Genomic DNA, 72,089 nt, shown 5'->3' on the forward strand with positions numbered 1-72,089 from the left:
TGAGCTTAGTATCTACATTCTGGGCTCTTTATTTTTTGATTAAAATTGAACTAGTTCATCATTGTGTAGCAAGATATCTTTAAAATAGATGCTTTTAATTGAAGTAAGCTTAATAAATGTTGCAGATAAATGATCACTTAGGCGTTTGAGCCATGTAACATAGAAAGCCTTTCTACAGATAACACAACAACACAGCCAGCAAAGGTCTACAGGTGTTGAAACAATGTAAAAAGAGATGATCTGCTAGCTGAGAATGGCAGGAGTGTTATATCAGTGAATTAGAAACAATCTAGCCCAAGCTTGATCCAGCGTTTCATCGACCTTGTACTTTGGAACGATGTAAAACAGCTGATGTTGCATGGGAGCGACATTTCCAATTGTGGTTACGTCATTGTTGCTAACTTCCGCACAAGAAATGATCGATTAGTTAATACAGTATGAGATAATATGAATCGACCATTTTCCGCCACAGCATGAAGCCCGTCATTGAACCTTTAGGGCTGGAAGCACCAACAACAGATCCATCGATTAGCAAATTGGCCGATTATGTAGATTTGTTCGTGAGCTGTTTTTGCCTTGTGCTCCAATCGTAATCTGCTGATTAACCTTCGCACAAACTCACCGACCATTAACAAATTAAACAATTGGCCTAATCGATAGCTTAAAATATCGGCTGTTGATGCATCTAACTCTAAATCAACGCATCGTCACTTAAATGTGTGCAAAAAGCGTTACCTTTAATATTATTAAAAAGACCAACACTTGTATGGTTACAAAGCTGAAAAAGCATTTTTCAGACAGTTTCCTTTCAAATGTTGTTTATTTTTCTTTATCAATGAGCATTTTTATATTCTGAGGTCAATGTAGCAATAAATTGAGCTGAATAAACACCCCCGTTGCTTCTTCTGTTAACTGGAACAGTAAAACCAAGAAAAAAAGCAAAACAAAGTAAAACTGTCCATCCTCAAACAAGCATAACCCGATCAGAGGTTACAAGATCTACGTCCAACATGTTCAAAATAAATCACTCCGCAGTAATGTGAAGATAGTCCTTCCCATGTCAGCATTATTACAAAGAGTTGTAGTGAGCAAATAATCACTATAGAAGCAATTTGTTGACAACAGGCATTTGTAAGTACGGGCTTTTCATGCGTGATGTGTTGTATTCCAGGTTCCAATCCTTATGACGACATCCACTGTCACATCAAGAGTCGACGGAATTCTTACTTCACGTTACTACCATCATAGAAAACCTCCACTATGGCATGGTAGAAGGAAAACTTCAATCCAGATCAGCAAATGCTTCTACTGAGTTGATTCGAAGCACAGTGTAGGTCGGTGTGTAAACTAAACAAAAAAATAATTTCGTAAAGACAGTTAGAGGACGTAAATGAAATGCTTGAAAAGGCACTACTGTATCAGTAAAAGGTACAAATCATCTTATTACATAAAACTCTTCAGTTAAAACTATAGGTACAATATAATTTATAAACAAAAAAATCTTTAAAAATAGTCTTAAAAGATTGCTTTTATCGTATTGTATTAAAAAAGTTTGACATTTTCCTATATATATTTTTCAGTTTGAGCCTGATATCGATTCGGCAAGAAAACCAGTGTGGAGCTCAACTTTTTTGTGTCAGCGTTTTGCTGTTATTGCTTCTTCTATGATGTATAAAGAACTTTTGTTTACAACTGCTGCATCATATGATATTGCTGAAACATCTTATTATCTACTTTAAAGTACAAAAAAGTAGTGGAACTTCCAAGATAAATGGCAGCATATGTGTTGCCATCTATCTACAGATAGAAGTGGTACAATCCTCAGCCTCACTATATCTTCGCTGAAAGCTCTTCCGAGGAACAAAGCGTTGAATGATTTTTTCTGCTCCAGGGGTTTTTTCTATGACTGTTGCTTCTACTTTCACAAGGCTTCGTCTGACTATTGGACGACCCACCAAAGTGAAGTCCTGCCCACCAACAAGTAAAACCTGGGATGAAAAATCCAAACAGGCAAATTAGAAACACAGAATTTAGACTAGAAAAATTACATTTAGATTGAATAACCAGCACACACTTGGTAGCCTACCAATCACGTGCATGTCACTTGAAGAAACGTGAAATTAGTGGAATCTTTACCCAGACAGCAAATCAATCATTTTTTTACATTGATTCCACGTCTGCAGAAGCGTCTGCTGTCTGGGCATCAAGTCTTCTCAGACTGCACAGTGAACACTGTTGCGACCTATTCAGAAAGATGAGTGGACTAATAAGATAAACAAACTTAATTAATCAAGCGTCAGTATGATGTTTATAGAATAAAATACAGGAAAAAAATACTTATTACTTCCATAGAATTTTTTCCATACACACACACACACCTTTTCCAAACGAATTTTTTCACCAAGATCAGTGCCAAGCATATCCCCGGTTACTTGAATAAGATCATTGTCGGTTACTTTGAATTGCACTCCCCCTACAAGCACGACAGCAAACAACCTTCCTCGTTCTGGATCAGCTAAGCATTTATTTACTTCTTCAATGACAACTGAAAAACAAGGGATAGAACTAGAAGTAACATCGACTGTATGGCAATGTGGTACATAGTTGGAACAATTACAATTGTAATTAACTACACATTTTTTTTTGTAGGGTACACGACTAGGGATGGGCAATATAGAATTTCGAATAGTTGCAATCCGAATATCTAATTATTCGAATTGAAATGACATTTCGAATCGAATTTTCCAAACCGAAATGGAAATACCTGCTTTTCCAGCTACCAACATTTTTTATCGATTTTTTGCCGATCAATTACATTCGGCTCAGCGATAGCTATTCGCTCTAGCGAAAACGGCTAGCCAGCTCTCTACCAGTGCGGTTTGTAGACGTCGGAAGGCCGTTGTGCTGTGGGTTTTCATCGTAGGCTACTAAACATGGAACACAATGCAACTCTGGGTGAGGCTGCCGCTACACCTAGTGTCATAAGTTCTGCAACAATGCAGCAATCCAATCAAATGGATGATCTATTGAGCTCCGGTGTTGAAGCGACAAATACTTCAGCATCAAGTAACGACTCGAACAGCTTTCAGCTGCCGAAGAAAACCGATCGTACCAAAAAAGTGCCAAACAGCGATGCAATTGAATGGTGGAACAAAAATCAAAAAAAGTTGCCGCTGTTGTTTGATCTTGAGAGAAAGTATTTAGCCACTTGTGCATCCTCAAAAAGATCCTTCTCGAGTGCTGGATTGACAGCATCAAAATTGCGATTGCGGCTAACTGGCGAGCAAGAAGCTTTAAACATTCTTCATTGCAACAAAGACTTGCTCTCCTAGACAGTTACTGCTGTTTATTCGTTTCGTTGCCACTTTTCAATTATGTGTCTTCAATAAAACCACAATAAAAACAAAGCTTTTTGACATTTTCTGAAATTAAAAAAAAATTATTCTAGAATAGGTATTCGAAATTCTAAAAATTATTCTAGAACAGCTTATTCTTCTATTTCGCCCATCCCTATACACGACACAATGCAGCCACCCAAATCATGTGAACACATGACGCCATCCCTAGGCCACAAATGACGCCATCCCTAGGCCACAAGGCACGAATGCCACAAAGCATTAATGCCGTAAGACCTAAATGACGCAAAACTTGGTTATTTCTTACTAAAATTAATTGGTTATTTGAATAAGATGTAACTGACCTACTGTGTTTGTTCATGAAGCAGCGACAAAAGAGATTAACTGCAGGAAGCCAGACTAACATTTAGATATCTTCAGACTGTGTTAATTGTTAAAGTTTCTCTTCAGACTTGTTTACAAAGGTAAATTAGTATGAAATGTTATAGACAAAAAAATTACCTATGATTAAATAATATTTATCTCAATTTAAATATCACTGTTTGACTGTGCATCCGAGCCTGATCGGTTGTCTTCGAAAACAAAAGAGTGTAACTGGCCTTCTGTGTTGTTCAGCAGCGAGGAACGAAAGCCAACTGGGAAAGCCAAACTTACGCTTCGAGTTTGCCAGATATTGCTGATTAGTAAGATTTCTCAGCAGGCGTGTCCATTAAGATTAGAATGCAACAAATGAACTTGTGGCACTTCATCCTTACTGTGCATCCGAACCTGATCGGTTGTCTTCGAAAACAAAAAAGTGTAACTGGCCTTCTGTGTTATTCAGCTGCGAGGAACGAAAGCCAAACTTACGCTTCGAGTTTGCCAGATATTTCTGATTAGAAAGATTTCTCAGCAGGCGTGTCCATTAAGATTAGAATGCAACAAATGAACTTGTGGCACTTCATCCTTATTTTGCTAAGTGCAAGAAAACAATTTTTATTTGTGTAAAAAATGAAATTTCAAATTGTTACCATGAGAAATAAATCATTGCCGAATTAAAAAAAAAAACGTTTTAGTGAAAAATAACCGACTCATCTTTATTTTGTTAAGTGCAAAACAATTTTTATATTTTTGTGCACGCATGTACTTTTATTGAGCCTCTAGTTGGGGTTCAAAAGGGTTTCTACATTGCAACATAATCTGCATCAAATGCAATTCTACTTGTGTTTGATAAAATCAAACTGTAAAAAATTATCGATGAACATAAATATTGAAATATTTAATTTTTGCATTTGAAATGTGTAATTTATTACATCACAATTTCATTGTTCTAAAATTTTCCGATGTAATTAAAAATTTTGATGATGTAATTGTAATGTAATTTAACTGAAAACTGTGTAAATGATCCAACTCTAAATCGTGGTATGAGTGCCTGCAAGACGCTTAAAACATCAGCTAGACAACAATTGAAAGCATGTGACTGTTATAGCAAAGCACTAAAGATGTGGACATGAAGATTGCTTTCGTTGCCTTGCCTTCCACTAATTTGAATGTTCAAGTACCTGACCTGAGCCTGAATGTGACAAAACCCATGCAAAATGTAAAAGTCCAACAAATAATGAAAATCAAGAGAATGATAAAGCGGCACCATGACTACCTAGAGATACGGCCTGATATGCCACATTCTCCAAAATGTATTACACACAAAACAAAATATATAACGTAATAACTCAAATGTTTTCGACACATACGAAGTACGTGTGTCCTCGTCAGGAATTAAATAAAAATCGTAAAATAAATTTGACTTTGCACTATAACTGAAACGTAACTGTAACACTCTAGACTGAAAAGCACAAACTGAATGAATGATACAAGAATGATTTCAAGAAAAAGAAAGTAATCATGAAACTAATTGCACATAAATTGATTTCTCTTAACAACATCTTCCACCACTACAGATCAAAGTTATTGAAGAACATGCTCTTCATAGAAACTGTACAACTTACAATTGTACATTGCTAATCATGCAAACAACCTACTGTTATGTTCTTCTTCTGAAATTAATTCTGGAGGCTCAGGAAAAACATATCGATCATAAAAGGATGTGACATGCCCTTGATTCGCATCTTCCTTAAGGTCAGAGGTAGAGGATTTTTTCCGATTAATGGTTAACCATGAGTTACTGGTAATGCTGGGTTTCAGAAAATTCCTTTCATCACTAAAAGTAATTTATGCAATGTTTTTATATCATTAGTTTATCCGAAGTACCGTAGATTTAAAAAATATACTAAATCAAATTTTTACACTATTTTTCACATTTGCACAAACATCAGAGCCTAATTTCACATGGCCAGCTAAATGTCTACAAGATTGGACTACAAGATTGGATTGGACTACACAATGTACACATTTACCAATTTATCACGTTGCTCTATTAAATACAACATCCTCATTCCTTCCACTGCTGCAATGGAGAGATTCTTCTCTGTTGGAAGACGTGCTGAAGCTAATGCCCACCTCAGTTTACAATCGAGTGAATATGGTAAATAGTGAACAGATTTTAATGTTAATGTGAAAGAGTAAAGCAAAATTAAAGAATAAACATCTTTAAACTCAAATAACTTTCAGGTAGTACGAAAAACACGTACTTACTTTGCAAATAGAAAAGTTTTGTTACTGAATGAGAGTGAACTGAAACAGGATGATGTTATTCGGTGAGTGTTTCTTGGACTAAATGAATTGCCAACAAATGTCTTTGTTTGAGGAAACAAATGTTTTGCAGTTGATACTCCAAATTTGAACATTGCATTTGGTAAATTGATCATTGCATATACTACTAAGTTTCATATAATCACCAGTACCTATAGCCTATATATTAGAGATGTACCGATATATCGGTATCGGCATCGGTATCGGTGATATCGGCCATTTTTTGAGTATCGGTATCGGCATCGGTATCGGCAAAATTTGGCCGATACTGTGGCCGATACTAAACATGTAAAAAAAGGCGTTTGCTGCGGATTTTCTGCAGAAGCAAAGATATAGATTTTTGAAAGTAGTAACTAACGTCACATTGAAGTAGAAAAATAACAACATGTTCAAATTTTTGATACCTCACACTCCCATGACTTCATGGGCGCACCTTTTGGCATTGTTTGCTTACAGTGATTCTTTCACTCAAACAAAACATTTTGTTTCAGCAGTTTTGCGTTGTTCGATTCTTAAGTTGTGAAGGAGACTCAATTTCTCCAATATTTATCATTTGTTTCTTTTTGGCCAAGACTACCCAGGTGGCGGGAATGTGTAGTTTTGCATCGTTTTTGCGTTGCTGGACGTCTGAGGGACCCATGTGGCTTGGTTGTTTTTGGTGGGCTGGTTCTGTCAGTTTGTGATTTGGTTTCCGCCTTTCGTTGTGATGGACTCACCAGGCTTGAACAATGTCGTGGCGGATTGGGTGGGGGCGGTGGGACTGCAAATCCTCACTGAACTAATCAATGAGTGGTCTTGTTGTGCCTGGGGTGGCGGCCTCATTGTGGGGGGGAAGTGTCCTTCCCTGCTGTCGGCACGGGGCTGGGCGCTCACTGGTGCGGCGGGGCTGTTGCGACTCGCTGGCCATAACGGTGTAGCTTCCACGCTAGCCATTTAGACCACCCAATCAACTATATGTTTCTGGGCAGCCGTTTTGTAGCAAGAATTGACATCGACAAGAATTGAAAAGGCTAGTATGGAAGCTGCACCGTTGTGGTTGGCGGGTCGCGGCAGCTTGCTGTGCTGGTGAGTGCTCAGACTTGTGTTGGTGGCCGATGGGGACGCTCCTTTCTTTGCAATGAGGTTGTCATCTTTGGCGCAATGGGACCATTTTGATTGGTTTGGTGAGGATTCGTTTTCCCATTGCTTTCTTTTTGGGCCTACTTATTCTGCCGTGACATTGTTTGGGCTTGGTGAGTGTGTTGCGGCTAAGGGTGGAAGTTGAATTGCCGACTGGTGGAGCCTGCTTGCTGAGGGCAGCCAAGTTGCATGGGTTTTTTGAGCGTTTGGCTAGGTGGGAGCGATGCAGAATTGTGCATTTTTGCTACCTGGGTAGTCTTGGCCTGGAAAAAGCTTTTCAACCATACGTCAAGCGCCCTTAGGTTGCACATTACTTGTCGAATAGACTACACAAATCACTTGGTTTACATTTTACATCTTATTATCAATTATGATCGCCTAGTTGGAGAGTTTGCGCAAACACTTTATTAATTTTTCAGAAACCCCAATTATGATGTAATGTTTCTTCCCTTATACCCCAATCCTCAATTACGGTGGCCTTTCATTACTAAAGCCTACTATTATGACACAACAATGCGGTTGAGATTGGATTCTTGAATCCTTAATAAATTATGCCAATTCAAAGCTTTTTTTAATAGTTTTATGCAAATAAGGTAAAACTTAGCATTTGATATATGTCCTTGCAAATACCAAAATTGCTTCTTTTTGTAACACCAAAGTATCGGCCAAAATATCGGTATCAGTATCGGTATCGGCCTAAAAAAGTGATATCGGTATCGGGATCGGTATCGGCCAAAATATTGGTATCGGTACATCTCTACTATATATATTATCGCCGTTACAAGTGCTGTCACACATTCATAATTGCGCTTAGCTATCTTTAGTCTCCTGAGAACTGAAATCAAAATCAGTCAGATCAGAGATCAAGTCAAGGATCAAGTCACGGATTTTAATGGGCTACAGAAAATTTTGACATTGGAACTTCCTGTCTCTTGTTTGCCTGGGATTGGCGTGTTGATGCCATTGTTTCTTGAGGCTTCAGACTCTAAAGTTCACTTTTAAAGAACTTCTTTTTTTTGGATTTGTTGTTTGAGAGTATCCATGCAAGGGATTTTATAACACCACGTCCACCGCATTACTTTTTTTGATTATTATAATTTACCTTTAATATTACTGAACATCAGCCTATCTTGTTTCAACGTACTTTGCCGATGCTTGACATTTGTCACATTAAGAACTGGGAAGCAGCTGACTCGATGACTGATATAGTCTTTCGCTGCTTCCTGTCTGTTGTGGTATTTAGATAGCTATGGTACTATTTTATTCGTATTGTTTATAATTGTACCGTACTATTGCCGCAACAGACGAAATAAACGGTTTCTCTCTCTTTCCCTCTCTTTCTCTCTCAAGTCGACCTGCAGTCCTGCATGCAAAAAAACTGTAATGAGGGTTGCCAGACTAGGAAAAGGTCTTTAAGCCAAAATAAGACAAAAAAAGGCCAAAACAAGGAAAATATTAGATAAAAAAGGCCAAATGGGTATTCACCTGTTTCTATGTCTATAATATTAGTATTTATCGATATTCTATGACTTTTAGCGGATTTTAATAAATTTTAGCAAAAATAATTCTGAAAGTAGCCCGAAAAATAGCACGTATAAAAGAACTGTAGCGTGGCCTAACGTGGCCGTGGCGTGGCAGCGTAGGCTAATGGGTTAAGGTTAGGGCAAGGGAATAGTCATTTCGATTGCGTGGGTTCGATTCCCACCCTCTGCTAATACTCTTTTTCTTCTGCAACTGAACTGAGTGCCAGAAGGATCTTAATGACTGTAATCAATTGAGTTTATAAGGAAAATTGTCCTACCTTTCTTAACCAATGTGCCGCGGTCCGCGGCGCAGTAGTGGTAGCTGGTTCGCACGGAAAACTGTCCTATGTTAAAGTGCCTACCGAGCTCAGTCAACTTTGTATTGAACAATGGTGAATATGGTTTCATATGGTGGTAAAAGGATAGACCCTCGGTCCCAGAGGCTCACACGACGACGACAAAGAGTAAATTTAAAAAAAGCCAAATTTAAGTCCAAATCTAGAAAAGGGCCAAATGTATAATTTCTAAGGCCAACAGACTTAAAAAAGGCCAATCTGGTAACGCTGCTGCAATGGCGTCTACCAGTGTTGCGCACGCAAAGAATCACTAAATCCCCACAAGCGTCATTCAAGAATTCCACATGTCCAACGCAAAACTGATTAGACAGCGATGTCTTTTAAAAATGGAGATTTTTCTGCTACAAATGTGCTTTTTTTCAGGTAGAGAACTTCGGAACGTATCATAGGCGTCAAGGTGTACTGTAGCTTGATAGTCTGGTTTTATTGGACCACCAAATTTAAGCAACAGAAAAACATTGTTTAATTCATAAGTGATTAAATAAAGTCCAATCAATTATTTACACAAAATTACTAGAAATAAGCAGAGATTAAATTTTCATAACATAGACAATTTACGATTATTTATAGCTTTGCAAAATTATGGTTTTTACCTTATTTTTAAGCAATGGAATGATAGGCCTAAGTTTTTCAAGCTTCTTGGACCTATAACACCTCGTCGCCTCGGGGTCTATATTTCTGTGTGGTCGTTTTAATTAGCGTAGTTTAGTTAGTCTAAGTAGGCTATGTTGATTTGCTTAAGGCTTTTAATCGAGTCCGTTGTACAAACGTTTGTGAGTTCTGATTGTTGTCTTGGCGCTTAAAGTTTTCTAGACCAGTGGTTCTTAACCTTTTAACAGTGGGGGACCGGCAAAATTTTTAAAAAATGTTGGCGGACCGGCAACCAAAGATCGTAGTGAATAGAATGAATATTTGTAACGTTTTGTTAACCAAAGTTGTCGTTACGCACCATAATGCAAGGTTTTAGCATATGATTTGTATTCAGGACAAAAATTAGAATAAAACGGCAATCAAATCATCTCAAACAGAAAAATGTCAATCCATTTCCATACAAAATCAATGTCAGTGGGAAATTTACTACTGTTACGCTGCCAGTAGGAAAACGAGATATCAAAGAAGTTTCTAAAACACGTAGCTCTGTTTCGGTATCCAGGCGATTTCTTTGCTTTGTAAAAGCTAGACATGAAAAAGAACTGTCGTTTCTAAATAGGAGAAAGCCGTGTAATATGAACTGTTGTGTATTACGAACCCCCTGTTGTTTTTAGAAAACGTGGCAATGAAAATGTTTGACTTTTAACAGCTTGACTTAAGTAAGTTTGCTGGTCATTCGACCGGAAAAGTTCTTGTTGAAAGTTGGCGTGTTGCTGAAGTTTTGAGGGTATGAAAGTTTAAAGCTTGTGTGATATTATTTTGCAGATGGAGAAATTGTTGTTTTTTTTTATCAGTATAGCAATGGACTTGTATTTTTTTGATTAATATACCCTCAAATGAACGTGATGATGGAAATCATAACAAGTTTTGTTTAAAAAGTGCATTATTTAGTTGATTATCAGCATTTTACTGGAATCACCACAAGTGTGTAACATGAACCCTAGCTGAATGTGTAGTATGATTGAACCCAGGTTCATATTACCAAGGGCTTTATGATGGTGTAATGAATTTTTGTAAATTGGGGTTCTGTAAACTGGGGTGGTTCTGGATTCTGTAAACTGGGGTTCAGACTTCAATTTTGCCAGCATTCTCAATGCAGTGCACGTCATGCGATTAATGTTGCATTAGGGTGGCTCTTATTTGGCAAAAAATGAAAAAAAATTGAATTTTGTGTGGGACACCCTTTTAAAAGGTGAGGTTGTAAGAAAAAATAACACCTGTAAAAAATTTTTGAATTTCAAATTGATTTAGAGGTGGCCCTCCCCCCCTAAAGTTTTGCGCCCTCCTCCAAAATACCAAACCTGCATATCTCAAAAACTGCTTGAGCTAGAGATACAGTTTTTGTGTCAAAAGATGCAGAAAGCATGATTTCCTATCTGCTTTCTGAACAGTGATTGCGTCTATCTTGAGTAGAAAAGCAGTTATTTAGAAAAAACCTGTTTTCGGTATTCTAGCACAAAACAGTGCTAAACAAGTATTGTGGCCCAAACTATTCAATAAACAAAGTTCATAAACTAACCTGTAAAACTGGTAAAGCATTAAACGAAATAAGTTTTCTTAAACTTTTATGCATTCATGCATAGCTAAAATGCCCGTTTTTTATCATATTCCTTGGAGAAACTCCTGAGCGTGGAATCCGCTTTCAAGCTTCAGGTGCTATGCATCGCACTTGTTGGATGGCGAAGGCGATTTATGCAAAAAGCTTGATTTGCATTCATGGTATCTGTCCAAAGAAATGGTTGGACTAGCCTTGTTTGACTCTCGATTGTCTGTGGAAAGTAAAAAGCTAATGGTGGCAACCATGTTAGATGAAACAGGAGAACGTCCACCAAGGAGACCAAGCATCAAAGTAGATGCGTTTCTTAGCAATAAGGGTCTAGAACAGTATTACACCTCTAATTCAAAATGGCTTCTTCAGCTGTTGGGTGAAGATGAAGCAATAATTATACTTTCAAAGGATCTTGCTCATTGGACTGAAGATGGTGGATTTATTCAAGCTTTACACATGGCGAAGGTACTTTCAGTAGTGAATGACAGAGCAGAGAGAGGAGTTGCTTTAAGTCTAATCCAGGATTTTAACAAAATCTTAACTGAAGATGAGCCACAACTTCAGTTTCTTTTGCAAGTTGTTACTGAACACAGGAAACTGTTTCCAAATTCCAACAAGAACAATATTGTCGATTCTTCTTCGTTTAAACCTTCTTTGTTACTCCAGGGGTCAAGGGCTCAGTCTTTTACCACTCTTGGGCAGTGGCGATGCGGTTTAGATGCTTGAGCAAGTGTCGAGCAGCAATCCTTTGATTCGTCCATTGATCCATTGATTCGTCATCCAGTTCAAGCAGACCACGCACCCCATTTGGCGCAGTTACAGATGGTGTGATCTGTGGTTTGTTCCTCTTTGCCACACTCACAGATTGCGGATGGAGCCATCCCCCATTTGTGCATGTTGGAGCGGAATAGTCTGACTCCTGTAGGCTAGTCCAGTACGCAGGCGGTTGAGCCGCACCCAGGCCTTCCTTGACAAATTATGCATTCCGGTTGGATGGGGGCTGGTGTCGGAGATACAACTTTAGAGTCTTGAGGAGTTCTTCTTCCACTCTGAGCTCCATTTGTTGTCCTCCCAGGTAGTCGCGCTGATGGATTGGTCTTCAGCGGTTTTCATCAGGAGTTGTGCGTCACATACAAATGGTTGTCTCGATTTCAGTTGCAGAGGATGCTCGATTGCTCGCTCACAGACTCGTAGAGACTTGAGTGGAGCAAGTGGTTGGGGTTCGTAGTGCGGCGAGAAAGAGACAGGATGGCTTTTTCGCGACGAAACTCAGTTGGTTGGTTGCCTGCAAGGACAGGGATATTGTCCGATGGTGTAGGTCGCAGACATCCTGTCACAATACGCAAGGCAATATGTAAAATATTGTCGATAATATCGCTTCTTCCAGTACTGACCAGAATTACATTTTGAAATGAATATCGTTACCAGTGTTCCCCCTAAGGTGCAAAAATTAAGACAAAAAAACGAAATTTTGTAGACGGTTTCGTGGTCACAAAAAAGGTTGTAAAATCAAGATTTGGTCAAATGCGTTTTTTCTAAATAACTGCTTTTCTACTCAAGGTAGATGCATTCAATGTTCAGAAAGCAGATAGAAAACCATGTTTTCTGCATCTTTTAACACAAAAACTGTATCTCTAGCTCAAGTGGTTTTCGAGATACGCAGATTTGGTATTTTGAGGGAGGGCACAGAACTTTAGGGGGGGAGGGCCACCTCTAAATCAACTTCAAATTTAAAAAAATTTTGCAAGAGTTATTTTTTCTGACAACCTCACCACTTGAAAGGGTGTCCCAAGCAAAATTCAAAAACTCAATTTTAAGAGCCACCCTAATTGTTGCATATCTTTTTGTGAATTTAATGCTTACATTTAAAAAGTAGTGCATGTTTACTAAAATTGGTGTAAATTATTTGAAAACCTTATGGTAATAAATTTTGTTATGCTGCACATGTAATGTGGCTTGCTTTAGTGCAGTTTTTGTGTAGTCAATCCACCTCCATTCAGTAATGATTCAAAGCGATTCATATTACACATCACAGGGGTTCATATTACACAGAGGGTTGTGTAATATGAACTCTTTTGGTAAATTAATAAAATTGAAATAACTTTTTTATTGCAAAATATCACATACTAATATATTGATGGGGAATAGGTATGCATGTTAGCTTGCTGTTCTGTAAATATTGTCCAGATTTTCATTGAAGTTGTGAAATTAGGAACATTTATTGTTAAGGGGTTCATGATACACGGCTTTCCCCTAGCTAGTTGAAACAATTAGCCTACCATCAAATCGATTGTTTTGAAAGTTAGGCACGAATTCGTTTGCAAGAGATAACCAGAAGTGTGACGATGAGGTTTTTCGAATCTGGACTGCAAAGTAGAAGCATAACATATTGTAATTCAATCAGACTTTCTTTTTCATGAAGATTAAGGTCGCATGTGTTGACATCATCGATGCATGGATTGTTTATCCAAAAGTTTCCATGTCGAGGATCTTCATGTTACGCGAAATGAATCGTTAAAATTGTTAGCCAACTCTTTCAATTGTTGACTCACAACGCCCAGCACCTCTTTTTACTTTTTTCACCATTCCATTTCACCAGCATTTTCCACAGCAAATCGGCTTGTCTTCATTCCATTCTTTGAAAAACAAGATCTTTGCTTTCTCAAAATCCGGTTCTGGCAAATTTCCATTGCAAGCCTGACTTTATCCCGGAACTTCAAACTTATGTAATTCCAAATTTTCGTCTCCAACGACTGTGAAATTTTTCATAATCAAGGACAAAATTCCCCATTTGTTTATGTATTCCTGTGTTTCAAAACTTTTTGAAAACTATTATGCAATTTGTCACAAAAACATTATCAACGGCACAGAATTAGGTCATCAAAAAGTTCACCTTTATTATCAAACAATTTTACGTGGAGATATGTCAGGTTTACAGCTGTGCATGTTTCACAGTGCGATCACAATTTTACAATATGCTACTCCACATTAAAATAAGCTTTGCAGAAAGTAAGATCTTTTGCGGACCGGCAAAAAAATTACACAGACCGGCACCGGTCCGAGGACCGGCGGATAAGAACCACTGTTCTAGACAATACCACCACACATATTACACCATAAATTAATTTTATAATAATACAATAAAACAATCTAACACATTTGAGCCAGCCATGAATAGCCTACACGTGCTGACAGTGGTGCCGAAGTAGAGGGGATGGGGGGATATATCCCCCCCAATATTTTGGCAGCATCCCCCCCATAATTCAGAAAAAAATAGTTGCTATGAAGTTGTACTTCGATTTAGTTGTTTGCAAGCATCTTGAATTGCTGTTGTTTTTCTTTTATTGATGTTTGAACTTTGATCACAGTTCTAAATTATCTTGGATTTGACGCCAGACAATTAAATGAAGGACCTTCATTGAAGGTATTAAGGACGAGTTGGACCAGGCCACTGGCCGTGGCACTGCAGTAATGAAGAAACTGCAGAAACGTATTTGGGACTTGTACTGATTTTGAAGCCTTTGGCACTTATAGAGCAATTTAGTAGCCTATCACGTTGTAGTCTAAGGAGAAAAGCTTGACATTGACTCTTGAGAAGAGCTGCTGTTTCAGACCTTGAAAATCACTCGAGAGAAATATCGTGATTTGGAGTTTGAGAACAATTACAAAAATGCAGTTTCACTTCCGGAAAAATTTGCTGCTAATTTTATTACGCCTTTGCAAGCACCACGGCAAAGAAGAGTCCCTGAAAGATTGAGTGGAGGCTCGATGGCAGCTACTGCAGACACTCAACTGCATTAAGTTATAAAATACCGTACTTTACAATCAGTTCATGGACAGAGTTATGTCTGAACTGACCGAACGGTTTGAAAGTAGCCTGAATTCCGATTCGGCAAAGTATAAAGAACTTGCACGAATTTTCAAGACCGGCTTAGTTCCTGAAACGGTCAAAAATTATCCAGAGCTGAATTGACAGTCGATGAGTTATCAAATTGATTCATTCAGCAAGGCAACAGGAGCAAAATCTCTGTAGCCTACGATGCTAAAAGAGCTCACCAGTCACCAGGCATTGTCCGAGTTAGAAAAACCTCTATATTCTCAAATACTTCAGCTGATTAAGATCCCCTTTTTGCCCGATAGCTCTGCTGCTTGTGAGAGGTCGTTTTCCAATCTTCGTAGATTGAAAACCTGGCTGAGAAATATTTTGGGACAGGAAAGGTTAAATGTTAGCATTGTTTGCAACATTCACCAAAATATTCTTAGCATAAATGACAATGTTAATGTATTTTCAATGCGCACTACCGTGAGACGCAATGCGGTTGTAACAAGTTCTTGTGATGTGTTTGAAAGTTAGCATTTTTGTCATAAATTTGCGGATGTTCTTCTGTAGCTTCGATTGTTTTCAGTCTCCTGACTAGTGACTTTGTCCTATAGCGCACTAAGTGTAGTGATTTTAGTGAAGAAGAGGGCAAGAAGAAAAGTATAACTTCTGTTTGTTTTTTTGGAAAAACTAAGTATTCATTGGAAGGTCATAGGTTCGAATCCCGCTGGAAGTACAAATGTTTTCTTTGCTTGTTTCTTAATCTTGCAGCTGTCATTCACAAGAGCACTGATAGCGCTTTTATCTCCACGATTTCTTGTCTGTATATTATGCTGTTAGCAACTAATTTACCGAGGTCCGGTGATTGTTTAATAAACTTACTACCAGAACCACTAAAATTGTGTAGGGGAAAGTAGGGCAAAATGGGATACTTAAGCCTAAACAGTCATAAAATTCTAGAGACTTAAGAAAAACGAACAATTTCTGTTTTAGCAGAAAGGTCAGGCATCATGCTACACAAATCAAACAAAAAAATATCAAAAATGGTAATGCTCATTTAAGTAGCCTATCAAATAAATTCCAGAGGTGCCTTTTTTCCAATTTTGCCCCATGGGTGGAGCAAAATGGAATGAGAGAAGTGAATCAGAAATTTGCACAGCAACAATGCATTGACAGTCTAGAAACAAGTTTATCGTTGATCATTGAACAATAAACATGCCAAATAGCAGAAATAACATTTGAACCACAATTATGATCAGTTTTGTTTGTTTTCGTTATTGTCATTTCCATTCTTATTCAATGCATAAATCACAATTTCTTACCATTTTACTTTTGTACCAAAAATATTAGCTAGGATATTCCTGAATGATAAGCTATAATTTAAGATCTATTAATAAACAAATAATTTAATTCTTCTATGTCCTGTAGCATATATCCAGAAGTAGGCTAACAAAAACGAATAAACCCATTTCACATGTAGTTTCATGCAATGATGTAACTATCCCATTATGCCCCATTGCACTACACAGAAAAAACTGGCTGTAAAACACTTGCAGTGAAAGGAAATTTAAATATTTTCCTTCTTATGCTATCACTACTTCCTAAAGTATTATGAGAAAAGCAACAACTGCAACAAATAATAATTTAGTATAAAAAAATCACGGAAACATTTGGCCATTTTTTTACCGAATTACCTGTTTTTTTAAATCTGCTGCACAAAACACCTCTGTTCACTAAAATTACAGAATTGAACTAAAAACTGATTCAATTCCAAGATGGCTACTTCCTACCAAAATTTCAGCTATGTGGCATAAGTAGTTTTTTTTTTAAAACGAGAACCTCGTTTTGCCTTACCACCACATTTTGCCCTACTTTCCCCGAGCTATAAAAGTATGCATCCCCCCCAATGTCCAAAATCATCTAATACTTGATACAATTTTGATTTATCCCCCCCAATCCTCAACTAACTTCGGCACCACTGCGTGCTGATGCTTGCCGCGCATCTGAGTTGGTCTGATGCAAAGCCCAACTGAATTTTGGACAAGTGGACACCTGCTTCTATGCCTGGCCTGGCCAATCAACTATAGTTGTCACTATTCGATAGCGTTATTTGTTGCTTTCTGAATATCGATTGCTTATAGGCCTACTCATTCCTCTTGAAAACAAATATCGAATGCGCGTTATATTCACTGCTTTTTTTATGCAAGCAACGAAATCATTACCGGTATTTGTTTATCACTAATCGATATTTAGGAGAACTGCCAAATCATTTTTTGTTGTTCAGCACTTACTTCGTCGTCAAAACGAATTTAAGAGATTTAGTTTTCGGATTAGGCTACTATCTAACCTAGTCCCCTTCCGGTTTTCGAACTTTAAAAGACAAAAAAAAATTTGCGGCAACACAGTTCAGAAAAACCATGCCAGTGAGACTTGTTAACAGTGTTGCCAACCTTGCGGTTTTCTCGCAAGTTTGGACTTGTTTTTTTTCGAGTTTTCGTATTTTTTTTGAGTTTGCGGGTTGCTTGTTATTTTTTAATTATTTTTAGTAATTGCTATTCACTTGCTTTTTTTAAGTATCGATAGCAGAAAGTCATTGCTTTTTTGGGCACTATCGAATAATGAAACAGTCATTGCTTTTTGACTAACGACTTCCAACCCTGCAAATAATATCAACACCGAGATCAGAGTCTCAAAGAACAAACAACCTAGGATATGTTTTTAAGCGCCCAAATTTATTGGCTGTCGACTCATAAACTACTTATAGCCTTGTGAGCTAATCAAAACGATGGAAGGCATTGCCCTACAGACTAATATTAAAAACACGGGTAGCGTACGACTACTGGGAACATTATGGCGTTGAGGGGGTCCAGAGGGTATAGCCTACTTTTGGACCCGAGGCCGAATCATTTTGGAAGAGGCCTGAAAACTTGCAAAAACCACGGCTGATTCTTTGGATACCAGTACGCGTTTATCTTGAAATATTTTGATTTGAGGCCTGAAGAGCTAATTGGTACCGGGCCCAAATTATTCTCTTAACGACCCTGACTGTGAACGCACCACAAACACCAGGCAAAAACCAAAAATCTTCATTTTCCAAGAAAATAAGTTTATTGTTTTTGAATGTAAAATGCAAACCTTTCACTGAAGATTTATCCTAACCAAAATTAACATATTGCAATAGACCGAGCTCTTAGGCTACAGTATTTCAATCATCTGAAAGTCTTAGTTAAGACTCTTAAGTGTCTAGGGTAGTATCCTAATTTTTGTTTCCGTACTTTTCAAATGCAGTTGCAAGGAGATTCACGATGACAAAATCGGTATTTACGGCATGGAGAGATTTGTAGATCAATTCAACTAGAAATAGTCAACGAAAAAATTGAAAAATAACAAAACTATACCTAATGATTATGTGGCTTGGAGTGTTATGTTGCAGTCTACAGCGATATGCACAGACCGAAAAAGAGGTATTTTATTACAATAGTCAAGACAAGCGATGTCTAAAGAATGTTAAGAATGTGTAAAGAATGTTAACTTGACCAAACCAATATTGGCTACAAAAGTGATTGTTGAGGAAACTTGACACAAAAGAATATTTGATGGAAACAAAAAGAAACATTCATGGATCAAGCACACTTTTCGACTTGAACGAAGGTTACATGAAAAAAGCAAAAGAAAAATTGGATAGTAATGAAGATGGATCACTGGTCAACAGCAAATTTTAAACGGAGATCCGTTTAGAATTGAATGATTCTTGAAGGGTTTTGACGGTGATGCCGAAAATGCCCTTATTTTTTTTCCACTAGCATATCCGGTTTTTTGAGATATTTGATTTTGTTTGTTTAAATTTGACTTGCAGCGACTTACTGCAAGTTATATAAGCTTGAGCAATATGAGTTTCACCATGCGTTAGTGATTACTAGTTACACTTAAGCAACCTATTATTTAGGACTAACTACGAAAATATTAAAATGCAAATAACCTGAAAACATGATGTGCTGGAGAAAAAACGAGAGCAGATTCGGAACCAGCCCGAAAGATACATCTCAAATGATTTAACTCGTGTTTTTGTTTAAAAAATAAAGTGAAATTTTTTTTGACGAGTGTAACTGAATGTGAAAATAGAAAGCAGAAGGTTGTATGGAAAACAAAAAACGAGGTCTTCCCAAAGAGGAAAAGAATTAATTATCACCATGCATAAAAAAAGTTTCAGTTTTTAGTTATCGAAGGGAGGTTATTTCAATACAAGTTTTATTAATTTTTAGCCCAGTGTTGTATCAGATTTTACTGACACATGATAACCTGGACTGGAGATGTTATTTGTGTTGAAATGGCTGTAAAGGTTCAATGAAATCAGACGGATTAAATGTTTTTCGCAGCGAGTTTAGTCTTAACATCCATGTGTGCATCGCATTATACAGACTAGCCAGGTAAGTGGCAAAGAAATCTAACAAAACCATTTGCCGAGACAATTTGCAAGCTTAATTAATCCCTGTTTAACAAAAAGTTCAGTCTTTTGATCATCTTTCAATGAAGTCTCCAAACAGTGAATATTGCAAAAGTGATAGTTAGCCTATCAACGTACTGAAATACACAAGAAGTTAAGTTGTTCTTCGCTGACCAAAGTTGCTACTAAACGTTGTCGGTCGTTCATCGACTCAATCGTACATTGCATTAAATAAAGTTATTCTTTTCGTGACGAGTTGATGGAAACAAGAGCTTCTCCATCCACTACAACCAGTGGGCGAAGCGGCAAATAGCTCTTTATTATTTTCATGAAAAGTTTTTGCTTTTGTTTTCCTGGTTCTTCTTTTATATCAAAAAATTGCACGATGGCTTCCTCTCCGTTGATTTGCAGTGCAACTCCGATTGTTAAACAATGCCTGCCAATAACATAACAGAGATCCTTCTCCGGCGTATCCTGAGCCACGTACAAGATATCCGCTGGACTTTCGCTGACCATGCAAGCTGATCCGAAAACAACTTTGATCAAAGCCCCACCGCTGAAACAAGGAATTCAGTTTGATGCAGTCTTTGGCTATCAAAGCTATCGAAGTCTTGGTTATCAAGTGTATTTACTATTTTCCACGTACCTCCTGCATTACCTTTAGTATTACCAAGTTCAATTTACAGACAATGATAATGAACATTAAAATGTAAGTTGTAGGGTTTTTATTGAATAATTACAAGACAGCTTAGTGTCCACCAAGCATCTAATTCTCAAAATCACTAAGTTACATTTTAAGTGTCGATGCGTTTTAGGTAACTAAAAAGAAAAATGGTTCTAGGGCTTTTCCATGTATTGTTACCACAATGATAGGCCTCTACTAATAAAAGAAATGGCATTTGACGTCAGTTAGAATGACAATGTAGCCTACAGTAGGCCAGGGGCGTTGACAGGGGGGTCTAGGTGGTACTTTTGGACCCGGGCCCGGAATATTTAAGGGGCCTGAATTTAAAAATTTCCCCACGACTTCAAGCATTATCAATATCTTAATATAATCAGATCTAAAAGAATTGCCATCACAGGTTAAAACAGCCATTTCAGCCGTCAGATGGTAAAGTATCCGGCCCCCTTCTGGGTACCGGGCCCACTTCAGCTTTCTGGTGGTAAAATAGCCACTTCAGCCACCAAACAGTAAAATAAGAATTTAGTTTAGTAGGCCTATAGTGATTTCCCTAACCACAAATATTACCCGAAACACGAATTTCAAAATTGTCTGAACAGGTTAATATTAATTCAAACTCAAAAGCTGAAATGGCACAGGTAAAAAGGTTGCTATCCCTATTTCTGCACTTTAAAGGAGACCAAAACCGCTTTTCAGATTGCTGCAATCAGCAAATGTTTGACCTAGGCTCAAACACCTTTCCCAAATCAAATTGAAAACTTTCTGACTGTCTGCAGTGCTGTAAATTCTCTTCTGGTGAGCCTAAAATGACCAGTGAAACATCAATGGAATCAGGAAGTAATACTCTAGCGCCATGTGAGAAATAAATGTCCAAAAAAGCAACCGCTAGGTAGAGATAGTAAGTTTTGCGGTTCAAGAAATATTAAGATTGCGCAAGATTTGTTAAATGACCATGCTTAAGCGACATTAATAAAAGTTTGTACGCAACCTTTATATTCATAACAATGTCAATGAAGGGGGCCCGAAAATAAATTGGTACCGGACCCGAGAAATCCTGTCAACGGCCCTGCAGTGGGCTAAAGTAATGTTAGGCTACGTTAGTTGTACTTTTATGTAGGCTAGGCCTATAGAATTTCAATGTGGATTTTCCGCCTACATCAATAGAAAAAACTCTTGTCAACTGATGCTGTAACAGAATGTGAAACTTTATAAAAAAATATTTCTGGGAGAGGGGGCAATTGCCTCCTTTGCCTTCCTGACTACGTCCCTGGTGAATATCCCTCGATTTTGTTACTGGATGATATTTTAGATTAGGTGTGGTATGACAAAGTTTATGGTTGGTTGGATGGTTTTGAACTTTTATCTTCGGACTGACAAAGCCTGGATAGGTTATTCCTGGTAGTTTCGCATACTTGTAGAGTCTCTTGAAGCAGGGCCGGTTACCGAGATTAGCAGAGTGAAGTTTTCTGATTGTTGAAGTCTTGTTGCCTGGGAATTATTCCATTCACTAGGTGCTGCTGAATGGAGAGCAGTCCTGGAATGCGTTGCTCAAGCGCACACCTCGAGAGCCGAACCAGCGCCGCGTGATCTTGACCCCGGGGAGTAACCACTGAGCTAACGGGGGGACAGTATGTATTATACATTATTAGAACACAAGGCAAAACTTGAAGTTCCGGCATTCAATCAAGAAAATTACCTGACATAGTTTATACTCCCATGCAACTTGTCATCAGATGCAACATTGGAAAATCCAATTACCAACTGTTTAGCTTTGTAAGAAGTCACAGCGATTTCCCAGTAGTGGGTACCAGCTACGTATGCGATGTCTCCTACATGACAAAACATTTTATTCAACAGCCTATCGCTATAGTTTTACGTTGTTAAATAAGTTTGTAATAAACTAAATTGAAAACGACAAGACTCTTTGCTGACGAAACCAAATAGCACACTGTTGCACTTGCACATACGTCAGGGATGTTTTTTGCATCGCGATGTTTATGCAGCCAGTAGAAAAAAAATTGGCAGGTAACAAAGTTACAAGTAAAACTTTTGAATTAAAATTTGAAAATACAAAATTTAAGGTCGAAAACAGAAAAGATTTTAAGTGGAGTTCTGAGAACTTGTCGAAAAAATTTTGACAAGTTTTACCTGGTTTGGTTGATGTTTTACCTATTCTGTGGTTTAATAATAACGACTTTTTGCTTATGATGCACAAAATTGTACTTCACCACAATTAGTCATCAAAGTTACATTTCTTTAGAAGTTTGAAATAAAGTTTTGGTTCAACAGTAGAGTTAGATTTTAATTAAGATGACAAGCTTGAGAATCAAGATGAAACCGAAGAAAATTTTGCAAAATCCGAAAAAAAATGAAAGTTTTGTTTCTTGGATTTGGAAAGGGGCAGATGACCAAGTGACCCTCCCGCATCCGTGACTGTATGCAGCAACAACAAGCTTCTGTAGGGTTGTGCTTTGATAAATTTTCAAAACGCATTCAATTGATATTCCAATTTTGTTAACATTCCCATACCTTTCAAAACATATGGCGCCATTAAATTTCGGCTAATTTTTGCAGTTTTTCCGTTGTTTTCCAAAGTGACGAATCTGTTGTCTTCAGGCAAGATCCAACGCATATTATCACCTAAAGACAGCATTCAAAAAGTGAATGACGTCATTGGATTAGCCATTCCACGTCATACGAATAACATAAACTACCAACAATTTATTTGAGTCTTAGCAAGGTATCTTGGTACTTCTTTGTTTGTTGCATACCCAATTACCTAGCCGATTTCAGCTTCATCCACGTTACACTTTTGTGTTATTGATCTAACACAGAAAGCAAATTACTCATGTACAGGAGGTAGGATAGGAGGTCCAGGAGGCGTGGATGAATTAAGGTAACATTTCCAAGAGACCTAGGCACTTGAAAAACCACCACATATTCATCGGATAAAGGACATTTTCATTAAAAGTGAATTGATTTAGGGGCCAAATATCTCATTGTTACCGGGCCTAACTTATTGTCTCAACTGCCCTGCTCATATATAAAAACTTTTACGTGGAGCACCAACCTTTACTTTGGCTTTCATTTGAGTGAAGATTTTCTTCAGGTTGAGCAAGGTTGCCAGTTGAAACGAAGTCCAAGTTCTCCAATAAATTTCTCGCGTTGCTTAGATCAAGGTCATAAGATGTTATTGCGCTGGATGGGCGCTGATTGCTAATCTCCGATGCACTGGCGATGGCTTCTTTCAACCTGGAATTTTTTGACAGGGTAGTTATGTTAAAGTAAAATCTTTATCCTTGCTGTAGCTAACCGCTCATTTTTTTTCACTATTAAAGACAGTCTCTACAAGTAGCAGGCTTTATAATAATCATTCGCTATCTCCGCTTGCAGCAGATTGCGCATCAACATGGCTTACTTGACAGGGCTCCATGTGATTTTATGAGCCGTACTGCTTCCATGCTGGCTCAAGGCAGATTGGAAGAGGGTGATGTATCACCAGACTATTACCCGATTTATCCTCACTGTGTTATGCAAGAAAGAACACAATCGGTACCCTTTTTAAAGTCTTTGGTATGACCCGACCTGAAATCGAACCCAGGGCTACCAGCACCAGAGCCGAAGACGATTACCACTGAGCCACGGGTGCTGGTAGCAGGCTTTATACTCGACATCAACCATTTGTTATAAAGGAATTCGTCGCTGTACGTACAGTGTACAATAACTGGCAGATATGTTTAGTTTAAAATCATTACTTGGTAAAAATTGTAGAGTGAAGAGAAAAGCTGTGCATGGTGGGTTTCAATGTAGCATGCACCCTGCACCTCCTATTTAACCTGATACAAGTGAGTCTTGTAGTTAATTCTCAAAGCCAAGCAAATGATTGTGAATAAAGACGGCACTTGCAGCTGAGTAAGAAATATCAAAATAGCTCTTTTTTGATCAACAGCGTTAGTGTAATGCTGCAGAGCTATCATAATCTGTGATGCGCGTCAGCAAGACCATCTTGTTTTCAAAATTAAAATATCCTTTTCAAAATTGCAATTTTTTTTAAAAATTTGATAGTTAGCTGTGATCAGCTTCAGTTACATTTTATTTTTAACAATCTAGTGCTATGTTAATTGTTTAACTACCAAACACAAGCTCGGCGGAACAAAGACAAAGCACTTTAATACAAAACATACTTCATCTCCATCATTCGAGAAGTTTGAAGGAAAAAGTTGGGATCAGTTTCCTTTAATATTTCCTCAGCAAAGCTTGAGATTGATGTTGTCATCAAGAGGTCATGACATGTTTGCATTTCTGAAAATAATATTAAGTTGATGTTGATGATCTTAAAAAAAAAATGATCTTACAATTAGTTCCGAAAACTTTAATTCTTTTAAGCTTAGCCCAATGTAAATAATGGCAGAGTTTTTTCGATGTAGACCTACTTGGAGTCTTTTTAAGGTCTAGTTGTGCACGCAAAGGCCCGTTGCTTGTTTTACAAAGACAAGCTTCAAGACTACTTACCTAAAGCTAAAGCTAAGAAAACTACTCACCTTGCCTTAGCTCGTGTTCTTTCTCACGAGAGTTAATTTCAACTTTTGATAGCAGATCGTTTCGTTTGGCATCCAAAACACGATGCATGTCATCCAGCGACGAATGAATTTTTTCTCGGGTTTCCGCATCACGTCGCTACAATAGCAGTTAGGAAATCTTGAATTTTGGAAAGGAAACATCGCCTATGTGGCCTACATATCTTGCAACACAGTATAACTTATTTAATAACCAAATTTCGTGTCATGGATAACTTGTCTGTTAAATAAGCGGAGCAAACTGGCCCTATATTTTCTTTACCTCATATATTTCAACAAGTACTGTTAGCAAATTTAAATAAATCGTAAGACCTACATACTGTTTGTGCTTGCTAAAGATGCAATGTTGTGCAAATGTAAGAATTTGTTTGGTTTTTCAATCTTTATCCTCGGACTGACAAAGCCTTGATAGGTTGTTCCTGGTAGTTTCGCATACTTGTATAGAGGCTTTAGACACAGAGCCGGTTTCCGAGATTGGCAGAGTGAAGTTTTCTGATTGTTGACATGTTGTTGCCGGGGAATTATTTCATTCACTAGATGCCGCTGAACGGAGGACAGTCCTGAAAGTGCGTTGCTCAAGCGCACACCCCGAGAGTCGAACCAGCCCCGCGTGATCTTGAGCCGAGCACGTAATCACTGAAGTAACGTGGCGGACAGCAAACAGCATTCGATGAATGCAAATCAGCAGACCGTTTGTAAAACGATTCAAGTTGTAAAAATGGTTGGATGATAGCCTATTAGTTCTTCTGCTGCTTTTAAATCAAATTAGCTTTTATCTTACCTCCAATTCTGTGAAAGCTTCACCGAGATAAACAACTTTTGCATCGATTTCCTTTTTCTTGCATTTTAAGATCTCCAGATCAGCAAACAAACGATCTCTCCCCTCTCTGTTGGAAAGGTTGAGAAAACTTTTGGAAATGTTAACTACGTTGTAATTTGTTTAAATCAAACATCGGTCAAGAAAAATCTTAAAACTTCACACGCGCGTACTGCGTAGGCCCATATGACTGAAAGTTTCATTTCTTTCTCAATCTTTGGTTTCAGTTGAAATGTTGTCGTTATGTTTAAAAATATTAAAGCGATGATCAATTGCGAAAAGAATGTGGTGTTCTAGAAATTGCCAAGCTATGCTTGATGTCTTCTACATCGATACCATTCTATGTGTGTTTGCAGGTAATGTTTCTATTGTAATTTCTTTAAGAATGATTTTAATTTCAGTAAACAATCGAATGGATTTATTAAAATTTTAAATCTCATCATTGTAACCTAGACAGTAAATCAGCCGTTTTTTTACAATTTTTTTACATGTAAAAAAATGTAAAAAACAAACGGTTGTATAAAAAATGTAAAAAAACGGTTGATTTATTGTCTGAAAAGTTACCTGTAAGCTGACTTTGCAGATGACACTGGATGATTGACATGCGACCCTCCTCTTAGTTTGCATTGACGGCAGACAGATTTTTTACATTTGTTGCAATATAAGCTGACTTCATTTGAGTGCTCTGGACACAGAAGAACCTAAATAAATACAAAAAATATGCCATTATAGTGTGATAATTATTTTTCATACAACAACCCTGCTGCATAATAACCGAATTGAAACAAAGCAAAATGATTTTCCCAGTAGTGCATGAAAGGTGAGTCCCATACTTAAATCTAAGCATTGGGAGGTAAGATAAGGTTCTCATTATACTAAGCTCATTGTGCTAATTAGTGCATACCAGCACGAAACTATGTACTTTGACTTGGTGTTTTTTTTTTAGCCCACTTGAGTTGACAACCCACTGGTTACACGTTGTTGTGAACGAACTTCGTTCTGCCGTGCGTTCATGTAGAAAACAATGACAGCGTATCAACGAAAACTTACCTTTGGGCGAGTGAAGTTATTGGTCGGGCCGACAAAGTCGTGTTGGGCTTTTTTAGTGCCCCAGATGTGAACAACTTTAAAGCACTCGTTGCAATAGCTGAGCTGGAATATATTGTTGATGTAACGTTAAAATATTAAAACATTAATAATTTAATAATAGCAGCAAATATCAGGGGTCTGTGCACATCGATGGTTAGTAAACATAAATTGAATCCGTGCGGTGGTCAAAAAGGTAGGGAGAGAATTACTAACCTCTTGTTAAGTCATGCGTGACGTTACGGTTCATCAATGATATAAATATTCATCAGCAGTGTTGTTGACGCACTAGCAATAGTGACATAGCACTTCTCATATGGTTGGGAGAAGACAAGAATAGCAATTAGTGAACTATTTATCATAGTTATAGTAAAAATAAAAATAATTCAAAAGCTTTTAAAAAGTATGTTGAGATTAAAAGGGGTCGCGAGCAAAAACGTTTGGGAAGCCCTGCAGTAGACTGTATAGTCACAGTGTATAGTGTATATACCTTGCAGTCCAAACATGACTTTGTTGCGTCACAGGCAGGGGGCTTGCAGTAGCCACAGCGCACTGCAACTACTGCTCTGGCGGCAGACCGAAACCTTTCCACAATGCTCTCCAACGCAAAATTGCTGCAAAGATGACAGAAAAGTTAAAACTCTCATATTCAAGGCTGTTGAGAGGACACTTTCGCCCTCTAGCCTACCAATGAGATCCTTGAGCTCTAAATGAAGATATTTTTTTGAGAAAAACGCACTACATCCAAAGAATACGCGGCGGTTTTTGCAAGTCCCAAGGCTCTTTGAAAAGGTTTCGAGCTCTTCAAGTTATACCGTGTCAGAGTCCAAAAGGACCCCCTGGACTCCCCTGTCAACGCTAATGCTCATAAGTGGAGTGAAAACCATTCTTCAAAAGATTGACATAACAGAAGTTGATTACGATGCATTTGTGCAGTAGGCTATACATGTATCTGCAAAATGTCCTTTGAAGCCAACGATACAACTAATTTGTGAATGAAAGCAAATAAATTACCGAAATAGACCCGATATTCCTAGTTTTCCTAGTTCCACCTTCTGTTCGCAGTTCGGACAAAATAAACTTTTTACTCTGCTTCGTTTGAGGCTTCCATAGTTCTGAAATACAAAACGACCCTTGTAAGTCTACGATCTTTCTCAATTATGAAAGGTTTTGCGATCTTAGAACTTTAGCTAAGTTTAGTTTAGAATCTTTATCCTTGGACTGACAAAGCTTTGATTGGTTATTCCTGGTAGTTTCGCATACTTGTAGAGGCTCTTGACGCAGGGCCGGTTACCGAGATTGACAAAGTGAAGTTTTCCAATTGTTGTTAAAGTGTTGTTGCTGGGGAATTATTCTATCTATTAAGTGCCGCTGAATGGAAAGCAGTCATTAGAACGCGTTACTCAAGCGCACACCTCGAGAGCCGAACCAGCGCCGCGTGATCTTGAGTCGGCGCGTAACCACCGAGCTAACGGGGGGGGGGGGGACTTTCAATGTTGTGTCGTCATATTTCAGTGGTAACGTTTAGTTTGGTCGTTTTTTGTTTGTTTGAGTTTTATTTTAATACTTTTGCTTAAGTTTGGCGAGTTTTTTTGCTGTTGGACAGGAATAAAACTAACAAGACTAAACTTAAGTTTCGACTCGGTAACTGTCAGGGGGTGATGAAAAAAGAATCGTTTAATGTATCTGTCCTTGTGAGCTAAACATTAAGTCACCTGACGTTGCTTCAGTTTTTGTAGAGACTTCGGTTTTTGAACCGACGAAGCAGATTGACTGCGACGCAGGTTAGACTGTTTGGAAGTAGAATTGAGAACGGCTGATGGTTGAAAAGAGCTGGATGGAGGGGACCGGATTGCGATTCTTGGTGTCCCCATCCTGGAACTTCCTTCTGGCTACAAAACAAAATTTGTAACAGGTATTTCATTGTTTAAGAGCGTTCTTCCTATGTGGCATGAATTAATGGTGCGATACTGATGAGCCCAGTTTCATGGGTGAAACGCCACTGTCTAGCGCTGTCAATTCTTGCGATAATCGGCTGCTGGAAAACATGCGTATGAAGCTTATACTTGAGAAATTGTGCTACGCCTACTGCACTTCTAAGTCTTGAACAGAACAGTGGTGATGCATCAAAAGCACACATTTATATTAAATTACATTCAGGAAACTTTTTTCAGTCAATATTTGCTTCTTTCAAAAGAAACCGGAGTTTTCTTCAAGCCCGCAGAAGCAGACAGTGACATGTTTTACTTTGCGATGGTTAGGGGATCAAGCAGCCAGCATATTGTGCTTTTGTTATTAGAGTTTAGTAATAGGCTATCATTTATAAAAATTTGCTGCGCTTGCCATTTTGGCCGAAAACTCGGTGAGCTTGAATCTCAAACCGGAAAAGAAACACACCAAAATTTGATCAATTACAGTTATAATTGAATGTAATTACACGTTTTCATCTAATTGCAAATATAATTAAATTTGTTTTTTTGGCGTAATTGTAATTTTAAAAAAATTTGGTCCAAATTGCAATTGCATTTGGCAAGTTGCACACACATGGCATCAGTTACTTTTGTTGAGCCGCTTGTAAGGATTCAAAAGGGACTTCTACATTGCAACTTAATCCTTATCAAATGCATTTCTACTTGTGTTTGATATAAGTTAATCAAACTTTAAAAAATTAGCTACGAACATAAATATTGAAACATTTAATTTTTGTATTTGAAAGGTGTAATTTATTACATGTGGAAGTAACTGCAATTGTAGGCTACTTGTAATTTGAAAGTTTCAGAACCATGCAATTGTAACACAATTAAACTGAAAACTGTGTGGTTAATCTAACTTTGGAACACTTCACTTTCCTCAAAATGCAGAAGGTCATTTGTTGATAACACAAATGAGGATAAACTTTCGGTGTCTTCGCTTTTGGATGTTGTGTCGGATGAATGGTTGCTCCTCGGATCAACAGTGTAAGTTCGTTGCCTCAACTGTGGGGATGTGGGAGGTGACGCATTGAAACCTTTAAAAACAATTTCCTTAGACAGTTTATGTTAACGAATCTCCAACTAAAAGTAAGGTGACTCATTTGGTTGGAAATAGATATAGGGCAACTAACAAACCTCCAAGTATGTAAATACTCTTTTTGATACGTTTTGATTTAAGTTAAACTTACACATCATCTACATTACCATGTTCAAAATCACACTATATGTTTTACAAGCAGTTCGCTCATATAAATGTAAGCCATAACAGCACAACCACTAGCAAATACAGTAAAACTTAAATTCACAAAATTGAATTGCTGAATGTTGTGAAAAGCAAACAAGTTCTATAAAGTAGACAATCTTCTGAAAAGCTAAGCCAATTTTCGTTTTTAGCGACACCAAGAAATAATTGACTGATGGATTGTGGGAATTTTTATGTTTGGACTGAGAATGCTTGTTGGAGAGCTTAATTTTGGCAGATTCGCATACTAGTAGAGGCTTTAAACCACTGACACAGGCAGGCCGGTCACCCAGATTAACCGAGTGACACCCAGATTAACAGAGCGACACCCAAATTCAGTTCAGTTGTTTTTATTTCTGACCATCATATCAAAAACAACACACGTCAACATAGCAAAGGTCGAGAAAAGGGTAGAAGCGACAAAACGCGAACGTTAAAACGTGCTTGAGACCGAAGTAAGTTATTGAGTTGAAAGAAATTTGGCACGGTCGCCAAATTTCTTTCTTTGGTTTCACGGTCGCCAATAACAGAGCGACACCCAGATTAACAGAGCGACACTCAGATTAACAGAGTGAAGTTTCCGCTTGTTGAAATGTTGCTGTCTGAAAATTTCCCTCCATTAAGTGCCCTTTAATAAAATGCTATCTTGGAAACACGTTAATTAAGCGCACACTCCAAGATTCGAACCAGGGCCACCAAACTGTGCAAGTACCTACTGTTATCGGCCATGCAAGGACTGCTACGTCAACAGTTACTGCGTTTTTGTAATTCATTCAAGGCTAACACAATATGGTGTCAGAAGTAGGATTATAGCCCACGCCTCCATTCGGAGACCAGAATGATCTAGTTAACCACGGAGCTAATACATGGACCAGCGACGTCCAGTATACCAAAACAAGAGCCGGCAGTCCTTAGAATGCGTTGCTCAAGCGCACACCCCGAGAGTCGAACCAGCGCTGCTTGATCTTGAATCTTCTTCATTTATAAAGTCACGCGCTGACGAACAGGGCTATTGGGGAGGACATGTTTGAAAATAGTTGGCTGTGTACCTTTATAAAGTTAGCAAATGTTATTTCGCACTTGCACAAGTAATTAAATATTGTAGTAATAAAGACATTAAATTGGTAAACTGTCGGATATATTGAAATAATTGGTATGTCTTACCTGTAGCGTCCGAACACGAAGGCTTTCGTGGTCTTCGTTCTACAGACCAGTCCTGGAAGTCATTTAACGTTTCCGAAGAAAGTATCTGAGCCCTTGCACAGCCATAACATAAGCTGTGTTGACATGGCAACAGGACTGGGTGTGTGTACAGCTCCTGACACAGTGGACAATGTAGAAGATGCCCATAAGTCTCCATCTGTATGTAAGGTAAAGGATATAGATCAGTGGTTATCAAACTTTTTGTCTTGATGTACTTCTTTTGATACCCTCGAAGCGGTCGCGCACTCCGATAAAAGAAAATTTGGTATATCGCGTCTCCTAACAAAAACAAATGTTTCATTAGCTTGAAAGCGACACACTTAGAAGAATTTGTTGAACTCGCGACGCACTTATGACGATTGATGACATTGACAAAGTTATGTTATGAGCTATATGCTGGCACACAGAATCAAAAATCGGTAATGTATGTGCTGATTTGGTGTTTTTCTATAAATTATATGAAAAATTGATAAAATTTTTGCGACCTTTGTGGTGGTGGTTTGGCACGAGCTTTTGGAACACAGTTCCCTAGTCAATAAAGTCATGTGCATTTTGCAATGACGAGTGGTGTTCGAGTCTGTGAGTCAGTGTGTCGTTGTTATACAATTTTTTTTCTTCGGCTTGAGGCTGCTGTAGTAATTGCAGTCACACCTGGCACTGCTCTAACATCATTGCCACCAGACCACTTGAGCGCTGGATGCAAAAAAGCTTGAGCGATGTAACGAAGCTGTTTAAACTATTGAATTCTCACACTCAAAGCTGCAAAGCATGGGATACCGTTAACAAACTTACTGGGTATTCAATAAATTTTCCTTGTCAGTGCCTCGATGCTGCAATTGTCATCGCCTTCCACCTAGTGTAGAACAGCGTCTACAAGAAGAATCACATGACATTTTCCCTGCCGCTGAAAGTATCTGCTCTGTGGCAAGTTGAAACACTACAAGACCAAAGAGTCTCTGGAGATTTTACTCCGAGTTTACTGCCCTCCTCTGCTTATTCTCTAATGCACAAGGTCGTGGGAAAATCTAGCCACACCCTTTCAACCTATCGCCAGAAATAACGATTGAAACCCATTGTGTCCCAGCGGCTTTCTATCCACAAATGGGGAGGCTGATTGTGAGTTGAATGTGACGATCAACGGAATATTATTGTCTTTCTACCCAGAGCCAAAGTATCCCAAGTTGACATCCAAAACGCTCACGTATACTGCCACTACTTTATGCCACTGCCCAAAAAACTGTGTTAGAATTCCAATACAACCAAATTCGGTTCATCCCTGATGCCGACACCAACCTCGTTGGCCTGTCCTTATCTAGACCGGCATGGGTGTGCCTCAACAGTCTTTATGCTGAACATCGTTATTTTTTTTGGTCAAGCATGCATTAATGACTAGTGGAATCTTTCTCTTCTTGTAAATATGATGGAAAGGCGGCGAGGTTTGGATAATGAAACCGGAGACTGCCTGCTTTCCAGTACCCTCCCAATGTAGTCCGGTAAAATTTTCCCAGAAGTTCAAACGAAAACGTGATCCTACACTTTAGGATTACAAATATACCATGATCAATACTTTAGCAAAGAAGAACCTTAAAGAAGTTTTGTAAAAACTACGTGTGATAACCGAGTGACACATTAATTTTTAAAGATCTTTAGCTAGGTTAACTTATGATTGAGACAGCAATAGACAGGACAGTTGGTGGACTTTTACTGTCATCGGAATTCAACGTTGCTCAGTAGAAGCCTAAAATGTACTTTACCAGCAGATTGTACTTTTAGAGAATTTATACGAGTCTGTTTGCACCCTATTTTTAATACTAATGCAGCAAGTTTCCAACTTCCAAATCATGCATAACGAAAGCAAATCCATCAAATACTTCAAAATCTAAAAAGTTCCCGCTGAAAATACTATTAACATCAAATCATTACGACAAACATCGAAACTAACTTCAGAAGAGTCGATGGAAGAAGAATTACGACAAAGCATATAAAGCTTGAGATTGCACAAAATAAAAGATTATACAGTATATAGTACATAAACACAACAGTAGTTAATAAGCCACTAACCACCGAGAAACACTATTTCATCTTCATGACTAACCTCATCTTTAAATTCTGAGCAACAAAGGTTAAGTTTAAACTTGCAATTCATGTCTGGAAATACCGTCAGTGAGCTGGGAAATGCTTACAATGTTATCACAAATCTGTTGTAGTGTCTGCTTTTTTACTTTCAAGGACTTATTATCGATTTGCGACCACGACACCAAAGAAGCTTAACAGCCAGCATTCATACAGCATCAGAAAGGTAAATATTTGCGGTCGTCAATTCAGCATCATCTGATGTTAATTCGACGCAATAGTTTCAGATTTCAAGCGCGACCTAATTAACTGCCTATGATCATAATCACTTATGGCCAGATGGCATAAAACATCTGTCCTCAAACAAATCAATCCAACAATGCGCAACTAGAACCATTTCGTAGCTACCTTGAATAAGCTTGCCAGACAGCAAATCAACCATGTTTTACATTGATTCAACGTTTACAATGTAAAAAATGGTTGATTTGATGTCTGGGTAATTACCTCAACATGAAACAAAAATGCGATTACGTTTTTCAGCAAATATACCGTAACAATGAGCTTACACCAACACGCTGAACGTCAAGTGCTCTTGTAATCAATTCTCTAACAGAGCACTTGAAAATATTAACTTTGTTTCATTCATATTTTCTGAAACGAATGAACATAACAAACAAAAGTTAATAATTTAGAGAGCATAAAAGTTTAGGCTTTCAAGAGCAATTCTCCTCGTCTCTTTTTATACATATGATTCCAACCTAACTCACAATTTGTGAACGAAAACCAGCAAGATCAACAAACGATAATTTTACTTATGGAGTGTGAGCATGAACAATGCATTGAGGTCAGCCAATCGGTGGATAAAGTAATTCACAGACAGCAACACTTCAATGACAAGAGGAAACGTCTCCTGCCAAACGCATTGATCAGGCCTACGTCAGTGGTTTAAAGTTTTTACAAGCATGCACAACTACCAAAATTAAGCTTCCATACTTTTTTACTCCAATTCACCAGAAAGTACCTTGTAAAAATAATTAAAGCTCTTGTAAAGTGCGTTAATAGTAATTTATGAGGCAAAAATAATGTTTTTCATTCAAATTAAACGCATAACAGTTGGAAACCTTTGTGAAATTTCGACAATAGGGATTTTAAAAATTAAAACTTCAGAATTGATATGAAATCGAAAATGTTCAATTGGCTGCTCTCTGACATCCTCGCAAATAATATTTGCGCAACAACAACCGGGAGCGGTGAAAAGGAGGTTAGATCATAGATGAAGCAGTCAGAAAGGGATAGAACAGCAGTTTAAATAAAATTAAAATGTAGCCTAAGTATTTAAGTATCTTGTAAGTATTTAAAAAATAAAATATTTAATGACCACGCTTCAGTTTACACTCCCCCCTCATTGGCTTATTTACGTTCAATCTCGAGATCATGGTTTTGAGCCAGTATTGCGTTAGATTGTAGCAGTAGCGTACGCAAGGGAGAGGGAGGTTTAGGGTTAAGAGTACGCCATTAGATCGTAAACTAAGTAATATCAAAAAACGTAAAAATTAGCAGTCGGTGATAATTGGGAAGTAAAAATTGTGAGCAGCAGAAATAGGGTGGAAGAATAATTTTTAGATTTTCATGTTAGAGGTCCAGCTAAATCCAACGGCTTTTCCTGCAGCACCCGAAAAAGCTGGAAGGAGAGCGAAGGCAAACTGATCGTTGAGAACAGGAAATAAGAAACACCACCGAAAATACGACCGAAAACACGGCCGAAAACGATCATGACATTCAGGAGCAGCTGTTTGTGAAACCGTTGGATAAAACGATGACTAGCTCTTAAATGGCGACGAACAAAAAAAGAAAAGCGTAATAACAATGAGCAAATTCTTTCACACAAACCATTTTAGTGCTTTTTTTTCTATGACCGTTATTATAAAAGGAATCCATTGTGAATGACATTCAAAAGAAACTTTTAATACTAAATGCAATTACAGCCATAACATCTCATTAAATTTATCTTTAATTAGATGCTTTTAAAGCCACATCAAATCATTTAAACAAGACATTATGCAATGCAGGAGGTGCAAACAATGCTCTTATCTATCCTTTCCAATCTTTGTCTTTTGAAAGATTCATATCAGTTAATTCATTCACTAACTTTAAACAAGTCTCTTAACCCATTTCTTCGTAGCGTGTTGGGGTACACAGCTCGCAGCGCAAGAACCCAGCTAGCAAAGCAGTCTTTTTTACATTGATTTAACATCTGCAGACGTTAGTAAAAAAGAACTGATCGCTGACTGGGGAGCTTTTGTTTTAATGCTGTTTTGTAGTTTTGGCTTAATTTTGTCATTTTGAGGAAGTCAATATTTGACTATTGTTTTCTGATGTAATCGCATTATTACTGCATTCTTTCTGTCAGACTGCAATCGTCATCGGTTCCTCGGTTTTTTCACACGCTTTGAGGCGCTGTCCAGACCAGCGCTTCCACTTTTGTGGTAATTACCACAATTGTGGAATTTTCATCATGCTTGTAGTAAAAATGTGGTAATGAAAAATTTGTGGTAAAAATGTGGTAATATGGAAATTTTGTGTGGAAATGTTGCCAAAGGGTGGAAATTATAAATTTTGAAAATTTGACATAAAATACTATCAATAAATAAGAGCATTTAAACTGTTGTCCTCCAAAATCGAACAGATATGCAAAAAACTACTTATAACAGCATGTGACTAGCATGTTCCGCTGTTTTCGGTTTGATTGTGGAATGCGTCCTGACTTTTGACTTTGAAGGTAGGGTGACCATGTGATCATATTCATAGTCAAGATGTCTTTCAGATTCTAGCTGCGGTGTCAAGTACAGTACTTTGCAGTGGCGTAACCAGGGGGGGGGGGGTGGGGGGTTACAACCCCCCCTTTGGCACGCGTGTGACGTCACGATATTGAGAATGATGCTTTCAGTCTCAATGTCTCTAAAACAAAGTTTGCCTAATTTTAAACGAAACTGCATTAAAAGAGCGAGTTTTGCGAATACTAATCATTCAAATATCTCAGCCAGGAATTAGCAACAAGAAAACATAAAGACTTAGCTTTATTACCGAAAAATGCCCAAGAAAACATGATGTTATTCTTTTGCTATGCCACCAGACAGCACCATTTTACAGGAATATTTATACCCATATTTTTGTTGAAAATGCTCTCAGCATGCACTAAATTTAAAGTAATTTTTCAAAATTTTCTGGAGAGGCCCCCCAGGCCTCCCGCCCCCCGCCGCTGGGTGTCGCCTTTGGCGAAGAGGCCGGCGGGCGAAGCCCGGCGGCCGTCAAAACCCCCCCTTTCAAAATTCCCGGCTAAGCTACTGGTACTTTGCTTTCTTATTTCGGACGTTCTGCTAATAAACTGAGTAGTTGTTTTAGGCCTTATTTTACACTATATAGTGTAAATATAACCAAATAATAGCGTTGCCGGATAAGGAATTCTGTAGTAATTTGAGAAAAGTTTAAAGCTGTTGAAAACAAAAACTTGCATTTTAGAAAAATTCTTAGTTCTGGGTAAAGATCAAAACCCTAACCTTATTCCTAAGTCTTACCTTAAAACCCTTACTAACTTTAATCCTAACTCTGACAACACCTGATAGTAACTATGGCAACAAGTGGGTAAAAATAGCCACTGTGTTAATGTAAAAGTAAGTCGAAATACGGTTAAGATCGGGTAAAAATCTCAGTAGAAAATGTGGTAATCTGAGGACAAATGTGGTAATACAAGTGGTAATCTAGCTTTGTAAAAGTGGAAGCACTGGTCCAGACATACTTTCGTGAGATAAAAACACAACTTTTAAAAAATTGCAGTCGCAGAATCATCAACTAGCAGCCTTTAACCCTTTGAGGACCGTTGGTATATATGTGTACCATGAACTTTTTTCACGATTTCTAATCATTTTCTTGTAGTTATCAAAAAGTATTTGTCTCTAAACGTTTCTTAAATAGATAATCTATTTATGAATAAAAAAAATTTGGAAATTGTATTTTGTTTTAGCTTTGCTTTAACTGGTTTTGTTTGGTGAATTGGTCAGGGTTTGAAACGGTAAACTTTGAAAGATCAACAAGACAAGTAAAAAATAAAAAAAATATATAATTTTTATTCTACATCAATGTTTAGTGATTAATCTGACTTATCCCATCAGTAAAACCATAAAAAAATTAAAAAACATGTTGCTAGACAATGCTAAACTTTTATGGTACACATATGTACCAAAGGTCCTGAAGGGTAAATTCTATTAGTCTAATGGAGGGATATAGTGATGTGGGAAAAGCTTTAAAATTAAGACTGTTGTTGTGAAATTTTAATATAATTAACACGTAATATTTTAGGAATGTAATTTAGAGCTACATGCAAAGATAAATTTAACTGATAGCATTAATTCCGGTTGAAAAATTTCTATAATTTGGCGCGAATTATGTCAATAGGCCTACTGTACAAGCAATTATGATTTTTGTCGTCGTCGCCGTGTGAGCCTTTGAAAACAGCCCCACCTAACCGAATATCATAACTTTAAAGACTTTTTGAAGCTAGTTTTTATTTCGCAGAGTAGCGATGATCCATGAATGTAGAAGTGTTAGCTGCAGAGTTAGGGTATTCAACAGGTTATAGGAAGTGCTAGTCCAGCCTAGGGCATCTCAAAATCACTTGAACCTTGCATGCAACGGCTATAGGCTAGTCAAGACTAAGCTCAATACCAGTAAAGTTTGTCTCCAAAGCAATACTATTAGGTTTTTTAAAATACAGCTTAGGAATATCAACTTTTCAACAAAGTTTGAATGCATTTTTTCAAAATTTGGGGTAAAAACATGCTCAGAACGCACCAAATTTAATGTGATATTTCAAATTTTTCTGGGAGGAGATCCCCCAGACCCTCCGCGAAGTCGTTCGCCTTCGGCGAACTCAGCGGCAGACTTCGCCCCCCCCCCAACTATTCATTGCAGCCCCACTGCTCACAAACATCACCAGCCGCCACTGTGTAAAACCATGCTAGCAATGATACTAAACACATTACCCTTAAGGACCAATGGTACACATATGTACCACAGCGTAACTTCTATTTGAAACAAATAAAATTTAATTTTTTTTCAAATACCTCTTTAAAGTGATAAACTTGTAGTAAAAATCATCAATATTTCAATAAAACATGTCTCAAAAGTTTATGGTCCTCAAAGGGTTAAACTTAGCTGGCAGAGTCATTCAGTTTCAAATAAAAAATTAGACCTGCTTACCTTGGCATTATTTTCTTTGTCATCATCTGAAGAATGCGCGTTTAGTAGAGACTTTGACTGGTATCGCACTGGACAACTTGTCTTTTTTTGAGGCGAACTTGTAAACTTTGAACCCAATGCCCATACTTTGATTGCACTTAGCATCTTCTTTAACGAATTGCTCAACACAAAACCAAAAACTGGCTCATGCTATCAAATTGAAACTGCAGTTCTGGCACATTCACAGTAGTTGCGGTTTGTTGCGGGCAATTGTTGCGGGCAATTGTTGCGGATTGGTTTAGTTTACTGCGTTGCTGCAAGCAAGCGAATGTCTTCCCGAAGTAAAATACTTGGAGGCAATCTTTCGTTGTTATACGTTAGTCAAACGTCATGCATCCTCAATGAAACATTTCAAGCTGACAAGTTAGAAGCGTTTTTTTGCATTGATTCAACATTTTCAGACATTAGATCAATGCAAAACATCATTTTGTCCTTTGTTTCTGTCCGGAATGTTCACTGAGTCCCTTTGCAAACAACGCCAGCCTAGCCAACAAAATTGATTTTTCAGACATGGATTTAATGTTTAAATCCATGTCAAAAAACTCATCTTGCTTGATTGGCCAGCTTAGTGACCGAGTGGATAGCACCTTTGGCTCTTATGTTGGTTAATCTAAGATTGATTTCAGGTCGGGCCAAAGCGAGACTTTAAAAACTGTACGGATTGTGTTCTTTCTTGCATAACACAGTGAGAAGAAGTAGGGTGATAATGTGATGAGCTGATGACATCATAAACGCAGCAGTTGCAGAGCGACAATAAATAAAACCATATAGACCGGGAGCCAGGTCGATTTATTTGACTGTCAGGGTCAGTAAGGTTTGACAAGTGTTTCTAGACTGAAATTTTGTGTAGATTTCAAAAATAAACCTCTTACTTGCACTAGCCTGACCGTTTTTGTTATATTAAGCATTTTCCGAGATGATACCTGTCAATATCGCTATATCCGTTAGGGTGCACCATTTGCCCTCTGACCTTTAGCAAAAAGCCTGAACTTTTTTTGCTGATGAGGTTATCTTAGAAAACAACTTTTGCAAAGTTTCATTTTGATTGGACAAAGTTTAACCCCCCACCCGGCCATTTTCTAAGGAGACTAACAGCATTTTCTTCACATTATCGCCACTAGATGGAGCTTCTTACAAGATGCAACTGCATATTTACTTTGGAAACATACCCCTCTTCATTCTGCATAATTAAAAAAAAATTATCTGAATTGGCCAATGGGAAGCAGAAATATGGGCAGTTTTGTACTCTCCCATAGCGCAATACTGCCTCTAGTGGCCAAAACATAACAACAATTATCTCCTTAAATGTTCATCCAATTGAAGCAAAACTGGTGTCTAACCCCCCATTTTCAAGGGCGGTGAGTTCATTTTTGCTGCTAGTTTTAAAGATTCTAACCACTAGGTGGCAAAAAACCTGCTTTTCATAAGTATAAGCTAATGTAACCGCTTGGACTTGACTTCAAATATGCAAAGTTTCAACAAATGCAACTCATTGAGATGTATATCATTGAAAACAAGCGCTTGAGCAACGCATTTTAAGGACTGCTCTCCGTTCAGCAGCACTTAATGGATGGAATAATTCCCCAGCAACAACATTTCAACAATTGTAAACTTCACTCTGTCAATCTCGGTAACCGGCCCAGCGTTAAAAGCCTCTACAAGCATGCAAAACTACCAGCAATAACCTGTCAAGGCGTTGTCATTTCGAGGATGAAGATTCAAAACCAAAACCGAACCAACCAAAATTATGTACAGTTTGCCATCTTAGTGGTAGTAACTTATCGTACAATCACCAAACAATCATGTCAGCTGTAGAGTGATAAATCTGCAACAACAAAAAATGCAAGATCAAGCGGCACTAGTTCGACTCTCGGGGTGTGAGCATAAGCAACGCATTTCAAGGAGTGCTTTCCATTTAGCGGTACTGTACATAGTGGTCCTAGTGAGTGGAATGATTTACAGACACCACACTTCAACAATCTGAACTTTTACCATGTCAAACTATAAGTGACAGAGCCTGCTTCAGTGGTTCAAAGCCTCTACAAGGATGCGAATATGCCAGGATTAAGCTCTCATAGAAACTACCCCAGCAGTTCGAAAAAAGATTCAATCAATATAGCTTCTGTGATGCCCTTGGTACATTTTTGCATTTCAAACAGCTCTTGTTTGCATAATTCAACTTCTTAATTTATTGTATTTTACTAGACCTACAGGAAATGTTTGTGTGTCTTGGTCTCCATGGTCAGGTGACTGCAAAGATTAGTGCGAGTTGTAAAGGTTGCAGATTTTGTATAGGTTCCAATATTAGACGTTCATTCCTGTCTAAACAGCAACACATATTTCTCGAATCTTACAAACTTACATGTGTAGCAAAAGATAATACTTAGCCAATATGAGCTGGTCGTATGGAAAAAGATTGGTCGAAGTCAGTAGCGTTGACAAGGGGGTCCTTTTGGGCCGGGGATGATTTCTTCTCAACAACTGTGGTCGGAGTTAGTAAAATAAATCGTGACGTAAGATGCCTTTCAGAAGGGTTTTCTATAGCCACCAAAGTCTCACAACATCTGGTACAGATTTTACATACGAAATTTTGCATTCGTTCAAAAATGAGTACCTTGTCTAATGTCTATGCATCACTCATCTATATTAATATAATTAGATAATTGTCCATGGTTCAAACATGCAAACTCTCTACCAAAGTTTAATATAAGTAGTAGCCTACTATCATTTTGCAAAAATTGTTCGTTGCTTACCAAGCCTAGGCTACTCTGTATCTTCCGGCAGCCCACGCAGAAATCAATCTAAAGCAAATCCGAGTTTCCAAAAGAAAACATACATGATAAATGTAATGCTCTTGCTCACCAATTGAGCACTTTGCCAGCAGACACCTTGTTACTGCATTGCGCATAGCTCACCACTCTGGCAGTTCGAGCACTTTGGCAAGGTGGGTGAAAGTACCCAAATATGGTTCCTTGCGTAGGCTACCACAAATGGAAATTCACCACGCTAAATCACTCATATAGTAAAATAGCGTTCAAGTCTAGTGTACCTCTACTGCACTGATAAAACCTAGGGTCGAAACAGCGGCGTCCTGTCTGCAGTTAGTTAATTTTCAAGATATATTCCACACAAATTTACATATGTCGCAACCCAACCGGCAACGTTAAGAATAACTTAGGCTTTCCGCACACTCATTATAGGCTACTGCATATCAACAACCACTGATAGAATATGCCTGGACACAACAAAAAAATATAAACCAATAAATCATGTAGTTATTTATAAAAAAAATTAATACAATTCCCTTGAAACTGCTGTGGGCTAGGGACGAATTCAACAAGTAGCTTTGAAGGGTGATTACAGCAATACACATTACACAATGATGTCTACAGTAATCCAATCTTGCAAATACAATACAACGTGAACAACTTTCCTGTGTTTTAGAAAGGCAATCGCTTCAATCGCTCCCTTGGATGCGTTACTGATGTGAACACCCATTTATGGAGCTCTTCATTGGTAAGTTGTCGGAGCTCGACACGAAGAACATCACTCTAAACGTTGTCTGTTTCTACTAAAGAATAATTGCAAGTACTTTTTTATTTTGTAATGTATACAATATATATTTGCGTTGAACTCCGACACCGTTCCATGTCAAATAAGCTATGACACCACACGGGTGTGGCAGACTTGATGACCAGTTCGGTCCTTCTGCCACTCCCATCATCGTCAGCAAACATTAAAATAACCTAGTTCACATTATAATCTTGTATTGTTTTTTCCACATGTGCTGTTGATGCAAATATAAGAACTTCTGCAAACGATTCTGTGACTTTCGTAAACTAAATCAATTGGAAATTATTCGAGGATGCATATAGAATTAAATTCAATTCAAATACAACAAGGTGTTTGGAGTAAGCCTACAAAGAATAAGTGGTGAAAACAACACATTATTGATTAAAATAATGGCATGGCAAAGAAACACACGCGGATGTATCAAAAATTGAACAAATTTCTGCAGACCACAAATTTTCGAGATCATAAATGACATTACTCTAATGCAGAATAGATGATACTGGTAGCTTGATAAAATAATACTAAAATTATATCGTTGTGCATGTAACTAAAAAATTTATTTAGATCACCATGCCTTTTTTCTGCTCGCTTATGCACTGAACTATTATAAACACCAAGCAAAGACATGATTATGATGCAAGTCTTTGTTGGCAATCTGTAGCCTTTCTATCAGGCTTCGGGGTTGAGTTATTCAAATCAGCAAACGATACCGTTGACAAGGGGAGTCCAAGAGGTACTTTTTGACTCTGACCTGGGATGATATTAGAGGCCGGTAACCTTTCCAAGGGGCCCGAGAACTTAAAAATACCACCACGTATTTTTAGGATATACAGTAATGGGTTTTTCATCAAAGAGTGTTGATTTGGAGTACGAGAACCTTAGTACCGGGTCAAAATTATCCTCTCAACGGTTCTGCCAGATGGTCAAAGTTTGTTAAAACCTCTAACGTTCTTCTCTGGAACATGCTGCTTTGAAAACGTTGTTGACCAGTGATCATTCTTTTGACAAAGGAGATTGTTCTAATGCTCGAAATGATTTTAAATATTTACTACGATTCTGTTCTTTTTGATCTCGCAGCACATCGGCTTCATTGCTTCCATCTTCTTCAGAAGCCGCGTTCGGTAAGTCAGTCTTCAGATTTTTGTAAAGAAAAAGAGCATGCAAGTACAATAAAAAGCATACAAGAATAAATGCAATATTTATACCAGTAAAATCTTCACCCAAAAGGTTGGTTCCAAGAATCGTTAAAGGATATTGCAGGAATGCGAAAAGACCAGCTGTGACAAATTGTAGTCCAAACAACTTTCCAAAATGTGCAATTGGAAACATTGTTGTCAAAAGCATGATGGCGGTAGTTAAAGAAAAGCTTTGCAAAAACACAACGGTTATGAATGTTAAATATTGCAATGGCAACACGTGAATGGATGCAAACGCAGACATTATAACAGCAATAGTGGTAGTACTGCATGTAGATATCAACAAGGCCTTACGGCGAGCCAAATGCTCATTTGCCTCTTTCATTTCAAACCTTTTTGTCATAAAATCATTAATCGCACCATTCAATAGCGATATTGCTACTCCTGTGATAACTACTATGTTAAACGCATTCGTATAACCAACAACGTCGTCACGTTCTGCCAATTGGTTTATGGAGATGTTAAAAGTTGCATAATAAAAAGACGTACGAAGGGTGCAAATTGCAAAGAAAAAAGTTCCAGACCAATACAAAGGATTGCAAACACACGCTTTAAAATTTGCTGTATTCTGCGTTTCTATAAATGTTATTCCTCTCATGGATCGCACACGACGACTATTCCACTTCTTTCTTTCTGGACCTGGTCTTCTGAGAGTGACCGCAAAGCTTTCTCTTCTTTGTTTTCTGCATTCATCTATAATTCCATATTTTTGTGCTTTCTCGGGTTGCGGAAAAAGAAGAAATGTGCGTGGCATCAAAAAAAATGTTTTCAGCCACAGAAAAGATGTACAAGCAAGCATGAAGTAAAAGCATTGTTTCAATTCAACTCCATTTGCATATGCTGTCCTCACAAGAAGGAATACACCGCTAGATGAAAATATTGCTCCAGTGATGAGAGAAGCGACTGAATTTCTTGCTTCTCCAAAGAGATTACTTACTTGTATGTTCGTACTCAGTAGGCTGTTGCCACCACTATTTAACAGCGGCATGGCAATAAATAAAACCCACGATGTAGAAGAATCGGACGCTATTAGCAAAATTAAACCGGTTGTAACAGATGCAATGCTGACTGCTTTTGTAGCCCAAGTCCCGAATTTATCAAACAAAGTACCATACGCAAAGCTGAAGAGAAGGGTGAGAGCAAACATGATAGTGTACACAAGAGAGAAGTTTTCCTGTTGTCTGGTACATTCTGTAGCGTTCCTTAATGATAAAGTCGTCCATCCAGGAGGTATAGAAGTTGTGGCAAAGCTGCTGCTTCCATTGTATTCGTTAGCCGCCATAGTTGTTGCACTCATTGGAGTCCTTTCTTTTGAGGAATTTGACATAAAATCCTCTAGTGCACTTGGTAGGCATAAATCTGAAAAATATCCTTCCGCGATCAAAACTGAAACCAACGACGGCCAGCCATAAGCAAGTCCAGCAAACAGCAATGTCTCCAGCACAGCAGCAAGTAAACACAAAATGTTTTGTATTTTCATTGTCAACAATATCAGTGCACAACCTTTTGTGCAATTGCAGTTGGTTGTTGATTAACAAAAGAACAACCTTCGTTGATAAAATTAAATATCTGAAAATAAAAAGCTTATTTAACCTCAATAAATTCACTTAAGAAAACTTTTAACTTTGAGTTTTTAAAATCAACAAGTAGACTTGCTGAGTGCCTAAGCTTAAAACGCTTTGAAATTTAGATTAGTGGGAAAGTTTATCCTTTTACCTTTTACAAAAAGCACAACAATTTTCCCTTAATACAAGCAGGCATGCGAAGTGCTTTGACTGAATTTCGTAACCCGTTCCATTGTTGCGGGTGTTTCCACTTCATCTAACCCGAGCTGCGCAGAGAATTCTAGCGTTGAATCGCTGATTATACAGTAACGGGGTTTCGACAACTTCTTTTCGAGTATCGTATCGCCTCTCGTATAGTGGCTTTCGTGTTACATTACCAAAGCAAAAATAATATAACCTAACCTGCTTCGAAACTTTTATTTTCGACCGCAAATCGTGTGGCTGCACGGCTATACTACACTATGGCCCAAGTTTTATCCAGTACACTATGGCCCCATCTATCCAATATGAATATAGCAAAGCTTTAGCCTAACCCAGGGGTCACCCACCTTTTTTGCATGCGGGTCACTTTGGCAATTGAGAGAGCTGTGGCGGGCCGCACTAATAAAATTTTAGGTAAGTTGACTCTTATGCTAGAAAAGAACGCATTTCGTATACCCAGTATCAGGCATTACATATTATTAATAGCCTATTTATCTTAGAATACCGCAGCAACAAAATTAGTCGAACAACGCTATTGCCAGGCCAAGCTCCTTTAACAACACTTTTGACTTCTTTAAAATTGCCAAATAAACGAGGCCACTATTGTGAGATGAATAACAAAATGTTTGTTTGCTGGAGATGCCACTACTGTGAGATGTTGCAAAATCAATTCTTTTGCCGTCAACAACCAGCACAGATGATAATTCTTTGAACATGGTAACATGTTCAATTGTTCATTCTAACTTTTCTCTTTCAATTATTATCAAGCTGGCTGGTGAAAGCTTCCAAAGCATCTTTAAATACTGAGCGGTACTGGCATCTGCTCCTGGAAGGACCACTCAAGCCAGGCTGGTCGAAAGGTGGAGGCCAGACAAACGTAGGCTACTCCCCCTGTGACCAGGACAGCAGAGCTTTCTAGTACCTTAAGACAATCTCCTAATGACAGTGACATAAATTAATCACTCTCTTCTAACCTTCCTTGAGCCAGCATGGAAATAGTACAGTTTGTAAATTCCCATGGTATCAATATGTCAATGGCTCATGGATACAGATAACCCATGTTGATGATTGAATATATACAGTATATTGGTGTTTTTCCCTGGCATTTTCAGATTTAGTTTATTCAATGGACCAAACATATCAACCAAATAAGCAAGGAATCTAATCCATCTGTCATCATTCAGCAATGAAACAAATTCAAACTTTATTTAAAGGTTAAAAAATAATTTAAGCTCGTCTCTGAGCTCTAACACTCGCTTGGTTACGTTTCCTCTTGAAAGCCATCAAGTATTTGCATGAAACAGAAGTAGGCATACGTGATGGATTGCATCCATGTCAGTGCACAGTTACTTAAATAATCGGGAGTTAATCTAATAATAATCTCCTCTTTAACACTCTAGTCTAGGCCAACTTACTAGGCTTAAAAAGGTTTACAATCCTAAAACCAAATTCCCCATGTGAAAAATACGTAATTTGCCGACAGACTTGTGAAAGATTGGCTTGTATTTTTAGCTTGAGTTCTCGCTGAACCATGTCACTAAATTTGCGGTTTCATAAGAAACAATGAAAATTGCTGGGTCAGATGTGAAATCAACTCAGCAACGAATTTACTTTGGTTCAGATCAAGCTAGTCCCTAAACTACTTCTTTTTTACTGAAGTGCTATACATTGAAACGAAAAAAATATTCTACATTATTTTACATGTACTTTACAGGCTTGCACGGGATATAGCCTACTGCTGTTGCTGATAGTAGCAATCACTTAGGTCTGAAACGTTCCATTTGAAGGCAGCCAATACTGATGACTTGGTTATAACCATTTAAAAAAAAACAATTTTTGCAACATTTACCCTTGTTTTAATAATGCAAAAAATATTGCAAATCTTGAAAGTCCGTGGCAAGGACGAAAGAAGCAATAAGTGTTATTCCAATTCGTTTCTCGTTTTAGTGTCAAACAAATATCTGTTGAAGCTTGAAAACGGCTTGTATGAACTTGGTTCATTTTCGCCGTGTAATTTTCGTCTTATCTCATAAATACCTTGCATTTTTTCAATTAATCAACTTGCGCATTCTAGACTTCAACAAGGTTAAAACTTGTTCGTTTTGCATCATTTCACTATAAATTAATGTCGTACTCTATACTAATGAAATAACATCAACATTACGTCTTCGGTCATTGAATTAACGTTATGCTCCAACGCTGTAGTTCTACGTTGTTTGTTTAACAAAAGATTTTAGAAGGCATTCGTCTGGAAAAAGTTGAATCCATCCCAAAGTTGAACAAAGCGGATACCGATGATGATGCAGAGGCATAGCATTACATTAGGGCTACGACACAAACTTAGCGTTTCGTGAAAGTAGTTTTAACTTTATTCAGTAGCGTAGCCAGGAATTTAGAAAGGGGGAGGTTTTGACCACCCAACGGCGGGGGGTCTGGGGGGCCTCCCCCAGAAAATTTTGAAAATTTACTTTGAATTTGGTGCATTCTGAGAGCATTTTCAACAAAAATGTGGGTACGAATATTCCTGTAAAATGGTGCTGTCCGGTAGCATAGCCAAAGGATAAAACCATGTTTTCTTCGGCATTTTTCGGAAAAAAAGCTAAGTCTCTGTGTTTTCTTGTTGCTAATTCCTGGCTGAGATGTTTGAATGTTTGGTATTGGCAAAACTCGCTCTTTTAATGCAATTTTGTTTAAAATTAGGCAACTTTTTTTAGACTGAAAGCATCATTCTCAATATCGTGACGTCACACGCGTGCCAAAGGGGGGGTTGCAACCCCCAAAAACCCCCCCCCCCCCCCCCCCCTTGGCTACGCCACCGACTTTATTGAATGTCTTTTATTTCTGACAAGATTACAAGTTGGCAGGTAAAAGCTGGCAACTTGCTGTAATGCAGTGATAAACCAGCTAGGAAACTACTCAAGCCAAATCATCCAAGTCAAAATCTACTTCGACCATACATCAAGTTAGTGCAACTGCAAAACAACGGTCGCTAAAACCTCCAACTACAGTTACTGTCAAAGATTTTCAAGCTCTGAGTATGAAGTTTTCATCGTAGCCTACAGTGCTTTTAAAAATTTTACTGCTCCGCCCCGATAGCTCAATTGGTTAGCGCGTCACTTCTGGAACGAAGAAGCTTCAAGATCAAGCGGCGCTGGTTCGACTCTCGGGGTGTGCACTTGAGCAACGCACGTTAAGGACTGCTCTCCATTCAGCGGCATCTAATGGATGGAATAGTTCCCCGGCAACAAGACTTCAACAATCGGAAACTTCACTCTGTCAATCTCGGTGACCGGGCCTGCGTCAGTGGTTCAAAGCCTCTACAAGTATGCGAAACTGCCAGGATTAAGCTCTGCAAGAAGCTTTCCCAGTCCGAGGATAAAGATTCAATCAATCAATCAATCAATTCACGAATTGCTTTCTTCATTTTCTCTTGTGTATCTGAACATGATGAATATTCTCTTCTGCTGCATAGCCTTCTTGAAACTAATGGCGTATCTGAACACTATTTTGTGAAGGCTGCAGTAATATTTGCCTACGCCATTTCATCTTCCGGTTACAACATTGATTTTGCTTAAAAATGTTTGTCAGTCTTGGTTGATAAGCAAAAGAGACATTGCAATCTCATCTAAATAGCTGCTATTTGAAGCTACATCAAGTATAGTAGCCTACTTGAATGAAATTATTAGCTCATAAGTTTCATCAGGAAAAAAAGAGAACATCTATTTCCGCCTTTTGAATTGACTTGTGAAGCAAGTGGGAAAGTCCGGTTACCTTGGATCAGAAACACAATACAATGCACGCATAGGTTTATCACTCCAAGTAGCTAATGTAAGTTTCGCATTGATCATCACAACACCGAAAGTACAAAAACAAAAAAGAACAAGTACAAATAATTGTCTGTCTTGCTAACTTCCTTCAGTCTTCACCAAGTCCTTCATTTCTTTTTAAATGGCTTCCTCAGTCCTCACTGGCTACACTCACGCTTTAAAAAGAATTCTAACTGAAATGTAAATGAAGTGGAAAGCAAAAGTCGGCAACCAAACCCAAAAAGGCAACACCGATTCGACTCATTAGCGTAACATCAAACTGTGATGACGCTTTTCTCCGTTACGGTGTAAGAAAATATTTTCTTAGCATGCAGAATATATGTTGCTATGTTGTGGAAAGAAATGAAAAATATCAGAATTGGACAAAGTTAATGCAATTTAACTGCATAGATTCGGAGTCTGTTTTCTTATTTCAACTGACAATCTATCAACTACGTTGCGTCTTTGCAATGTAAGGCTATGTCAACGTAAAGCATGGAAATAATGTGCTTTAATTATATTTATACTAATTCCCATAACTAAAACAGATTTACAAAAAAAAAATTAAACCAAACGCCGAAATATCGTCGAAGCGTTTTTCTAAAGTGAAAGTTTATAAGTAACTTTTTAACTTGAATATTCCGATGACTGCTACTCAACCAATTACAGAGCGAGCTCATCAGTCCGGAAGTCGTGGCACTGGATTAGGATCGCGTCGCGTATAGGTATCTTGCTAGTTTGTGTTTCTCTGACTAATGTTACAGGGCCACTGTTAAGGGAAAAGTGGTGGGGGCAATCGCCCCCTCAACTTTTTAGTAACCTTTTTCACCTCAGGTTAAGTAATATCAGTAACAGTCGCGTAAAAGGTTTATTGCTCTGTCTGTTCGACTTTTTACAATCTCCTCTCAGAGTTAAGAGCCTATTAGTTTGGCATCATTCCTTTGCAGTTAAATATTTTTTATATGATAGACGTGATTATCGGACCTATAAAAACTATCTTATAAAATTACAATCATATCAGTTAGTCTTGTTGGCACTTATTAGCTGTCACCAATTAGAGTTTCCAAGGTCTTCTGTACAGTCAGTTAGTATTCGTTCGTTTATCTGAAACACAGGCAGTCTATTCATCCACGAATCGAAGTAAAGTCAGAACAAGCAATTTTGCTTTAAAACGAAGAAAAAACATAAATTTTTTTGAAATTACGAAACAAAATTTTGAAAAATGAAATGAAAAAATTGCAAATCAGCAAAAAAAAAAAACGATTTGCATATTCTGCATTGTAAAAGCGTGATGATTCAGAAGTTGGAATTTCATCCTTTCATGAAGATCCAAGCCGAACAAGTACAAAATTATCTCGTGTAATAATGCGGGATCAATTAATTTTAGAATAAGATGAAAGTGTAGAGACACCACAAAAAATGTAATTCAGGAAACTGGGAATGTAAAAAATAAATTTCATATCACTGAAGAAACTGATGGTGTATCGGCACCAGCTAGAGGCGTAGTCAGGGGGAGCAAAGGAGGCAATTCGACAGAGTTTCATTGCTTATTTAGTTTAAAAGTAGCCTCTTTTTAGAATACGCAATTCTCAAGCATTTTTTCAAAAAATTCTGGGAGTGGCCACCAGACCCCTTTTGATTGCTTCGCCTTCGTCAACTTGCCGGGTTCACTGATACGTGCACTGGTGTTTATTTCCCCCTCTCCAAAAAAAGAGAAAAATGCTAGCTACGCCCCTGGCACCAGCACATCATACACTGACAATGCGTTTCATGGGACTGCAAAGCAAATAATATTCTACGCAAATAAGATGGTATCAAAGAAAAACTTGGAAATAATGAAACAACAGTTTGCTAGTGAATTATGCATCAGAGAAGTCAACAAAGAGTTGGGGAGTCGGGCGAAGCCTTCCAGCTGTTACGACACTCACAGATAAAATTACCCCTCTGGTGGAAATATGTTAAAAGAGGCCCTGTAATGTTAGTATACTTACTTCTAAGAAATTTTTTATCACTGCACATTTTCTTACAAAAACAGTTAGGCTATATAAGGTCATATGCCATGATAACTATGAAATTGCAAACTTAGGCAAAAGTGGCTTTTCCGGTTACTTCGTTCTTGGTTTTTCCTGCTATGCATCACAGTTTCTGTTACACTTGTAGGTAGGCTACTGCCAGGGCCGGATTTAGACCATAAGAGGCCCTAGGCTATTCCATTTGTGAGGCCCCTTCCTATCTTCGAGCTCAGAATTTCTCTCTAAACAACATCGCATGTCATTGCTTAATGTTAAAAATATGAGTGCATTAAACTCTTCGTTCTTTTCATTTTTTACATTCATGGGTGCAAATTTTTAATTAAAACAATAAACATTTAGTTAAAGCAGCTTTGCTTTCAATTTCTTTGATCAAACAACCGTTACAATAATTGTAAAGTTTATTTACGAGTAGGCCTACATAAGAAATAGTTACAGCCATCAAATAGACTAATAGAGTAAGAGTAGGCTACCAATTTTTTTTTTCTAGCTTTCGTCAAAGCAAAATTATGCAAAATTTCATCAAAATTTATCTGTTTAAGTTTGTCCCTCTCAATGTACAGAATGCTCAGTGCGGACAACCTTTCTTGAGACATTGTCAATCTCAGTTTATTTTTGATGCTTTTGAGCTTTGAGAAAGATGTCTCTCCTGAGCAGTTAGTGACCATTAAGCTTAGAAACAGTCTTAATATTGCTTCCACATTAGGAAAGGCAGTGTTAATTTTTTCCTTGCACATAATCTCATAAAGGTCTCCATGAGGCAAGGAAATAAATTGCGCTTCTGTAGAGGACTACGGTAGCCTACTTTAACATAGAAGCTTCCAGCAGAATGCGCGTAATAATTGCCTTTATTATGATGCCAACGCCGTAATAATGACTGTTTACAACAGGAGATCCCAACCTTTTTTACACCATAGCCCCCTTTGAAAATTTTGAAAAGTTAATGGCCCCCCTATTGTTTTCAACCTTTTGAAAAATTAAGAAAAGTCATTTTAATGAAAAAACTTGTTTACACAGTAAACGATAAAGACCATTTCATGAAGATTGGGGCAAAATGTACTAGTAATTTTATTAAATTTTAATTTATTTTATTTGTTATACAGTGTTAGAGTGGACTTAGAAATGATAAATTAAAAAAATATGTTATTTTTCAAATTTTTTCACAGCCTCCTTGAAAAAGGCTCATTGTCCACTAGCATTGTCCACTACCATTGTCCACTGCATTTACCATTGCCCCCAGGTTGGGAAGCCCTGGATTACAACGTGGCTGAAACCAGTTGTGTATAGAATTTTCTACTCTGAAAATTTTGATATATATAAATACTTTAGGTAGGGTTTAAACTTGTCAAGTTGTTAAAAGAATTACAAACTTTGAAACCGAATTTCGAGGCCCCTGGACGTTGAGGCCCTAGGCTTCAGCCTGCCAAGCCTATTGGTAAATCCGGCCCTGGCTACTGCAGAATAGCTACAGAAACCGACAAACGTAAAGAAATTGAAAAGAGGTCGTAACATGAGTAGAGCTATGTGTACAAGAGACAAATTACTGTGAAGTAGGTACCAAGTCCTGCTGCAATAATTACAAATTACTTACAGCCACATGGCGACACGACGTAATCAAGCGCAGGTGACTCGGTGCAATGCACTAGCGCTAAGGCAATATCCATAACGCAAAATTAACGTTACTGAACTGTATCAGTTTCATTTAGGCTACTGGAATTTTTTTTTGAGGAGAAACGAATTAATGAATCAAGTTATATTTTGATAAGTAAAAGTAAAATCAATAATAAATTTAAAACGTACTTAAATTTGTTTTTTGAAGCCAGTCAAAGCGCTTAATTGGTTTATAGTACAGGACAACTATGGGTTACTTATTCAGAAACCGTGTCAATGTACTGTACATTGTATAGAATCTTACGAAGGAAAGAGAAAATTAATCTTGCTTATACATAACAGGCCATTTTAAACAATGAAAACTAATAACTTTGTTACAAACACATCGTCGTTTCGGGCCGGTTGTAATGCTTTTTCTCTGATTTTAACGTTACGTAGATATTGCTTAAATATTCGTCTTGACAACGTCATGTTTAGGTCTCCTACATTTGTCACCAAAAAGGCGGCGTTTGAAACTCTCGATACGAATCATGTGGAGTCATAGGACAGCGACTTTCTTTCTCTCTCGCTATGATGTCTGTGTTTTGTTGTTCAACGTAACTTCTATGTATTTAGGAAGATATGGGCCACTGCTTTCTAAGCGCACAATTGTCCAGTAGAACGCGCTTTCCATCCATCGTCCAATTTATTTGACCAGTTTAGTAGCTTGATGTGAGCCTAGCATGTATTCGTACTTTTAGTGCAGCTTCATTTATGGCATGAATATAAACAGTAATCGTTTCGTTCTATCTTTCAGATTTAAGCTCGTTGTAGGTGTTTGCCACAACTATTCGAAATCTCTCTCTCTCTCACTTTCTTTATCTAAATGCCAATCTCAATTTGATATAGTTTATTTCGAATTTGTCTATTGGAAGCGTACTGTCTTTTGAGTGGAAGCGTTGGAAATTAATAGAAATTATTTGAGAGCATTTTGTTTGGCACCTGCAGACGAGAAGATTAGCGACCCAATTGTCTAATGCCTAAGAAAGCCGCACCGTCTTATCTTAGCTATTCGGGTTCGGCGAGAGATCTCAATAGGTGAAATCGCTTGCCACGTAGAACATAGGGTTCTACAAACTTACTACAAAACGTGCTCAATGCCAAGCAACAAGCAAAGCAGAGCGAATTAAATCAATTAACTATATTTGATTTAACAGATCATTTTATATACAAGAAAAGCTGTCCCATTTTTCAGGCTTGCCAAGATCTCTGTCAATCTTTTTGACCACATATCTGCTTCAAGCAGAATATAGGTTTCGTCACTGTAGTGTAGGGCTGTAGGCTACTACAGCCCACACTCAAGTCACCCCTGTGTTTGGGCTCCTTTGCTATGAGCGCTAAAGTAGAGAGCTGCCTTTCCAACTCTTAACGTTGACTCCACCTGGTGAACCTAGTTCGAACCTAGTTCTGCCTCTATGATGACGTGTAATCTAACTCCAAGCCCATTGCGTGTGAGTTTACCTGTGAATGAGCGGTATTGCGGCGTAAAATTGCCGATTGTTGTATTTTTTCTCGTTGGCTTACACTTTTTCTGACACCATAGCCTGCAATGACTCAGGCTACACCTTCTTAACCTAAGTCTTGGTGCCATTTATGGCGTTTGTTCACATTTTGTCTGCTTACCAAACATCTTGCAACAAACGAAAGCAATTCGTTTGCTAAGCTTTAGGTCGCGATCACCATGTTTAGTATAAAACATGACCTAACCCAACCTTAACAAGATTCAATCTTTCTTGTGACACGCAACAATGAGCAAGCTTTTAACACAATAATTTCTGCCAAGGCTTTCCTGCAATACAAAGCTAACCAATAATAGCTTACTTGATTTTTGAACTTTTACGTTTCAAAGAAATGTTTACAGCTTTATTATGGTCGCTTAGAAAGCATTGCAAGCAGTTCAGCCCATACTAGGCCGTTATCGGTTTATTGCAGGTAATATGTTTCTGCTACTGAGAATATAGTTTTTGTCATATTATATAGAATAAGCTGCATTTAAATAAAAAGTTAGAAAAATAAATATAAGGGGGGGGGGGGGGACAAAGTTTAATCCTGAATAGCCTACGGTATATTAATAAGCTAATTGCAAGTTATGAACAACAAAGCATTTGAAGAAAATTACAATCAGTAGCGTTGACCGGTGGGAGACCAGTGGGTACCTTTGGACTGACTGATTCGTGGCCAGCACTTTCGCTATGTTCGTATAATTTTTTTCCGAAGGGAACTTAACTGTTGTGATTTGGTAGTTCCATTGTAATTTATGTTTATTTGGCTCCATTCTAGTGAAATTCTTTCCCCTGCTGTTTTTTCTACGCCTAAATTGCCAACTTGTTCACATTTTACACAACCAAGTTTTTCGCCTTTGGCTGTGAGCCATTTGTAAAAGTCCAACAATCAGGCCATTCATTAGTTGAGGACAGAGCCGGTAGATCAGGAGAAATTGAAGCATCCACAGATGTAGACACTTGTGCAACAGAAGTTGAGGACGAAGATGGTAAGTCAGAAGGGATCGAATCGGCAGGAGTGGAAATGGCTTGTTGGCTGTCTTCCACAAGTTTTCGCTTCCTGGCAAAGCTAAAGAAACTTGTAATTTTGTTCATTTCTAACCTAAACTGATCACTACTTCTATTGGAAAAATAGTTTATTAAGTAAAATATTTGATGTGTCAAAGATTTTTTTAATGCGCTACGAAATTATACACATTGATAAATACCGTACATTTGGATCAGTCATGTAACGTTGACCCCTTAGGACACAATAAGGCACGTCAAAGCTGTGAGGAGTTAGTCGAAGTAGCCTACTAGTACAACTTGTCGGCTAACAATACACTGAGCGGTCCAGCATTGAAAGTTTTATAAGAAGCTAAAGCCAAGTCGTAAAACTTTCGACACTGGACATAGCTCAAAGACTTTGTCAGGGGCGTATCCTCAATGGAAACAGAAGTGCAACCTGTCAAAATTGAAAAAAGAAAAGATGATATTTTTCTGTACAAGGGTTTCGTAATTTTTTCATTGAACTCGAATTAAAACAGCTTCTAACTCATGCAGGAGCGCGAGAAGTAGCGGTGCTCAAGGGGCTGCAGTCCCCCTAGAGCAAATTCAGCCCCCCCTGGAATTTTTAATAATTGTTTCAGTCCCCCTTAGAAAATTCTGACAATTTAAGGTAGGCCTACATAACATAATTTCAGAAATTTTTCGAACAATAATTGCTACGATGAATCGAGTTCCTGTTACGTGTCGCGCTCATCATTTGCAATAAAAAGTCGTCAATCACAGGGAGCTTTACCTCTCAGTAGTGGTGCTAGCCACCCTCCCTACTAACACGGCAGTCCATCGTTTATTGGACATCATTCTGCAATATTTACATTTCATGCGTACTTCTGAACATTACAATATTACGATACATAATAGCCTATTGCTTTGTCATGTCTGACTGACATGACAAAAGACACCGTAGTGCAACGAGAGGAGACGCACGTGCAAACATATTCGGCTTGGTAAAACAAGCACGCACGACGCGGCTTTATTTTGCCATTACCTGCAGCGTTGAAGTTTTTCAGCCTGCAGAAGCCGTCGCAAGACAGCTCCAAAGATCTTTGCTTCTTCAGCTTTGGAATCAATCACCATTCTCCGCGAACGTATTAAAAATCTCAGAAAAGATGAATCCGTTTCCAAGCTTATGGAAGCATCGAACGTCTTTGCGTCTGTCAATAATCTAAAGACGCCAAAGGATCCCCGAGTGAGCAAAACTCCAGCAAGATTTCGAAACACAGAGGATTCGGATGCTTTGTCGTCTGCGGGAGAAGGAGCGTGGAAACGGCAATACATCGAAGCCCTTGATTTGGTTCAAGCTGGGCTTAATTGAAGATTCGACCAGGCGGATCTGCTTACAGCAGCCAACAGAGAGAAGGCCCTTTTGAGCTTTGCAAACGATGAGGAAAGATCTGATACTGAGATCAGCTCATCCAATGCCATCAAGAAAGATCGCCTAAAAACGGAACTTACTTTGCTCAGCGTTGTTGTAAGTGGAAAAACCGCAAACTCCGTTCGAAAGGTTGCTGAGATATTATCGCAACTAAACCCTCAAACACTAGATCATTTCAAAGAAACGCGAAAATTCGTGGAGCTCTGCTTTTGCCTCTCGGTTTCAGCTGCATCATCACAACGTCCTTTTTCTGCTCTAAGACGCCTAAAAATGTGGTTGAGAAGCTCAATGACACAATAACGACTTACGGTAGGCTACTCATCTTGCGTTGATGCATGTCTACCAAAACATTTTGGACACTGTCGATGTCAAAGAACTCATGACACAGTTATAGAGAAAACACATGAGCGAAAATCAATCTTCGGAAGCGTGTAAAAGCTCATTCCCACAAATTGTTGTTTTCATAACTTATAACTTTCTAATTTGTTCGTTTTCATTTTAATTTCCTGAACAGCTGCTTTGTTGTTTGCCGTTCTTCATTTGTTACAATTTACAATGTGTGTGTTTTGGCGCTGCCTCCCAGAAGCTGACAACACTACGGCAGCTTCAGCCCTCCTAGAGGAAAATAGTTCCGGCGCCACTGAACTCATGTCCTTCCCTATGATTTCAGCTCTGTTTTACGTTTAAAATAGTTGGAAGCTTACGGAAGCAGAGATTCGTATCGCATCCCTTGCTCTCGTTTTTGCTATACGAAGAAACAAGTAAGAAACAAAAGAAAAAAACAGAGCAAAATTTACGTGATTTATGGTTCTTTTAACTAATCAGTGGAAGCAACTTCAGAGCTGCTTACTCTGTTGGGTTTTTGTGTAGCTGAGTTTTCGGTGTTCTCTAATTTTAGCCACAGTTTTGCCCGTTCGTGTGTAAGAGCTAACCGCTACCTTTAATAAGTTAATAGCTGTTTATCTGCTAATAAATTTTATACAAATATTACTCTGAAAGTGTTTCCAGAAAGCACTATCCATTATTTGAGTGTAATTTTGCAAAAATTTTCCGGGGGGAACATGCCTCCCGACCCCCTAGAATAAGCGTGCCTTCGGCACGCTCTAACTCCCACACGAGTTTTATTGTTTCCCTTGCTCAACCTGATACGCCACTGGACTTTGTTCTAAGGTTCAACACTTTGACGGCACTGAACTTCCACGATATTCTTCTGTGGGGATCTTGACTAATAGGTCGCGGAAAAATGGAAGAATACAGGAAAAAGTAATTGTGACGTAATAAGGTGGCTCAATAAAATATCGGAGTGTAAACATCAGGATGTGGTGCTAGCTGCTAGGACAATCAAGTTGCCTCCAGGTTGCACAATAACGAATCAAATGAATGATACAAATAATGCTACTCTGAACAGAGCAAAGCATAATAAGAGTATAAAATGAAAAGAGCGTCTTTCCCAAAACAATAACGCAATCATGCGTGACTAGAGTTGTAAATGCAAAAAAAACGGTTAAAAAAACTTGGGCCAAAAAAACACGCGTTTTTTTTTTTTTTTTTTTTTTTTTGCTTTTTTTCATATTTTTCTGGAAAAGTTGCAAATTATTTGCAATTTGCAGCTTAGTTTCATTATAGTGCTCTTGAAAAACAATAAACTAGTAAAATTGGTTTTATTGGTGTGCTGAAATTCCAAAGTGTGTGTGCTTGGCAGCAGCATATGTTTTTTGCATAGCCCTATAGTCTACGTTGTTTCACTTTCTTTTTCATTCTCAGGCATGTTTGTGGCAGTAGACCTGACAAACATTTAATTAATGCAATTTGATAGGTTACATGACATAATGTAGATGAGTTAATTTCTTTTTCCTTTTATGGAAGTGCCCTTTATGGAAGGTAGCCTACGATGCTAGTATACCGGTAGGCCTACTGGTTATTCTTGTACACACTCAATGGGTTGACGAAAAAACAAGATGGCAGTATTCAGAACACACATTACCTTGTTTGTGGTAATTTACTAATGCAAACTATTGCCAATAGCTTGTTTAAACATGTTTTTAACTGATAGCTTAACAACGATGTATAAATTGTATATGCTTTGTAAATGTTGAAACAGAAGTATTCTTTTCGTGTGTTGTAAGGTCTTAGACACTTTGTCATTGATGCTTCCTGCAGATCATTTGTGACATAATGCAAGAGATCTTATCACTGATATTTTTAGCTGTCAAAAGTAAGCGAATTTATCAGAAAAGGTTTAGGTTAATGTTCCTTTCAAATGCCCACCACCAATGCTGTGTTAAACCCTTTGTGGGCCCCGGGGCCAGAATAATTTTGGGCCCTTTATCGTCAAGCAGACCTATAGTATTGTGTATACTTTCACTGCACTGACATGGAAATATGGTTCACTTCAATAGACTTTCTCACCAGTTTAGAAAACAACACAAGTGTAAGTAACCGCAAACACAGGTCTATCATTTCTTAGCTACACCTTTGCTCGGAATGAAAGCCAAAAGTGTTAACAATTTCTAGTAAAAAAAATACTGGCAATAGAGTATAGTCACGAGTCACGACGCGGTAATACCACCGTACCGCGCAGAATTTTGACTGTTTGAACTTTGTGTCGTGGTACCGCGATAAAGTCTGAGGATAAAACCAAAACTGAAGAAATTATTAATTTTCATTCAGATTTGGTCATCTGGTCTGGTAACATTATTGTTTTTCACCATTTTTATGGTTTATCTGGCAACACTACTTGTTCTGTCAACCAAGGTAAAAACATGGCAGTGGCTATTTGACCGGCTCCGGTCTTTGAATCTGAAACACTATTTGACCGGCATGACGTCACTACATAAGTACTTTTTTCTTTTTCTCTTTCAAAGCAAAAGACGATAAGCGCCGATATAAACTTCTAAATTCAACACGCTTTGTTCAACTCAGTCTGTGGCGCATACGTTGCGTCTCGGGTTGCCATGCTGACAGCACCATTTTACAGGAATATTCATACCCACATTTTTGTTGAAAATGCTCTCAGAATGCACCAAATTCAAAGTAATATTTCAAAATTTTCTGGGGGAGGCCCCCCAGACCCCCCGCTGCTGGGTGCCAATTATTCTGCCGACTATTAACCGACTATTATTCGGCCCATTAACCAAAATCCCAGGTGGCTTCGAAACTATACACGAGTGTGGTACTGCATTTAACAACTGGCTGGACCAAATTACAGACAATACTTGAGATGTGCCAACCATAGGACACTGTTACTACTATTTGAGACAGTGAGAAATCTTTATGGCTCGTGTGTTGAGACTTGGGATCTACAAAATTGCAATGAAAAAATAGGCCTATACCAGACACATAGTCTGATTTAAAGTAAGTTATACGAGTTATGAGACTGTTTCTTTGTTGAAAGAGACGCTATTGCAATGAGTTTACCCTAATTGCTGCATATTATGACATTTAATGTCAAAATAAGTAAAAAAAACAAATAAAAAACAAAAAAAAACGATAAAAAAAAAACGAGCTTGTTTTTTTTAAAAACAAAAAAAACCGTTTTTTTACATCTCTATGCGTGACATGGTCTACAATTTCTCACGAATCAGCTGATTGTAATGTGACTCAGCACGTGATGTTGTTAGGGTCATCAGCGTAGCCTAGTGGATTAGAGTTTGGGCAAGAGATATGTCATCTCGATTATATACTTGGTTTCGATTCCCACCTCCTGTATTTACTCTTTTTTCTTCTGTAACTGAACTGAGTGCAAAAAGAATCTTTAACTGCAATCAAGTGGTTTCAAACATCAGTAATGTCATATGTCACGCATGATTGCGTTTCTCCTGTAGGAAAGTGTAACCCGTTGAAGTGCCTACCCATTCCATCAGCAAAGTTGACTGATAATAATTTATAGTACCGTACGGTTTAGCAGAGATGAAAAAGACATAGTTTTATACCTCATCCGGTGGCACGCCCCCTGTTATAGACAGTCCCCAGGACCGACTTGGGTGAAGCTCACACCGTCACACAAAAGAAAATCAAAAGATTGTTTTTCCTTTTGCAATAGATTGTTTTCAAACAAGCTTCTGTCTAGATTCTAGAAAGTAGTCTACTACACGTTTCTCATTTTTAAATGTATGTTAGCCTCGTTTATTGTTGGACTAATAACCAGATTTGGATTTTACATTCAATATCGTCTGGATTTGGATTTTTAATTTAAACCTTGAAATGGGTTTAGATTTGAAATTCTAAAATCTGAACATAATCTGAACACGGTACCTGCTTTTTGAGGAAAATTTAAAATTGGGGAAATCTTGAGAAATTCAAAAACTGGAACGGACTGTAAGATTTGCCTCCACAATGTGTTAAAAGTGTTGGTGATAAGAAACTTAATTAAGAAGTTGAATTTTTTGAAATTTGCGCTCGGTAGTGGAAAAATCATTCAGGGATATGTGGCAACGCTGCTCTGCCATTCTGTTCAATCAATTCAATCTGTTGATGCGAAGCAAGGTTACCAGGTAGGCTTTTTTCAATCCAAATTTCTCAAATCTGGCTCTTTTTTAAGGCCTTTGGCTGGAAGATTTACGGTTTGGCTTTTTTTTGTAATTTAGCTTCTTTTTAAGTTTGGCTTTTTAACCAGTCAAGTTATAGATTTTTTTAAACTTTTTAAGTACTAAACATTCATTCATTTAATTTATAGGCTACATCTGCAATTTACAGGCTACATCTACAATTTTTCTCGTTGGTAGTGCCGTAAAATCCTGACTAAGTGTAAACATCCCAGACAGCAAAATCCGCCATATTTATGTTGACTTAACATCTGCAGACGTTAAATCGATGTAAAAATGAAGGATTTTGCTGTTTGGGATTTACCCTAGTCCCTAGGGTGACTACTGACCAGCCTTGTCTAACTCTCGATTGTTTGGAACAGTCTTCGAAATTAGCATATTTTTACTTCGGCAAAAACGTTGCCGAGGCCAAATCGCAAATGTTGAAATTGCCTCGGCAATTGCTGTGAACGTTTATTACGAAAAAATTGTAGTCTACCACAACATGCAAAACGAGAAGCGAAAAATATACTAAAGTAGTCTATCAAGACCGCATTGTTTGATTTGTTGTGATGTAATAATACCAAAAGTAGCGATAAAGCGAGCAACGCGATACGCACGCTGTTACGATAATTCATGTTAAATAACTCACGGGGGGGGGGGGAATATGTTAATTTTGGGTTGATTCAACGTTCGAGTCAGCACAAATCGATTTAATTTTCCCGACCGGTTGTATTTACGTATTGCGTAACAACAACGCTCAATAAGAAATTTACATTAGTTTTACATTAATTTGACATCTAGCGACGTTGAATTATCATAAACTAGCGTTAATTCCTCAACCAGGTGCCGGTAACAAATTAACAGCTCCCTGCGAGAAGATTGCCTCGATTTACGTTTACACTTACATAATTACGGCACAATTGGAATACTGCGAGCAACTCAAATACTGTTTGATAAAGAACTAGTCAGAATCGGAATCATCAGATGCTGCATCGGAGGATGAGGTTGTCTCGTCAATGCATAACATTAAAAGCAAATGATCGTCTACTTCTGCCTTTTGCAAGTTGAACGCGGCCTTGTTCACGCTGGCTCTATCGGACCCAATGCCTATCAGTCGGCTGTTTTTCGGAAATTCGAAGTTCCCCTTCAATACGCTTCGTCGAATGCATCCTTCAAACCTTTCGCATTACGGTCCTCTGGTTCCTCGACAGATAGCACGTGACAGGTAGGTTTTCCCAAAGAACACGTCTTAATGACGAAAACTTCTTTTTGTCCATAGTTTTGGCATTTGACGACCCATCGTACAAAATACTGAAATATTGCTTGCTTTTACTGTTTAAAGGCACAGTAACCTCGTCTTGCATTAATGCGTTGGATAAAAAATGAATCATTTCTCTACAAGCCTTATCAGTAGAGTACCGTATCCAATTCTCAAGTCAGCATGAAAAACGTTTTTTTTTCAAATTTATATAGTTCTTTGTAAAATTTGAAAGATTTATTGTTCAAAGCCAAGAAATGGGCCATTTGGAACTTTTTCATGAGTTGGTCCCGTTGCTGCAAATTTTGTACTACCTTTTTAACTGGGCCCCGTAGCTTTTCTAATTCCGATTTGTTTTCGTCATAAAATTCTTTACAAATTTTGCAAAATACTACACTAACTTTTCCTTCGGTCCCCTCTGTTTCATAACCTATAGCAGGTAAATTCCACTTTTTAACTGTATCTTCCTTTACCATAATGTATATTGGCAATGACACTGGTAAAGAACAAACATTCGATGAAACAATAACTTTTGCGTAACAATTAAGCCAGTATTTATAAGGTTGCAAACTTTTTTCGCATAAAATTGCACCTGTTGTTGTTATACAATCAGACATGGATTTCTAAATAGTAGTATATTTAGAAGTCCATGAACCAGACATCTATCACAAACCGCAATTAACAAAGCTCACTCTAAAGGTTAACGCGTTAACCTATTACTTACATGTATTCGACGTCTGTTGATGTTGTGTGGTTCGTTGTGAAAGCGACGCGATCGTTTCTGATACAGCTGGACGAGATAACGGAAGGCGAAGCGCGATAAGGAGTAAATGCTTACAATAATTTGACGTCTACTGGCGTTGAATCAATGCAAATAGGGTGATATGATTCAATTTTCCCTGCTGGGCACGTGTCTAAGCGCCGGCGAAGTAGAAAGTAACCCAAATAAAAACATCAAGCGATAGTAAGATTGAATCAACCTCCTAGTCTGGTGTGGTCTAAGAAAATCGGGGTTATTTTTGTAATCTTGTGGTCCTTACAAGCGCTCGTGTGGCCTCGACATTTTTATTGCCGAGGCTAATGTGCCATTCATGCATCTGCCTCGGCAATTGCCGATTGCCGAGGCTAATTTTGAAGACTGCTGGAAAGTAAAAAGCTAATGACGGCAACCATGTTAGATGAAACAGCAGAACGTCCATCAAGGAGATGAAGCGTCAAAGTAGATGCGTTTCGAAGTTAGACTGTTTCGTGGTCACAAAAAAGATTGTGAAATTAAGATTTGGACAGATTTTACGAGTCCTAATTTCTTAGAGGGAACACTGATCGTCACATATTTTTTATAGAGCTAATGCTATCATACCTTTTGTGTTAAAATGTGTTTTTTCTAAATAACCGCTTTTCTACTTAAGATGCATTGAATGTTCAGAAAGCAGATAAGAAACTATGTTTTCTGCATCTTTTGACACAAAATCGTAGCCTACAGTATCTCTAGCTCAAGTGGTTTTTGAGATACGCAGATTTGGTATTTTGAGGGAAGGCACAGTAGCCTACTTTAGGGAGGAAGGCCACCGCCACCCCTAAATCAACTTCAAATTTAAAAAAAGTTTGCAGGAGTTATTTTTTCTGACAATCTCACCATTTGAAAGGGTGTCCCAAGTAAAATTCAATTTTAAGAGCCACCTTAATGTACACGGAAAGTGAAATCGTGCAAGACTTAACTGATGACTTATAATTTTTTTCAAATATGATTCAAGATTTCATGCCAGCACCAAATGTTTCCGCTTATATGTTTGGGTGCACCATGCAAGGTGAAGAGTGTAATTGCCCCTCACGTCCTAAATTGTAAGTTTATTTTGACTGTGCAACAGTTTTCTAAAACAGGCTTTCTAGGTCTTTAATCAATATTTCACACTCTTTTTAAGAGTGCAAGATTTCTTACTGTTTAATTGAAGAGTATTTTGAAGAGCCTTTTCTTAGCCAAACATACTTTTGTTCTGGCTATTTTTTGAAAATCCAACGATAATCCTTCTGTAATCCAACAACGACGCCTGTTTATTTAGAGAATTTTGTATTTTATTCCACAATAGGCTATCGTTTCTTTTGCATTCTTGCATTTTATCCAGTGTTTACCTTTGAGTGCCCTCCCAGACGGCAAAATCCGTCATTTTTGTTGTCTGGGTTCGTTCAAAATATGTGTTTTACATCAAAACAACATTTTTCATGATTAACAATACAGGTTAATGAGATAAACAGAAGTATTTTGTTAGTTGTTCGAGTGTGTTATTGTTCAAAATCATAGGCGCCTAACTATTTTTTTGGCCGTGGGGGCGAAAGCGTGTTTCATTAGCAGCAACGTAAATTCAGCAAATGTCACTCAGATCGATGACGTAATTGTGCCGTCACACTAGGATTGCTTTTATTGCCATACTCGGAGTTATCGCTACGTTCGACCTACCGTTAATTATTATAAACAAAACTCGACCACTTCAGTTAAGCAAACACATGACATGCGTCTGCTTTAGCTAGCGGTTGATGGACTGCGACTCTTTAAGCTAGGCACAACATAAAGTTTAGCAACGAACTAGATTTATTAGCATGAAACAAGAGACGAAAAGGTTTACTAAAAGGTACACTGTAAAATAAATGGAATGACAATGTTTTGAAAATGGAATGCAAATACTAACTTGATCATACGCTTGAAAATGTATTTACCTGTGGAAAGTAAAACCATTCATGTTTACATCAATTCAGCAGCACGTCACCTTGAATAAATTTAAAAGTTGCTGACATCCGTAAGCAGCCCTTGAAAAATAGTTACGGAGAGGCGTTTGATTAAGTTTTCGACTTGGCATTGCTCCCTTTTCACTGCAATATCGCAACTTATGACTGACCGCTGTAAAACGCCCGTTTTCGCGTTGCAGATGAAACAAAAGATGCGCATATTCCACCTTTGATCGGGATTCTATGGCAACGGTCGCGTGTGCGCCATTCAGTTTGCATGAGTCCGTTACTACGTTGATTATGCGGCGTGTGCGCAATGCGGTTTGTACCAGCCCTTGTTGCGTTGGTTAGTGGTTACCTCGGGCCGAGACTTCAAGTTCATTTTCACAGCGAGCGATTCACTGGGCACCGCGCAATTCACTGCAGTGCAGAGGTTTCAACTTTCGAAAGCGACATCAAGTCTGTTTGCAAGCTCATAAAGCTAAACGCACGCTCCGTCTACGTAGCAAATTATGTTGTTTTTTTTGGGTGCATTCAACATCTGATGACATTGAATCGACACAAAATGGTAGATTTTTGCTATGTCCCAGGCAGCAAAATCAATCATATTTACATTGATTCAACGTCTCAATGTAAAAATGACAGATTTTGTTGTCTGGTGTGGGATTGTAGCATCGCTACTCGTTCTAGTGATTATTTATTGCGAAGCTGTTGCGGTTTGAATCAGGGTTGTCGGTATTTTACCCGACCCAAAAAAACCCAGGTGGTTTTTTTTTAAAAAACCCACTTAAAAAAACCCAAAAAAACCCATAAAAAACCCAGAGCATCATATTTGTCCAGTTTTTATTAGAAAATTAAAAAAAATGAACAAAAACACTGCAAGGAACTTAAAACAAACTTTAAATTAGGACTTAAGGATGTGATTGTGAAGTAAATTTCCAAGAATAAACTGAAAACGCAGTGGATATTGTACAGTATACAAAATCAAGTAATGCCACTTTGTGTATACTACACTAAAGCTTATTTATGCAAGAAGGCCTTATAGTTAAACTGGTGAAAGTACTACTCTACTGTAGTCTGTATATATGATGTGAAATGCAATTTAGGAGGCTATTTTCCAATTACAGATTCTGGATTCTAACGCATAGCTGTTTCAGAGCATTTGCCTAAATGGCCATTGGCCACGCAATCACTCAATTGCTCATCCATTGCTATATATATAATATATTTATATAAATGATAAAAAATATTTAAACATGATGGCATAAATGCTCCTTGCCTTCAAATCTAAAGCAAATGATCCAATAATGTGATTTCTACCGCGGTAGCATCAACTTGGTATAGAAATCAGTGGATGATGCAACATCCAACTTGATCTTGAAATTAATGGATGATGCAACATTCAACTTGATCTTGAAATTAATGGATGATGCAACATTCAAGCAACAACAACCCTAGTGCATTATTTTATTGAGTTATGCAAGCATGTACTGTGCGTGAAAGGCACTTCATTCGTAAAAAGTAGTTTTGAGGTGAAATAAGCATGAATCTACCTTTTTTTGCGTCTTTTTTAAAAAAACCCAAAAAAACCCGGGTTTTTTTAAAAAAAGCCGGGCGGGTTGGGCTTTTTTAAAAAAACCCGGGTTTTTCTCAACCCTGGTTTGAATTCAAAGAGTGTTTTCCTGCTGCTGATCGCTAGTTCATCTATTGTTTTATGTATCAATACAGCATAAAAAGTTGCCCCCACGGCTTAGGCGCCTAACGCCTATGTTCAAAATATATGTAAAAACTTGCATACGAGTTATTAATTACGGAGATAGCATAAATTTAATGCTCTAAAACAAAGTCATATATTATCATATATAGTCAAAGTGGCAAATGCGCGGACGGACAGTTTTTACGATAATGCACGGTCCATCAATTTAGAGATTTAACCGGTGGTAAGTATTAACCGGCGATTCAATTCGATAATATCAAACCCCCATCTTTACACTCTGACTACAAAAAAAATTAGACCTATATCACGTGAAAGTTAGGAGTAATTAAGCATTGATTTCAACCACCTAATTTTTGGGCAAAATCAACTTTACGACCGGTTTTGCGAACTTTGATCTTCCGTTTTGCAAGGCAACTTGATAGTTACTTTGAACTTTAGTTCAACGTAGAGTGGTTTCACTTTACCTGAATAAAAAAATGTCTACTTTTGGCTTTCTTTCCCAATTAAAATCATTAATAACGTATTCGAAAAGGTTTTCCAGAATTTCGTTATTGCTTTGTGACAAGCATTTCTATGGTAAACAACTTTACCTCGCTTCCCACTTTTTTCTCCGCTATTCTCTTTTAAATACCGGCGCGCGTAGTCTTGCTGCTCCGTCAAGGGGTGGTAATTACACGCAATTCATTATGACGCAACTGAAGGCTGCGGTCATGCGGCTCACCCAGACAGTAAAATCCGCCATTTTTACATTGATTTAACGTCTGCAGACGTTGAATCAATGTAAAAATGTTTGATTTTGCCATCTGGGAAGGCACTCAAAGGTAAACACTGGATAAAATGCAATAATGCAAAAGAAACGATATTGTGGAATAAAATACAAAAATTCTCTAAATAAACAGAAGGTGTCATTGGATTTACAGAAGGATTTTGTTGGATTACAGAAGGATTATCGGTGCAATTTCAAAAAATTGCCGAATAGGGAACTAACTGATAAAGACTGTAGCCAAATAAGGAACTAGCCCAATCGGACTAGCCAAATCGGGCTGTAGTTGAATAGGGTAATAGCCGAATCGGACTAGCCCAATCGGACTAGCCGAATAGTAGCAGACCCTGATAGTCATGCTTTGTTTGGCTTTTTTTTGGCTCTTCTCAAAAGAAATTTGGCTTTTTTATTTTCATTTTTGCTGGAGTTTTAGTCAAGTTTGGCTTTTTTTGCAATTTTGATCTGGCAACCCTGTGTCACTGTCAGGTCCATACTCAGTAGTCACTAGTCAGTCAGTTTAGTTTTGTCACTTTTACCCCTATTGCGGTCTCTGGTTAAGTTTGTTTTTATTTCTGACAATCACACGATTTACAACGAAGAACGATATATGCCAAACATAGCAGAGGTCAAGCAAAGGTAGTAGCAACAAAATGTGAATATTATAATGTGCTTGATACCAAGACCGGACAATCAGTTTGAACTACGGCATGTCACAATACCTTGTCAGTGCTGGACTGCTGGTTCTATGATCACCAGAGTTTGTTAGTTTTTTGCAACGAAGATGCTTGAACTATTTTAGTTGTTATGCATATTTGTTTCAAAAATACCATGAAGTCATTGCATTCAATAAAAGCTTGCCTTAATTTTTTGAATTCAATTGTAGAAAACAATAAGATTTTACTAAAATTCAATCAGAAATGTACCAGTCCAAGGCTCTTCCTATCGGTATTGAAGTGTTTGGAGTAGATTTAAACAAAGCAGTGACTGATGACGTGAAGATACAAATAATGCAAGATGTTACAAGGCACAGAATTGTAGTGTTTAGAAATCAGGTTAGCAATCCTATCTTGGTTTTTCATTAGCCACCTTTATGCCTAATGTGTTGCCAAACATGGAATATTGAAATTTGTGATGGGCTATCTGTTAACATACATCTACATGCACATCTGTTTGTTTTTTTGTAATTTACCTCTCCAGGTTTTTTTAATCCATATTGTAGCCTATGGTTTATTACCGTACATAGCGATCTATATTCACTGGCCTTGATAACGTGTGTAGATTTACCGTATCTATATGTGCAACAGCTTTACAAGACAATAGGCTACTGTAAATTTTTTATAGTTTTAAACCTTTTTGTCGGCCTACTGTAACCTTTAAAAACTAATTTTTTTAATTTTTATCAATTGCAGTTATAAAGTGCAGAAAATTTGATTACAAACATTACATAGTCTAGCTGTGTTTCACTATGTTCTTCTTTAGGCCTAATGTGTTGCATGATTGTTGATAAGTGTTTGCAAAGTTAAATGATTACAATGCTAAAACTATTACAATAGCCTATTAAGTCTATCCTCATCTCATACATTTTTTTAAAAAATATTGCAGGGTAAAATATCTGGTGCAAGACAGGTAGAAATAAGCAAATGGTTTGGTGATATCGACAATGTAACTTATACAAAACATCCACTTTCTCCGAGTATCAACATTTTTCGAGTTTCAAATGATCCTGAACAAGGTGAAAGTTCTATATTAGCAGCGGCTAGGCTATAGTTACCAACAAACGAAACCATAGCTTTTAAGCAGGGTTGATCTTTAAGTGGTCAAAATTGGTTTTGACCACTAAGCGGTTTAAACCTGGTTTTAACCGGTGAAAACTAGGTTTAAACCGGTCAAAACCCAGAAAAATATTTTTATGTAGTGAATGGTCGGCTACCTGGGCTATGGGCTATTTAGAAAATATAAAAGCAGTTGTGACCATTTTGATATGCAGGCCTCAAAAATATACTTTGCTTCAAAGAACGAATCATAAACTACATTGTCTTTGAAGTTCTCTAGAAGTAAACTGATGGAGGAGATCTGCCTGACTATCTGAGCGGCTACTATGCTGCGACGATCCTTTGTCCATTACTAACTAAGTTGGTTTGTCTGCACTGTGTAAGTACCAAAGGATCGGTCAACAGTCTCAATATTTTAATAGAAATCGATTTCATGAGAGGCCGTACCCATGGGTCTGCTACTATTCGGTGAGTCCGATTCGGTGAGTCTGATTCGGTGAGTTCCTAACCCCTAACCCTAAAACGGCAATAATAATTAGGCTACGGTACCCAATAATTTTAAAAAAAATTGAAAAAATCCCCCGTTAAGGGATCGGACTCACCGAAACGGGCCATTCCGCGTACCCGTAGCCCTCACATCTTCAGTCTCGTATGAATGAAAGAAGTTACGGTTCGTGCGAAGAAATTGAAACAAGCTGTAACTTGTTTCATTCATACGAGACTGAAGATGTGAGGGCTACAGCCTCTCATGAAATCGATTTCAATCAAAATATTGAGACTGTTGACCGATCCTTTGGTACATACAGTGCAGACAAACCAACTATCTTGTCTTTATTTTTAAGGCATTTTAGAATATGCATTCGCATTGTTTTATTTTAACTGGATAAAATTTGATGGCAAATGTTTTTCATAAAAAAATTTGTTGGAATAAATTCTTGTACTTCAGTTGGCTGTGCAAATTGTTCATCATTCTACCAAGCATTTTTTGGTTCATCAGAAACTTATTTTTAGAATTTGAATTTTATCATTAATTAAAATAACCAACTGATGGAAATATAAAAATAAACAGAGAAATTGAATATTTTTTGTTCCAAATCCAGCATTTAGGTTATTGTTGATCAAAACAAAATATAGTTGAACATCATTACTAAACATGGATGGTAATATTTTTAATTCAATTGAAAAGCAACTTGATTCATACACTAAAGGGGTTTTGACCAGTAATAGGTGGTCAAAACTGCCCGGTTTAACCCTGGTTTTAACCGGGTGGTTTAAAATGCCCTGGTTTAAACCGATCAACCCTGCTTTTAAGTTTACAAATATAAAGTTTGTAAGCCTACTAATTCTCAATACATGTTTTCGTTCAAGTGTGTAGTGATCATTTGAGCATGCAATTGTGCGGTCATGTTCACGTTTATGTATTGTTGTGTATTCTTAAAAGTGTGTCACACAAGCCTAGCCTTAGACAATGCCCAGGACCCATTTTGCCATTCAAAATGAACCTGTCCATTGCAAGGGTTATTGTGCAATGTGCATTCCCTACCACTGCTATACATTCACTAATTTTGGATTGAACCAAAGTACGCTTAATAAGTGGGTGGGCCTAATAAGCGGGGACAACTGCACTACAAGCGATAGTGTTCATCAAGTAGCAATCTCAGTCCTTTGTATAATGGATTTGGTAGCCTACTGTATAAATTTGTCAGATTTGTGCATTGACATTATTTTACAACCAACTATTGTAAAATTAATGAATAAAATTAGAACAGTGTTAGTGGATGAAGTATAAAGTAATTTTAAACTAATAGTCCTACTGGTACCAAAGTAATCTTAACAACCTGCTTCTCTCTCAGTAGATCTTCAGATGATTTTTCTGATTCAAATACATTATAAAAGTTTGTGTTCACTACGGTATCTTTTACATTCGCCACTCGAAAGTCAAGCATAGTATATATTGAAGATAAATATTTCTCCCAAAACATTTTATACACTGGCTTCTGTTGAGCACATGGTCAGATGAGTATAACAGTATATGACATGATATAGTACAAAGAAAGAATCACCTAAAATTTATGAATTTAATACATTTATAAAACTGCAGCATGGAAACATGACGATGTATCTGTAACTTGTGTTGTTTACCAGGTTGCACAGGTGTGGGTATTTCGGGTTGGCACATTGATGGCACATTTAGGAAGATCCCTTACTCCTATTCAATCTATCACATGATCTCTCCTGCTTTACATGGTGGGGATACAATGTTTATTCCGCTAACAGAGATTGTGGAGAAGTAAATAGATGTTGATGGATACTTCTGAACACAAAACAACATTTTGAACACAACAGTGGCGTAGCTTGACCAGGTTTTTTTGGTGTTCACTTTTTCAGTAAAATTTAAGCATTTTGTCTGTTTGTATTTAAAAACAAACAGTGAAGCGGCCTCGGTTGAACCGCACCCAGGGCATTTTTAAATACAAGTAGACTAAAATTTGCTAAAAAAAGTAAACGCCCCAAAAGATGATGGTCACTCTATGCCACTGCAAACCAGTGTCTGAAAAATAAAATTTGTTATATGGAACTGCTTTGGCTTGAGGTGGTAAAGAGTTTTGTTCAAAATTATTTTATTTGAAAGAAAAAAATTAGATTACCAATTATATTTTAATATGTCTAGCTTGTTCAACTACTTTATGCATCTTAAACACGAAGAAGGTTACACTATTGTGCGGCATCAATGTTTGTACATTTACACATAGTTTGACGTTAATCTGGTTACAGTATCTAAATATTATGCATACATATTAATAATTTCAGTACGGTAATTGATTTTAATTGCCACCCAAACCAGTGGAGTAGCCAACATTTGTCCTGAGCGGGCTTAATCTGTGTAAACACTTTCTGCTTTTTAGCGAAGTTAAATTTGTATTCCAAAGTTTCAAAC

General features: G+C 37.8%; 5 protein-coding genes across 5 annotated transcripts in view; 1 reads left to right on the forward strand and 4 right to left on the reverse strand.

Annotated features, from left to right (window-relative positions):
* The window catches only part of LOC145779421 (large ribosomal subunit protein bL21m-like), a 3,332-nt gene extending 546 nt beyond the window's left edge, over window positions 1–2,786 (reverse strand). Inside the window, exons 1-4 of the mRNA XM_082591007.1 lie at window positions 2,765–2,786; window positions 2,379–2,500; window positions 1,832–1,988; window positions 1–1,347 (exon numbers count right to left, since the gene is read on the reverse strand). The exon at window positions 1–1,347 is cut by the window's left edge and continues 546 nt beyond it. Of these exons, the coding sequence (XP_082447133.1) occupies window positions 1,283–1,347; window positions 1,832–1,988; window positions 2,379–2,500; window positions 2,765–2,786 (366 nt within the window). The 3' untranslated portion in view covers window positions 1–1,282. The remainder of the gene's footprint in view (window positions 1,348–1,831; window positions 1,989–2,378; window positions 2,501–2,764) is intronic.
* LOC145780320 (1-acyl-sn-glycerol-3-phosphate acyltransferase epsilon-like) overlaps window positions 1–6,951 on the reverse strand; it is a 14,882-nt gene extending 7,931 nt beyond the window's left edge. Inside the window, exons 1-2 of the mRNA XM_082592021.1 lie at window positions 6,918–6,951; window positions 3,593–3,632 (exon numbers count right to left, since the gene is read on the reverse strand). Of these exons, the coding sequence (XP_082448147.1) occupies window positions 3,593–3,632; window positions 6,918–6,951 (74 nt within the window). The remainder of the gene's footprint in view (window positions 1–3,592; window positions 3,633–6,917) is intronic.
* An 11,196-nt stretch (window positions 6,952–18,147) lies between these two features.
* Window positions 18,148–33,291, reverse strand: LOC145780321 (E3 ubiquitin-protein ligase Trim36-like). Its single transcript, XM_082592022.1, has 15 exons — window positions 33,180–33,291; window positions 31,046–31,241; window positions 29,509–29,675; window positions 28,384–28,560; window positions 27,683–27,783; window positions 27,159–27,282; window positions 26,633–26,734; window positions 26,147–26,283; window positions 25,547–25,652; window positions 24,730–24,865; window positions 24,373–24,490; window positions 23,259–23,440; window positions 22,718–22,828; window positions 21,885–22,017; window positions 18,148–20,062 (listed from the first exon to the last, which is right to left on the reverse strand). The coding sequence occupies exons 1-15, from the start codon at window positions 33,228–33,230 to the stop codon at window positions 19,744–19,746; spliced, it is 2,160 nt and encodes a 719-aa protein (XP_082448148.1). The 5' UTR covers window positions 33,231–33,291; the 3' UTR covers window positions 18,148–19,743.
* A 9,727-nt stretch (window positions 33,292–43,018) lies between these two features.
* Window positions 43,019–44,701, reverse strand: LOC145780322 (equilibrative nucleobase transporter 1-like). The gene has a single exon (XM_082592024.1). It carries the CDS (start codon window positions 44,699–44,701, stop codon window positions 43,019–43,021), a length of 1,683 nt encoding a protein of 560 aa, XP_082448150.1.
* Window positions 44,702–68,269: 23,568 nt separating this feature from the next.
* The window catches only part of LOC145779991 (pentalenolactone F synthase-like), a 5,264-nt gene continuing 1,444 nt past the window's right edge, over window positions 68,270–72,089 (forward strand). The window contains exons 1-3 of the mRNA XM_082591687.1: window positions 68,270–68,431; window positions 68,982–69,111; window positions 71,297–71,441. Coding sequence (XP_082447813.1) covers window positions 68,297–68,431; window positions 68,982–69,111; window positions 71,297–71,441 — 410 coding nt within the window. The 5' untranslated portion in view covers window positions 68,270–68,296. The remainder of the gene's footprint in view (window positions 68,432–68,981; window positions 69,112–71,296; window positions 71,442–72,089) is intronic.

The sequence above is a fragment of the Aplidium turbinatum genome, chromosome 11 (genome assembly GCF_918807975.1).
Source record: "Aplidium turbinatum chromosome 11, kaAplTurb1.1, whole genome shotgun sequence".
Lineage (NCBI taxonomy): Eukaryota > Metazoa > Chordata > Ascidiacea > Aplousobranchia > Polyclinidae > Aplidium > Aplidium turbinatum.

Coding starts and splice junctions, on each gene's coding strand:
- LOC145780321 (XM_082592022.1), bottom strand. CDS start 33,230: ATGAATTGCAAGTTTAAACTTAACCTTTGTTGCTCAGAATTTAAAGAT. Junction 28,561..29,508: donor TGCATTTTGAGGAAAGTGAA/GTGTTCCAAAGT, acceptor TTTGTTTTGTAG/CCAGAAGGAAGTTCCAGGAT. Junction 26,284..26,632: donor ATAACTTCACTCGCCCAAAG/GTAAGTTTTCGT, acceptor GTATTTATTTAG/GTTCTTCTGTGTCCAGAGCA.
- LOC145780322 (XM_082592024.1), bottom strand. CDS start 44,701: ATGAAAATACAAAACATTTTGTGTTTACTTGCTGCTGTGCTGGAGACA.